The sequence below is a fragment of the Bidens hawaiensis genome, unplaced genomic scaffold (genome assembly GCF_021521415.1).
Source record: "Bidens hawaiensis isolate Kalapana, Puna unplaced genomic scaffold, B.hawaiensis_p1.1 tig00026584_1, whole genome shotgun sequence".
Lineage (NCBI taxonomy): Eukaryota > Viridiplantae > Streptophyta > Magnoliopsida > Asterales > Asteraceae > Bidens > Bidens hawaiensis.
Genome location: NW_027494263.1, coordinates 186,473 through 258,561, shown reverse-complemented (window position 1 = coordinate 258,561; position 72,089 = coordinate 186,473). Strand labels below are relative to the sequence as shown.

The window sequence follows — 72,089 nt, the reverse complement described above, 5'->3', positions numbered from 1 at the left end:
CAATGACGAAAGCCCTACCTTTACTACCGTTTCCGTTAATGTTATTGCCTCCATTGCTCTCATTCTGCTTTACTTTTGGACAATACTCCTGGAAGTGACCCTCCTGACCACACTCAAAGCACCCTTTCATTGTTACAGGCTGTTTAGGAGCACCCTTACCCGCTAGGTCTCCCATACAGTCCTTTGCCTGATGACCCAATTTGCCGCATTGCAAACACTTGATACGGTCGCATGGGCCCGCATGGTGATAGTTGCACTAGTTACACTTTGGGTACTTTCCAGCATAGCCACACGAACCCTGTCCGCCACCATTGTTGTTGTTGGAACCCTGGTTATTGAAGTTCCGAGTGAGTTCGGGTCTACGGTGGTGTTGTTGCTGTGGAGGGTTCGATGATGAGGACCTGGTGTTGTCAAACTTCCTCTTTCCATTCCCAGAGTTGTTATCGTTGTCATTGCTTGAGTTGTCACGGGTTTTAGAGGTGGAACCTCTAGGTGGTAACGCACCTTGTGCCACTGCTTGATCCGTCAGCTTGTGGGCTATTCGGATCGCTTGCTGAATAGTAGTTGGTTTAGAAGACATCACCATACCCTGAATCTGAGGTACCAACCCATCAATATACATCTCGATTCTCTTACTTGGCGGATCTACCATCCGCGGGCACATCACCGCTAGCTCGTGGGAACGGGTGGTGTAGGAATCAATCTCAGAACCCACCATTTTTAACGCCCAAAATTCCGAATCCAACTTCGAGATTTCCTCTCTAGGACAATACTCTTCTCGCATCATGTTCTTGAATTCCTCCCAGTTCATAGCATTTGCCAATTCCAACCCAAGAATATGCACATTAGAATTTGTTGGTACATGATGTCAGTAGTTCAGTGTCAAGTGTCTGTAATCGTGTTAGTTGGATTTGTGTTATGTATGTAAGCGAAGTTATCACAAGTTCGCTTGATATAGGCGAACTTGTGGAACAAGCGAAGTTAGGGACAACTTCGCCTGAACATGCCAGGCGAAGTTGTCGTGTTATATATAGATTAGGTTACGGCTGAGTTAGGAGTTGATCGAGTTAATCAGTCATTCATTGTATCGAGTTGTCCAGTGTTTGTGATTGATATCACGTGTTTTCGGTTGCAATATAACGAGTCTTTGTTTATTGTAACGTGTGTTTAATCGTGTTAGCTCGTATCGTCTTCTACGCTCGTAACGTCTTACGTAGGGATTCCGCACCTACGTAGAACGAGATATTCCGTGTAGATCCGGCTGGGAACCTACAATTGGTATCAGAGCTTTTGCTCGTGATTGTGTGGTTCGTGATTATCACGCGGGTGTAGAAATCGTTCCGTTTGACTATTCGAGGGACGAGTTTACCGAGTTTTTGTGTCCTACTCACCTCCCACCATCATAAACAACCCATAACACCTTCGCATACCTCGAAAAATCCAGAAATCAAACCTGCAAAATCATCGTGTTCATCAGGCGAAGTTGCCGTCACTGTTTGTAGGGTTTAGGCGAAGATATAAGGTCAAGCGAAGTTATCCACAACTTCGCCTACCTCTCAAGTTCGCTTATCTCAAGCGAAGTTATCTACAACTTCGCCTACTTCACAAGTTCGCTTAACTTAAGCGAAGTTATTCACAACTTCGCCAAATCAGGCGAATTTAAAAAGGAAGCGAAGTTAAGAATCATCGAAGTTAAGACTTAAGCGAAGTTATCCACAACTTCGCCTACAGTACTGTTAAGAATAAAATTTTTATTTTTCGAGTTTCTTTGTGTTTCGTGAAAGATGACTTCAATAAATATTACGGAACTGGTGAAGATGGAAGTGGAAGCGGGTTCAGCTATTAAGGCACCAAAGATGCTTAAGGGAACCGATTTTGTGGTGTGGAAAGATCGGTTTGAGCAATATGTCAAGTACCAAGATGCTAAAATGTGGGTGTGCATTCAAGATGGATACATTCCACCAACTGCTGAGTATGAGGGTCGTGATCAGATTAAGAAATACAACAAGATGGAAGAAGAAGAAAAGAAAATGTATGAGGCTGAAAGCAAAGCTCATGCAGCGATAACAATGGCTCTTCCACAAGAGATTCTTCACACCTTCAGGAAGTATAAAACTGCCAGAGAGCTTTGGGAAGCGCTTGAAAACCGATTTGAGGGTAATGTGGGGATTCGTGCATCAAAGATTAAACTACTTAAAACCCAATTCTCGGTGTTCAAGTACTTGAAGAATGAATCACTTGATGATATCATCACTAGATATTATCATCTGATGACAGAACTAAGCAATTATTCCATTGCTTACAAAGAAGATGAGATCGTGGAAAAGCTTCTTGATGCTCTCCCACCGAAATGGGAGATGTACACTGTCTTGATGAGAGAAGACAAAGACTTTGCCGACTATGACTTGGAAACAGCAGTCAACAAACTACGAACTTTTGAACTTAACATGGTTCAAAAAGAGACACCAACTGATCATGTTCAGGATCCAGGAATGTATGGTGCAAAAGTTAACTCAAGTTCAAGTTCGAAGTCTGAATCATCTGCTTACTACTCAAAGGGAGAGTCGGGCGCTAACTCAACACATGAAGGACATGTATCTCTCAACATGAATGGTGATGTGTGTTTTGTAGCTGGTGGATCAAATGCTTCTAAACCTCAAGCAACCAAGAGTAGTTTTTCCTCAAGTGTTCCTAACAACAACTACTCTAAGATGCCCATGAGTGTTAAATCTGCTGAACAGCAGTTTGCTCTCTATGCATCTTTCATTGCTTCGTATGAAAATTACATTCAAGGCAAGATTGTTGATCCTGCAACGTTAGACGAAGACTATGATCAGATCGACGCTGATGATCTGGCAGAGATGGATCTGCAGTGGCAGATGGCGATGATTGTGAGAAGGGTTAAACGGTTTATGAAGAAGACTGGTAGGAAGTTTGTGGGTGAAAGACCAGGGTTTGATAAGTCGAAGGTTAGGTGTTACAACTGTCAACAGAATGGCCACTTTGCGAAGGAGTGCACAAATGAACGTGTAGAACGCAGTCAGACCAGGTCTACACAACAGAGTGGTGGTGGTAATGAGAATAGAGCCCTGATATCCAGACAGAACGGGGAGTACAACTGGAATCTGCATGTTGAGGAAGTGTTCGAACAGGCAAATTTAGCGAACATCGAAACTGCAGGAAGTGAGAAAGTAACTGGAGAAAATGAAGCTTACATGGCAGAAGTGACAGACCAGCTCACCGAGGTAAGTACTAAACTCCCTTGTACTAAATGTGAAAATCTGTCTTAACAATTGACAACTATAACTGATCAGTTTGTTAGTTTGGATGCTCAATTTAAAACATTAAAAGAAGATCATCATTTCACTAAAGCTAGAGAAAACAGTTATAAGGTAAAAATAAAAGCTAGTGAGAAAGATATTAGAAGTCTTAAAGCCAGTCTAGCTGAGAAAATACAAGTAATTGATCTTAGCTATGAAGTGTTAGAAGAGAAAACCAAACTAATAGCTGAAAGGGATAAACAGATAGCTGATCACCAGGTGAAAGTGGTGGAACTTAACAGAAAACTTGAGCAATTTAGAAATTCCTCCGCTATACTTGATCACCTCGTTAGTGATCAAGGTTCCCCAGTTAAAAGGGGAGGAATTGGATATCATGAAGTTCCACCACCTTACAATCATAACTACACTTATGATCCTAGTAATCAGAAATCTGTTGATGTTGATTTTGGTCAGACAGTTCCGGTTAAGGTTACTATTAAAGAACCAGAAGTTAGTAAAGGCGAAACAAGTAAGCCTGTTTCGAGTGTTAAGATTTCTGCTCCTAGTCCTGTCTCATCAAATTCGGAAAAGTCATCCGAGTCTAGTGAGATAAATCAAGAGGCAGTATTACCAAAACGTGGAGAGGAACATAAAACAACTGAAAAGAATTCTCCACTAAACCCGTATGTCCCACCATATGTGAGACAAACGGGCAGTAATGCAGCCTCAACATCTAAAACAACTATCGAGAAGAAAGTTGAACATAGAAGTTGTTTCAGATGCAATCAATTAGGACACCTAATTGCTGATTGCCCTCTGAAGCAGAGATTCAGAGGTGTGAGGCCTTCGAAATCTGAGAAAAGAACTAACAGTAATCAATATAATGGTAAAAATAAAAACTCATCAAAGTTTAGTCATTGGACTAATCCAGGTTTTCAAAGAAAACGATTTCAGTTTTTCACTACTAACAACCAAATCATGAGTAATAATTCATTTAATTCACGAAGGTTTGGATGGCCTCATAGTCAATCTACAAGAAGGTATCCTTTTAGGACTTACAGAAATTATTCTGATACTAACTTTGGACAGCCAAGGTACGGGATGTATCGACCCAAGACCAATAGGTCTTGGGTCCCCAGATTTTAATCCTCTGCTTTAATGGTGCAGGAACAGTTGAACAGGATTGGATAGTTATGAAGGCTCCAAGAGAAAAGAATACGTATATTATGGACATGAGGTCGACTGAGATGGCCACAGAAGAATCGTGTCTTCTGTCAAAAGCAACTGAATCGGAGTCCGAGTTATGGCATAGAAGAATGGGGCATATTCATCTTCGGAAAATGAACTACATTGTCAAGAATGGACTGGTGTTGGGTGTTCCCTTGAAGAATTTCAACTTTGAAGACCAATGCTTATCATGCAAAAAGGGAAATCAACACAAGAAATCCCATCACACCAAGAAGGTTAATTCAATAGTCAGTACCCTAGACCTACTTCACATGGATCTTCGGTCCCGTGAATGTAAAAAGCCTAGGTGGAACATCATACTGCTTGGTGATAACTGATGATTTCTCTCGATATTCTTGGGTATATTTCCTGAAGTCAAAGGATGAAACGGTTCAGATGATAAAAAAATTGATTACCAAGGTTGAGAATATCATGGGGAAAAGGGTTAAATACATCAGGAGTGACAATGGGATAGAGTTCAAAAATTATGAGATGGAGATCTTCTGCTTACAGAAAGGGATAGAACACCAGTACAGCGCTCCGTATACTCCGCAACAAAATGGAGTGGCTGAGAGGAAGAACAGAACGTTAATTGAAGGAGCCAGAACCATGCTGGCTGATTCGAAACTTCCTGTGGTGTTCTGGGCTGAAGTTGTTGCTACAGCTTGTTATATCCTTAATAGAGTTTTAACTGTTAAAAGACTGAATAAAACATGTTATGAACTTATGCATGGGAGAAAGCCCAACTTGAGTGGTCTCGAACCATTCGGGTCCCCGTGTTCGATATTAAAGAGAAATTCTAAATTTGGTGAAATAGCCGACGAAGGTATTTTAGTCTGATATGTTGTTGGGACTCCCAACAGACGAGTCTTTAATACATCGACCAGCAAGGTTGAGGTGGTGTGTAACACTGATATCACAAGTTACAAATCACCAAAACAAAGCACGGGACCCCTTAGGGTTTTCGACTATGATAGGCTTTTTAAATCTTTTAACATACCTTACTTGGATTGTGCAGAAGTTGATGAAAGAATAGCTACGAAGATGATTTATGATGAGGAAGACAATTATGTGCAACGACCGCAGTATGAAGAATGTCAACCTTCCTCGTCAAATGCTGTCGATACCCCTGCTGCCTCTACAGAAGAGGAATTCTTCAATCCGTTTCACTCTCAACAACAATCACCCATTGATGAGCTATCTTCGAACCTGGAAGACAATCTGCAAGTCAGTGCGGTTCCGACTACGAGAGTTCACAAAAATCACCGTTTGGAGAACGTGATAGGTGATCTGTCCGACGGTGTACAAACAAGACAAAGCTTGAATGAGCACACCTGTGTTTACACAAGCATTAAAGATACGGGCATAATTAACGAATGCTTGTACACCTGCTTCATCAGCCATATTTAACCAAAGAACTATCAAATGGCTCTCAAGGACAGCTCGTGGGTCGAAGCCATGCAAGAAGAGTTAGCCTAGTGCAAAAAGATGGAGGTATGGAATTTGGTTGCAAAACCGAAGAATGTGCATGCGATTGGCACCAAATGGGTTTTCAAATGCAAGAGAGATGAGAAAGGGATTATTATCAGGAACAAGGCGAGGCTGGTGGTAAAAGGTTTTAATCAGCAAGAGGGGATCGATTACAATGAGGTGTTTGCTCCTGTGGCGAGATTGGAAGCCATTCGATTGTTTTTGGCATTTGCTGCACACAAGGAGATGAAGGTATTTCAGTTAGACGTGAAGAGTGCGTTCCTTAACGGTAAAGTCGATGAGGTTGTGTACGTTGAGCAACCTCCGGGTTTTCCTGACCCAGACTTTCCCGATCACGTGTACAAGCTAAGTAAAGCGCTGTATGGACTACATCAGGCTCCTCGTGCCTGGTACTCAACACTATCCGATTACTTGCTTGAGAATGAGTTTGAAAGGGGTAAGATTGATAGCACATTGCTCTTTAAGAGAAAAGGGAGCGACTTTCTTCTGGTGCAAGTCTACGTGGACGACATCATCTTTGCTGCATCAAAAGTCGTCATGTGTCAGGAGTTTGAGGCCGTCATGAAAAAGAGGTTTGAAATGAGTGCTATGGGTGAACTAACTTTCTTTTTAGGACTGCAGGTTGATCAGAAGAAAGATGGGATGTTCATTCATCAGACTAAGTATGTCCATGATGTTCTCAAACGCTTCAAGATGGAGGACAGCACTCCATTTGATACTCCAGTCTGCGTCAACCATAAATTGGGTGCTGATTCAGACAGTGATGCAGACGTGGACCCAACCCAATATCGGGCAATAATAGGATCTTTAATGTACTTAACTGCTTCTAGACCTGATATTATGTTTGCAATTTGTCTTTGTGCACGCTTTCAGGCAAACCCAAAGGAATCTCATTTGAAGGGTGCGAAGAGGATATTGCGCTATCTCAAAGGCAAACCTAAGCTGGGGTTGTGGTACACGAGAGGAGGAGACATGGAGTTGGTCGCCTACACAGATTCTGATTATGGAGGATGCAATCAAAGTCGGAAGTCAACAACAGGTGGATGTCAGTTTTTAGGAGGCAGATTAGTGTCATGGCAATGCAAGAAGCAGACCTCAGTCGCCATTTCAACCTGTGAAGCAGAATACATGGCAGCATCGAACTGCTGCTCCCAGGTTTTTTGGATTCAACAGCAATTGCGCGATTATGGTCTGAATTTCACTCATACTCCTATTTGCATTGATAACACTGCTACTATCTCAGTAACTAACAATCCCGTAAAGCATAGCAAAACTAAACATATTGACATCCGTCATCATTTTATACGGGATTGTGCTGAGAAGAAACTGATTGTGCTCGAAAAGGTTGATACGTTAGATAATTTCGCTGACTTGTTTACTAAAGCGTTTGACAAAAATTATTTTCAAAACCTTGTTGAGCTGAATGGGATGATCAATCCCGAGTAACCGTGTTTTGTGACTTTGTTTAAAAAAAAAAAAAAAAAAAACGTCACTATTGCATAGAATTATGTCGGTTGCCTCAGTTTGGAGGACATATCTTCGGATATGTTTGGTTCTCATTTCTACTTGTAGAATATGAGGATAGCCATTAACCAGATGACTGACAGTGACGGGGGCGGTTTATGATGTGTTTTTATTCTTTCGCTGAAAATTAGTCGGTCATACGTAGTTAGAAGGACATATACTTGTATGTGGTCGGTCCAGCTGATCCATTGGATCTTCAGGATAGCCGTTTACCTGAAAACTTCAATTTGATCGGGGCGATTGAAGTTAAAATTTTTTATGGGAGATGAAATTATTTTTCAAGTCTACTACTTCGTAAGAAGTTCCTTTACTATGTTTAACAGAAAATTGATCCAACCTTGGAAAGTGATAGATATACTGATTCTGTGTGCTTAACTAGTGAAGTTATTAGGCCTAAAAGACTTTAGAACAGTCATTGTATGTCATGGTAGCTTTTTATGGTGCGTAAAAGTAGAAGTGATACTAACTAAATCTACTCGATTTTACGTGGAAACTCCTTAAGAGTTGTGTATGTCTCCATATATATCTTTCCGAATGATAGGCAGAAAAGCGATTACCCAGTCATACACGAGCCCGTAAGTGTTCTGATTCCCGTGAATATAGCGTGTCAAGAAACTGCAGTGATCCAGATTCGGGACTTGCAGTTGTTTACTACTATGAAGTTTATGTAAATACTTAAAAAAAAAAAAAATTTGTTATTGAGACATTCTAGAGTTCATAATGATAAAACTTCTCAATCAAGATGCAAGATAGAGAACGGGAAGAAGAGTCTGAAAATCGATGAGTAATTACTATTTAATCAGACACTACGGGTCGAGGTCAACTCGGGGTGACTTGGGGAAAGCTAAATACGCTTTGAGAATAGATAGGAGGCATCATAATCTCGGAGTTGTTGCCCATTTAAGTTTTGAGCTTAATTGAACCTAACCCGTATCACAGAAACGATGAAAACCATTCTAAGTTATTTACCTGCTTACAACCTGTTTCTTTATGTCATAATACAGCTGAACACGGATCTGAGTGACAGTCACGTAATAAGTATGATTCCTGTTCGGATCTTTTCTAAAACATGGTAGTCCCTGTCGAGACTGAAATTTGATCCCGTGTACTTTATTGTTAAAATTTTTCTACTTATGTAGTTGTATGATTTTATACCTGGTTACTTGGTCTTGATCGTATCATTTAACTCTTTAAAAGATGTTTTCAAACTTAATTGCAAATTGTTCAAATTATAGGGATTTGTTTTGTAAAGTTTAATATATCGGCGAACTTATCCTTAACTTCGCCTGCAATAGGCGAAGTTATCCATAACTTCGCCTGTATAAATTTGACCCTATATATAAGGATTTTAATGGTCAAACTGTTCATTATTTCAAAACCAGTGAACTTATCTTCGGAAACCCTAAGCGAAGATATCTTCCAGAAACCTAGGCGAACTTATCCTTCGATTCTCATCTGTGTTATTTTCATCTAAGTTTCTAATCCGACTTATAGGTGTGTAGTGTCCTTATAAACTTATAATCGATTTCATTGATGGTTAATCAACGGTCGTTTCGACCCGTTTCGTGACCTCGGACCTTCGAAACCTTAACATCCGATTTTAAACTTGTTATTACGTGGTCGTAATCAACTTGGACGTCTAGATCGTCTTAAAACATGTTTTTTTGAGATCCGCAATCTCCAAATTCACCAACTACACGTCGTATTGAAAGACTAACTGTTGTCGATTCGTATTCGGCGAAGTTACAGTTTAGGCGAAGTTATCCGTAACTTCGCCTGAGGTTTAACTTCGCCTTATAATTAATTATGTAACAATATTTGAGGCGATGTTGTGGTTAGGCGAAGTTAACATTAACTTCGCCTGGACCTTTTTACTTAACTGTTATCCGGCGAAGTTCAAGTTGAGGCGAAGTTGTTCCCAACTTCGCCCCACCTCTAACTTCGCCTATACAGAATAAATCACAACTTCGCTCATGGTAAGAGGCGAACTTGTGATTTGCCTTGACGTTTATCTAACTTAGTCTGTTTGTTGCAGAAATGGCTGTTGTAGCTGGAGCAGGCGGTGCTGGTGGTGATGATGGAGGAGAAACCAAAGACAGTTTTTCCCGGGTCATAACATGTACATAACATTAGACCCGGACGCGAGTGGTGTTGATGATTTCCGCGAGATCATCACGTTCTTACTACTCTCGCGTATATTCCACGCGATTACCACAACACTGCCGATATCTTTGCCAAACATCGAAGATTTCTGGCAGACCGTGGAGTATGACTGTCGCGTCGAGCCCCCGGTGATGCGAGCAACGGTCAACAATCAAATTGTTCAGTTCTCATCTGAACAGATCCGGGCGGCTTTGCGGTTTGGAGATGAGACGAGAGACGATCCGACAGATTTTGTAGCTCCATTCCGAGATGGTGCGTTTCTGAGAATGGGATATTCTGGTCCCTTGGGAGATACTCAGAGACGGAAGGGGTTCTTACTAGATCAGTGGCGCTTTCTCATGCATGTGATGATAGTGTGCATGTCAGGGAGAAAGGCTGGCACTGATGGGATGGGCGCGACCATGCAGTCGGCGATGACTGCTCTGACTTATAATAAGCGTTACAGCTTTAGTCAGATGGTCTTCTACAAGATAGATCGACAGAGAAGAGCGGTGGCGCGTGAGAGATTTATTATGTATCTAAGATTCATTCAGATGATCTTGAATCACGTTGCTCCAACATTACCTCAGCGCCGCCCAATCAGATATGTAGAAAGTGTCAGTAAAAGGATCTTTGCCCAGTGCAGATCATCCAGTGCGAGGAGCAAACCTGAGCTCCATCCTCGACGTACTCCTTTAGTCGGGTACTTGATCAACCCGGAGTATGTGCCAGCTCATGGGGACGAGTTTCGGGACCCGGCACCACAACAGGCTGGAGCACCTCAAGCTATACCTGCTGCTCCTGTTGTGTCACCGGAGGAGAATGTAGACCTTGATGCTGAATTTGGTGGTCTAGGCTTCTTTGACATGGAGAGGGTGGATCCAGAGGAAAATGTACAAGTCTCAATTGCACAGGTTTCGAGTGTGAATGTGACTAGGACAGCTACAACGGTAGCTGATTCTGATTCTGATAATGATGTGAATGTAGGGAGACGATTTTTGGTAAATCAAGAACGTATTCATGGGAAAAGAAAGAGAACTGATGATGACAGCGAGTCAGATTATGAAGAAGAAGTACATCAGTTGATTCGCAGATCAAGAAGGGAACGGGCAGGTGCAGGATCGGGAGCTGGTGAGAGCTCAAGGATGGTCCGTTTCACCCCACCAGCACTGTTCGGTATGACAATGGTCCCTTCATCATTACAAGTTACAAGACCAAGCGCCACGGATGTTCCCGTGGTGGCTACCTCATCTGCATTCGGCCTCCCACCCACTACATTCCAACTTTCGGCTCCTGAGATTGTATCGTTGCCGCCTCCAACTCTTACTCCAACGGAGGTCGAGGCAAGATTTATTAAGTCGACGGTTGTAGCGGCTGCAGTGTTGTCAATACCACCTGCGGTTACGTTTACGCCTACTTCTGAGGTCCCGGTTACATTGGAAATCCCTCCTCAGTACACTCAAGATATATCACATCTGAGGTTTGATTTCGATGCAACCTTATCAGACTCAGAACGAATAACAGCACTTGAACGGGTCGTGGCAGAACAATCAAGGGTGAATCTTATCCAGACCCATGCTATTCAACGCCTCGTTGCAGAGAATCAGATACAGTCGTCCCTGCTGATAGAACATGGCAAAATCATTGATGCTTTGAAGGAGTTCTTGGCACCTCAGAGGGAGACGAGCTGTAAGGGCGATGAGCTGAGGACTAAGAAGCGAAATGATCGAGACGATGATCCCAATGCATCGAAAGGTGCAGGTGGAGAGTTGCCAAGAACTAAACAAGCTCTTGGGACTTCCACAACTCAGGGGGAGTCAACAAGTGCAGCTGGTGGTGATGATGTGGTGGTAGTGGACGTTGAGGAGATGGATGATGACATTGTAGGTGATGATGATGTATTACCCGTTGAAGAGATAGAGAAAATTGGTGCAGAGATAGTTATTGATTATGAGATAGAAGAGGGAGAGATAGTAGAAGAGAATATTGAGCATGAGATTCCGGATGTTGATAAAGCAGATATGAGTAAAGAGATGGGAAGTGATGAGACGGAATGGGAAGAGCAGCCTAGATGGAAAGAAGGCTACGCTCAGTGGTTCGTAAAAACGAAGAAACCGGCGGTCCCTACTATGTTTAAGAAGAGTTACAACATTAGAGCTATGCTGAAGCGAGAAAGGGGATTATATGCTGGATATATGATGAGCAGTTGAGGCTCTTTGTTATTAAAAGATATGTTGGTGTTCAATACTTCAAAAGGCTGTTGAGATCGTTGAATACACTGCCAGAGTGTGAAGTGAAAGACTTAGCCAGATTGGGGTTAATCAACAGGAGTGATGATAACATGGCTAGAGTCATTGGGAAGATTGTTTGGAAGGAAAGTATAAAAGAAAAGAAGTTCGAGCTGTTAAAACCACAAAAGGGAAAACTTATTGAAGACAAAGATAGAGGGATGAGAGCAGATGGCAAGCCTTGGATGATTATGAAGTATAAGCCGATCCGGTGTTTAAAAGAAGTGCCGATGAAACAAATGCCCAAGGATGTGCTGAAAGATCTGAAGTGGTGGTATGTAGATTGTGAAACAGCTGAAGCAGTAATGGAGGACGAAGATGAACAAGAGCTGCTGAGAGTATATGATCCGATGCATCTAGTGAACTTGTCTCAAGTTGATCTGCAAGTGCTGAATGAGAAGAAGATATTCTATATTCCAGCTTGGAAAGACGAAGCGAGGAAATATCAAAGAGTTGTTTCTGTTTGTGTAAGAGAAGGAGTGCATGCTTGAAGATGAAGATACAAGATTGTTGAAGATTACAAGACACGTGTTTGAAGATAAAGATATGAAGCTACTGCCAAGGGGGAGTCTGTTGGTACATGATGTCAGTAGTTCAGTGTCAAGTGTCTGTAATCGTGTTAGTTGGATTTGTGTTATGTATGTAAGCGAAGTTATCACAAGTTCGCTTGATATATGTGAACTTGTGGAACAAGCGAAGTTAGGGACAACTTCGCCTGAACATGCCAGGCGAAGTTGTCGTGTTATATATAGATTAGGTTACGGCTGAGTTAGGAGTTGATCGAGTTAATCAGTTATTCATTGTATCGAGTTGTCCAGTGTTTGTGATTGATATCACGTGTTTTCGGTTGCAATATAACGAGTCTTTGTTTATTGTAACGTGTGTTTAATCGTGTTAGCTCATATCGTCTTCTACGCTCGTAACGTCTTACGTAGGGATTCCGCACCTACGTAGAACGAGATATTCCGTGTAGATCCGGCTGGGAACCTACAGAATTCCACCAGGTGAGGGCGGAATCTTGCAGTGTTCCAGCAGCAAAGTTGACTCTGCTGGTTGGTGGACAGTTACACATCTCAAAAGCTGAATCTGCCTTCTCGGCCCAACGCAGGAAACCTATGGCTCCCTCGGTTCCGTCAAACGAATTGGGCTTGCAGTCCAGGTAGTTCTTAAAAGTACAGACTCCGGCTTGACCTCCGGCTTGATTCTGAACATGCGCAGCTAGAGCTGACGCCGCATGGTCATTGAGCAAGGCTTGGAGTTCTGCCGCGGTCATGTTGATGTTACCGTGACCACGACCAGGATTTCCTCCAGACATCTCCTAGAATCACAGCATAAATGTTAGACATGAACTCTCGGTTTCATATGCAACACACCATACATGTAGTAAAAGGTAGAAAAGAAAAGAAAGAAAAAGAAATAGAAACATCGCATCACATCCTTATAGTAATTCCAAATAATAATTCATGATTAAAACCATTGTATCCGCTACAAAGTATTTAAAATCAATCCTTAAAATTATAGAAAAATATAAGTTTGGATGGAGACAACCCCTCCATCTAGGTGTTATCCTCCTTAGATGTCATCGTTTGAGGACACGTCCGAGTGTGCCTCCTCCTCAGCCGGCTCTTCCTCCGGTTCCGCTTCGGGTTCCTCCTCGGGATCTCCTTCGGGTTCTTCCTCGGGATCTTCTTTAGGTTCCTCTTCCTGTTCTGCTGCGTTTGGGGCAATTCGCGCCTCTAGTGTCTCGCAACGAGCTAGAGCTACTGCTGCAAGGCTTCTTGCTTTCCAAACTTCATCCCGCAAGTCTATCAGCTCTGATTGCATTTTCGTCACTACTTTCATTTGCTGTACATGAACATCCTGAACTTCTTTCATGGCTTCAGTCAGGTAGGTAAGTCTCCTCCAAGCATCAGCTCCATCCTCCTTCACCTCAGTAACCTTCGCTCTCCTGGAACGCATAAAGCCCACTTCATGCTCTAAACAGGAAGCGAGATCTGCGAAAGCACGCTCCATTGGTTCGATTATGGGTGGTAGGGTGTTGAAGGATATAGGACAGCCCGGGAGAGGTAGTGGTGGAACTTGCTCAAGGTAAACATTGTTGGAGTATGTTATCTCCCCCTAATAAAAGCATTTAAAAAGAGTAAAAGGGGCCGTGAAACTCACTGTTTGCGAAGATATCAAAAAAGGATGCGAGAGAGGTGTGCGTCATAGAAAATCCTCACTAGTGCTCAAAATACAAAAATGAGATTTTCTAAGTATTTATACTACGAGTGAGTCCCTAGACTCGACACATAAAACTTATGCATGAGATACGTTTCGTGTTTCGTTCGTGAAATAAGTGCGACTCGACAAACACGTTGGTGATAAGCTACATGCGTGAACAAATATTGTGTCAAGTGTTACTATTGTACATTACTAGTAAACTAACTCCCACAAGGGAAATTAAGTCATACACATAGCAAACATTGATCAACAATACACTTTTCATGTTAATTCAAATAGTTCAGCAGCTAATTAATCCAGGCAGATTTTTACTCGACAAGATTATTCTATTTAATAAATCATAACATATCAAATAATTCACCAAAAATCATCACAGAAGCAGACGTGAGTTAGGTTTCAAATAATATTTTTATTATATTTTTATTACATACGGTTTTCTCACAATGATCAAAACAACTCAGTAAACACACAGCAGTCATTATCATGCGCAACAGAATGCTATTTGTTATTCCTATAACATGGAAATCCAATTAATGCAAAACCAATTGGGTTAGATTCCTAATTCGAAATATTAACTTCCAGAAATGGAATCAACCCTATTGGTCTTGTCGTTTATGAGATACCTTAATCGCAAAACAGCCTACCAGCAGGCTTCCCAAATCAGATTTGCACAATAGATTTGTAAATTAATATAAACTAACTTGCACACGTCCAAAAATTACAAAATTAGACTCTTTAGAAACTAGACTCTACCTACTACATCGTCTATAATCACTTCCAAACACAACATTAACATCAAGTTACATTCTTTTCAATTTGCAATTAAGAATCTGTCCAGTATCAGTTTTCATTAAAAACTCAACAAACAAATAACCTATGAACTAGAAATCATGCATGCAACCCTAGCATATCAATAATCATCAATTTTAAGATCTAGGGTTTTGATTAACATGTTCAAGGATGAAATTAAATCAATAGAATAGGCTAGAGAGGGTGTTAATTACCTAGTTAGCACCTTAGATTCTTCAATAAGCTTGCAAAGATGATTGTATATGTGTGTGTGTTGTATGTTTTGGTCGAACAAGGGGAGGGGAGGGGTGTGTGGGTGGCTGCCGTCGCAAGCGAGAGAGAGAGGGAGGGAAAGGGTTAGGGTTTATTGTTAAGGTTGTTTATATAGTGATTAAATAAATTGCGAGTTACAACTAACACCCTCAACTTCTATTTTGTATAATTCTAGCATAACTAGCTAATTTTCTCCATGAATTATTGTTATACATATAAGCATCAAGTAACACATAAGTATCAAATACTCGTTATGATATTCGCTGTTTGTTCACAAATGGTTTGAGTCGACTCGTGTGTGTTTCGGTGAAAATTCCGAAAGACTACTTGTGTAGTGATTGTCATGCGTCATTTAAACCCTAATTTAAATGTAATGAGGTATGCGTTACAGTTCATGTGATCTTAAGTTTGAATTAACGGAGTTCGGATTAACGGAGTTAACCTGAAATTGACGAGTGTCACAGTTTGTTTTTAGGCATAAGCCTCGGACTTGTGTGTGCTTGTGTAATTGAAGTAATTGAATCATCAGTAAAATAGTAACAAGTAAGTGCTTTGAACAATCAAATAGGGCACAAATAATTTCTAATCATGCAACTCTAAATAAATATAAATAAGCTATAACCAACTAGAACACTACGTCTAATGTCCTATCTTATAGTCACGACTTTGATATCAATCTGTAACACCCCGGCTAAAGCGAAAACGCCTGAGTGTGACGTAAGATTGCTCAAAACACATGTGACACTATTAAGTGACAATATTACCATTAATTGATTCAAACAACAAGTACACAAGTTTAGAAGTAAAAGAAATACAAAGAAATACACATTTAGGAAATGTCCATTTATGCTGATATTCTAAGTACTAATGTAATCGTCAGGGCAACACCCTCTAAATAAGGTACATGTAGCATATATATAAAATAAAGTCAACTAAATGAATAGTTGGTGAGTTCACACAAGTTTTGATATCCGTACATAAAAAGCATACAATTCCATGAACAAGTGTAAATGAGCAACTAGGTCCTTTCCAGTTGGGATTGTGCACCAACGAACTCAGATAAGCGCAAGGAATTTCTTTTCCAATTGGTAACAACCAATTTACTCGGATCGGGGGTCCATATTCTACTCATAACATCGAGGTCCTGAATGCATAGGAGGCGTATGATCATACTTATTGAGGAAACCATGAGCATGTAATCTTTGAGCAAGTAAGCAAATAAACACACAAGTCTATGTAACGAATTGTAGTTTGTAAATAATAAATAAAAGAAATTGTAATGTTGATAGGATATATATGTTACCCCCAAAATGTATAAAATCTTTAAAAGGGGGTGTGCGAAACTCACATTTGAGATTGAAAACAACTTGAAATAATAACCGAAAGCGCGTTTAAGGAAATTGAAACGATTGAATCTCGCAAACTATAATTAAAAAGGAAATACAAAATTTAAAGACTAACTATCGGGATTATAAAATTTAAATAATATTAGTTTTAGGAATTATGCATTATTTTAATATCTATATCATTATCTTGTGGCAAATGGGGACTTAGGAATTTTTAAAGAGTTTAACAAAAATGAATAAAGTTTATATAAGTCATTTGATGTTTATTAGTTGAAGAATTATTTGTAGATAAATAATTATAACTTATTAATATAAGATTAAATAATAATTTATGATTAAACGATTTTTTTCCAAGTAACATAACTAATTAGTTTACTAATTAATTAACAAAAATGTTTTGCATGTATTCTTTTAAAGAAAATATAAATATTAGTTTATGTTGAAATAAAATAAACAATAATTAATTTACTCAATTATTAATTTAAAGATATGAACTATGTTATATCTATTGTAAAATATTTTAAATAAAAGAAATTTTTATAAATAATCTTATTTACAAGAAAGTTTATAAGTTTATGATAATCAACAAATCATAAGATTTAGATAAATATATATATATTTATGCTTGTTCTTGCAAAATAACAAGGTTTGATCCAAGATTTAGAAAAATCATAGTGTTTATCTTGGATATCCATGATCATAATGATTCTTAAAACCAAAATATAAGATTTTTATGATAAAAGTAGCATGATTATGAAGAACAACTTATGAACAAGTATGAACATTCAAGATAAATATCAAAACAATAGCTATTAAATGCATGAGATGGTAAAAACTTACTTGTTAATGCTCTTATGCTTAAGAAAAAAATGTATTGAGGTGTGAAAATAATGGAGGATTTGTCCTCCTTTTATAGTGAAAATATTGAGTTGTTATGTCTTATGGAATTAAAGAAATTAAATCATGTTTAATATAATTAAAACACAAATTAAAAATAGTTTAATGGGCATTCAAAAGGTTTAACTATTTTAATAAACTTTATTTACTTAGAACATTCATTAGTTTTTTTTATCAGTTAAGTAACATAATATAAAAAGATGATGATTATAATAATAATAATAATAATAATAATAATAATAATAAAAGTAGAAGTAGTAGTTAAATAATAATTCTAGTAAATTGCATGGGACATGTACATAAATATTTGATCTTGATTATGAATGTTTTAAATGAGTATGTAATACTACAAGGGTGGTAAAAAGTATAATTGCATAGAAATAATCACATAAAATACATTAACGAAAATTGAGATTAATTAATAATATTATAAAAATATATAAATTTAAATAGAAACAAAACCGAAAATTTAAAACGGGTCGGGTTTTCGGTTTTGAAAATTAAGGAATGTTACAAATTTTAACACTAACCAATACTTTAAACCGTTTTTGTTTTTTCTATCTTCATAGTAGAGTGGTTTATTCGCAAAATCTGTATTGATAATATATTATATCCAATTACCCAATAACCCAATCCCTACAACCTGTATCCAATTCTCAACCCGTATCCAATTAGCTTTCTTGGACCTTAATTCTTGTCCTAAACAAGGAATATATATGGGGTTATTATACCACATGCCTAATACGGTCTGCCGACACTTTCTATTTGGAAAACGAAATCATATATGATACGTATTGAATATTATACAAAATCTTTCTAACTCTTTCTTCAATATGCACCATAATGATCTTTATAATTCAATTAAACCTGCAGTCACCAACCTTTTAGTAGCGCCAACATAACCCCCAATGTTAATTAGATTAACGTAGATTTTTTGTGGCCGTTTTTAATCAAGTTCTGGCCGGCTGTTCGTCGTTCTATTTATCACTTGTTCGTTCATCGTTTAAGGTAATTCTGGTGTGTATTTAGTTCGCCTACAATCAAGAAACATTAACCCAAAGGTTAATTTAATCAATAATAAATGTATTGATCGATTGTAATTATTAGGGTTCATAATCAAAAACTAATTTAATCAGTGTTTATATATATATTAATTTGTTCCTGGTTCTAACCAACTGACACATCCAACTCAGTTGGCTGTGTGTGTGTGTGTGTTTATGTTCCTCCTGAGCCGGCCATTGGCGCAGGTTCAAGTCCCGGGCATGGCAGTTTTGGTTTTAATTATGTTTTTTTAATTGTTTTAATGGATTTAAAAGTTTTATGAGTTAAATATAGTTAATATTAAATAATAAATAAATGTTATTCTATTAAACCGACATTATTTACTGGACGTTTTCGGTCTCTCTTATAAAACCATATATATGTACATGTATGTGTGTGTGTATATATGAGTGTGTGTATTTCATTTATAAATTAAAGGTTTTTACACACACACACACATATATATATATATATATATATATATTGAAATAAATATTTAAAACACATTTTTCATAATCTAATCCTGAAACGATTATAAATATTTATTTAATTATTTTATTTATAACTATAATTTTATATAATTAATATCCTAGTATATATTATAACCTTTGATAAATAAGAGTAACGATACAAAATAAAAAAAATTATAATAAAATTAGTAATAAATTAAAGTAATAAATAGCTTTCATAAGAATATGTCCGATCATCAAATCTCGAACCTCTATCTATTTTTAGGTCCGTTGTTGAATTCATATTTATTCCGCAATTATTGTTACTTAGGATTTCTCGTTGGTAACTCCCAAAGAGCGTGGTTACTGTTTTCTTATCTAATCATTCCCTTTGCTTATCTTCTAAGGTGAGTATCTCACTCCCCTATTTTACTCATTTTAATCTTTTGAGGACATATGTGTATTTACAGTACTTTCTTATTATTATTATCCACATTAGCAACTGTTATCCTTATGTGTATATCAGTTTATGTCTAACTTGCTATTTGTTTACTTGCTTTATTTTTACCGCATTCGGAGAGGTCAATCATTATAGTATGATCATACGACCGTCGTAGTGGTCAACGTCCAATCGCATGACAATGGTTTCACCGACATCCCATCTTTGGTAAACAATGCCTGATTCGCATGGCAAAGGTTTAGCGCTCTTCTTTATTATCTGTGTGACTTGTTTATATACTATGGCTGAATTGTCTATATCACACGAACAGTTTGCGTTTTCTCTTATATATTATTATTATTATTATTATTATTGTAGTGTCAAAAGATGGCGTTTTACTCACTCAACATTGTTATTGACAAAATTTTTATTTTATACGCATATGCAGGTTATCGTAGGAATTTAATGCAAGTTGGTGAATACTTAGCGAAGAATTAAGTTAGAAGAATTTTTAATCAAGACTTAGTTAAATTTGGATTTATTAATTATCTTGTTGCCTTATTTGTAAATTCTATACTTTGTATTATTTAAATTTATTTGAATATTTAATTAAATTTAAAAGATATTGTCACCTTTAAAATTGCATGATAGTACCTTGAGAGCTATGAGCAATCATCTCACGCCCCGACATTTCTGCCTTAGGTTGGGGTGTGATAGCTTGGTATCATAGCCAAAGGTTTAAGATAGGTTATTAATTGTGCCTTAGTAACATGCTTAAGAGCCCCACACGTGCTTATCTGTTTGCCTTATGTGTTCAAATTAATTTTTTACATCTTTCTTAGATAATTATTTAATGAATGTTTATTATTATATTGTCATGCACACACACACACAAAAACCCGAGGCTATGCCTCAACCTTCAAAGATATTTTTTCTTAAATAATTTAAATCAAGTAGATTGTCTTTTATTTTTGGGAAATTCATTAAGAATTCCCTAGTTTTGTTTTTACTCCTTTTACCTTAAGACTAGGTAGTATGGCGAGTTCCTCTAAGCCAAAGCGGAACACAATTGTCATAAGACCAACACCTTATGTTGATTTTAAACCGAATTCACGGTGGTTCGTGGCTAAATTAGGTAAATTCCGATTATTGTGTTTTGTTATTTAAATGGTTAGTTGGCTGAAAAATCCATGGTATCCATGGGCACTCCTACTATCCATTCCTCAACTTGTTTAGAACGCTATTTTTGTTGGAGTTCATCATACATTGTGGTTCACGGGATGCTGAACTACTCATATTTTTCTCTCATTTATTCATTATTTAGTTTGATCGGTTAAAACGCCATGTGATGCTCATGCGCCGACAAACTCTATTGTATTGTTAATTCGATTATTTGTTGGGCCATTTAAAATGCCATGTAACGCTCATGGGCAGTCCAACTCAGTTACTTTTATTTGTTAGTTTCGTTGGGCCATTCAAACTGCCATGGAAAGCTCATGGGAGTTCCATACACAAATTATTTTTTGTTAGTTTATTGTAAAGTTAACTAAATCAAATAAAAATTTAACTTTCAAACTGACCTCATCTCCTCATCTAGTTATCACACGTTAATCGTATTGACTACATCCTCTAATAAATATTTATGCAATGTACCCCTTATCTTACAATCTTTTACCTTTATTCCTCATGATTGGAAACAAATCACTCATTCATCAAGACTCAGCTATTATCGAGTCAATTTAAACAATTTTCACCTCATTATTGAATTGGTTTTTCTCATAATAATCTTATCACTATCAAGTTATTAATTAACATTTTATTTTGGGTTACTCATACACATCTTATCACGTCATCATATTTGCAAACTATCGAATAATTTAAAGAATTTGTAGTACAATCTATTAATCAAATGGTTTTCTTATACTCATATTAGCACATTCACAAACAATCAAACATATTTCAGATAATCCATCATATTCACAAACTATTAAACATGCTTTCAATGTTCAACTTCAAATTTGAAATTGTTATGAATCTCAACCTTTCATGCTAAGATAAAACTCACACTGATCAATTCATTTTAATTCTAACTTACCCTTAAGTTATGAATAAACATCAACATAACATATATAAGTTTCGTTTAACACAATAACTCTTATGAAATCTACACAACTATTCAATCTCCTCATTAAATCTCATTTTTATTAACCAATGAACGTTTTCCCTACACCAAACAACATCAATAATTTATTTATTATAACCGCCTTATGGCCACATATATAATCATGGAGATAGCTCCTGCAACCTCTAAAATATAAACTCAATTTCCAAAACATTAATTCAATCAGTTCAATCTTGTTCATTAACTTTTTTTATGGTAATTTCATTTCTCTTACCCCTACTTATTCTCATAACAACAACAATAACAAAGCGCAAGTCAAATCGTTAAATTATGCTATTAGTCAAATCAACAATCAATCTCAACAAAATCATTGTGTCTCAAACAAGAAAACTATATATCTATATTCACTCGTCATGCTTCACTTGCAACTATCATTATTCAATTCAATGCTCATATGGTTTTGGATCCAATATAATCGCTCCGATACCCCTTGTTAACACTTTCCATACACCACTTAGGGCCCAAGCCGTCTCGCAATGGTCTTTGTCGTCTACTCGTACAACCCATGCTTTATCGTTTACCCAACCCCACACACTCGCTATCCATACTTGCTGCAATGGTGGAAACCCTAATCACCTTTGCAAGGTGTGCCTCCAACTACTTAGGATATCGTACTTATATTTTATTTGTTTACTCTCGTCTATCACAATCCATCTCATTATCAACAATAAGGAATCTTTCTCTTTTCAACTTCCAATAATATATATCTTTTTATCAAAGGATATTTTAGAAACTTTAAATATTTTAATTAAATAAACTCAAGAGTTCAGTTCATTTTTAGTAATGTTTTATATAAATATGATCTTCTGGTTTACAAGCATAATGTATTAAAACTTTATCACCATTTTATGTCTTTCAAATGTTTTGTAAACCACACGATGGGACGAGTTATGTGGACCATAAATAATTATAGTCCGGAACATAATTATCGAAGTCATCGCATGGAAATCATAATACCTACAATTGTGTGTCATAATAACGGTACAGATTTAGAGATAATAAGGACATGGTGGATACGCCGTTGTTACATCCTATATATAAGTGCCCTTATCGGATTTTCATTTGGAGCGTTGCTTCGACTATTCCAAGTACTGAATTATGATTAATTTTAAATTTTTATATAAAATTTTCCTTTTCTCAAATTTTAATGGTTTTGTTATAGTATTCTATAGTTTTGGGACGAAATTCCCAAAAGTAGGGGATACTGTAACAACTCGGATTCTCTCAATTAATATTGTATTCGTTACCCGACCTGTTTTTAAGTTCGGGAAAATTTTACCGATAAAATATCGTGTTATTATTATTTTATTATTATTTATTATTATATTTAATATATATACCAACTTAGTTATATATACAATATTAACCCTAACCAATACTTTAAACCATTTTTGTTTCCATCTTTATAGAAGAGGGGTTTATTTGCAAAATCCATATTGATAATATACTATATCCATTACCCAATAACCCAAACCCTAAGCCCGTATCCAATTCGCAACCCGTATCCAATTAGCTGACCTTAATTCTTATCCTAAACAAGGAATATATATGGGATTATTATACCACATCCCTAATCCGGTATGCCGACACTTTCTATACAGAAAATGAAATCATATATGATGCGTACTGAATATTATACTAAACCGTTCTAACTCGTTCTTCAATATACACCATAACGATCTTCTCAATTCAATTAAGCCTGCAATCACCATCTTTTTACTAGCTCCAACATAACCCCTAATGTTAATTAGATTAACGTAGCTTGTTTGTGGCCGTTTTTAATAAAGTTCTGGCCGGCTGTTCGTCATTCTATTTATCACTTGTTCGTTCATCGTTTAAGATAATTTTGGTGTTTATTCAGTTCGCCTACAATCAAGAAACATTAACCCAAAGGTTAATTAAATCAATAATAAACGGATTGATTGATTATAATTATCAGGGTTCATAATCAAAAACTAATTTAATCAGTGACATATATATTATTTTGTTTCTAGTTCTAACCAACTAACATACCCAACTCAGTTGGTTGTGTGTGTGTTCCTCCTGAGCCGGCCATGGTAGGTTTGGTTTCATTTGATTTTTAATTGTTTTAATTGATTTAAAAGATTTTATAAATTAAATATAGTTAATATTAAATATTAAATAAACGTTATTCTAGTAAACCGAAATTGTTTAGTGGACGTTTTCCGGTTCTTCTCATAAAACCGTATATATGTATATATATCGTTTATAAATTAAAGTTTTTTTTAACAAATATATATATTAAATATTTTTTATTTTGAAATAAATATTTAAAATACATTTTTGATAATCTAATCCTGAAACTATTATAAATATTTATTTAAGTATTTTATTTATAACTATAATTTTATATATTTAAAATCCTAGTATATATTATAACCTTTGATAAATAAAAGTAATTATACAAAATAAATAAAATATAATAATAAAATTAATAATAAATTAAAGTAATAATTAGCTTTCGTAAGAATATACTCGATCATCAAATCCCGAACCTCTATCTAGTTTTAGGTTCGTTGTTGAATTCATATTATTAGGCAATTCTTCTTATTTAGGATTTCTCGTCGGTATTTCCCAAAGAGCGTGGTTACCGTTTTCTTATCTAATTAGTCCCGCTTTGTTTATTTGCTAAGGTAAGTATCTCACTCCCCTATTTACTCATTATAATCTTTTGGGGACATATGCGTATTTCAGTACTTATTATTATTATCCACATTAGCAACTGTTATCCTTGTGTGTATATCACTTTATGCCTAACTTGCTATTTTTTTACTTGCTTTATTTATACCGCATTCGGAGAGGTCAATCATTATAATATGATTATACGACCGTCATAGTGGCCGGCGTCCAATCGCATGACAGTGGTTTCATCGACAACCCATCTTTGGTAACCAATGCCCGATTCGCTTGGCAACGTTTTAGCCCTTTCTTTATTATCTGTGCGACTTGTTTATCTCACAGTTACATTTTGCGTTTTCTCTTATATATTATTTTTGTATTGTCAAAATCTGGTGTTTTACTCACTCAACATGTGCTGTTGAAAAAATTTCTATTTTATACGCATATGTAGGTTATCGTAGGAATTTAATGCAAGTTGGTGAAGACTTAGTGAAAAATTAAGTTAGAAGAATTTTAATCAAGACTTAGTTAAATTTGGAGTAATTAATTATCTTTTTGCCTTATTTGTAAATTCTGTACTTTGTATTATTTAAATTTATTTGAATATTTAATTAAATTTAATAGATATTGTCACCTTAAATATTGCATGATAGTACTTGAAAGCTATGAGCAATCAGCTCATGCTCCGGCATTTCCGCCTTAGGTTGAGGTGTGACAGTTGCTGCTGAAGTCTCTAAGCCACTGCCTCTATCCTCTCGAACCATGGCTTCCACTTCGCGAAAGAGGAAAACTAGCGAAGCTTCCGAGCCAATCCTCGAGGCACTTACCTTTGAGAATGCCGAGTCACACCTCCTCTAGGTAGAAATCCTACAATATATATTCTTTTTATAGGGTAGTAGTTTGTTATTGATAATACCTCGTTTGATGCAGGATCTCCACCATTTAATCAAGATTCACCAGGCTGTTCTTCAAGAGAATGAAGGCTAGATGGAGACAATAGCTGGCATGTCTCGCCTTACCGAAGCAACAGTTGCTGACATGAAGAAGCATTTCCAGGAACTTGAGTAGATGAAGGAGGATCATGAGAGGCTCAAGGCTTCAATTGCTACAGACATATAGAGCTTCAAGAGGAATCTTCAAATGAATGTTGCCTTGTCCATTTGACGGGCAAGGATCAAGCTGATGAAGCAAGCCCTTGATCCTGCCTATGACAAGGCATCCTGGGATCTCACCGGTCTGGATACTAGGGAAGTGAAGCTGAGTGAGGAGACGGATCAGGCTTCAACTAAGGATCATGCCAAGGCAAAGGAGACGGAGGCGAGGTGTAGGTGGAAGTTGTTAAGGATCTTAGGTGGGGGCGATGAAGGATAATAAAAATAAGGCCTTAGCCCTCTTGTTTTATGATTGGGTTTTTCAATATGGTTGTAAAACAATTTACGTTTATATCTTTTGTGGTGATGTTTAAAACAATTTGCTATTTAGAACAATAGATAATCAAGGTGGAGGGATCTTGAGTTAAAGGACGAAGCCTTTGATTATAAGTTTAAGAAAACTTTTAAATATTCCTGATGGAGGGATCCTGAGTTTCACCACAAAGTTAAGGGGTATCCTTTTGTTTAATATAATGATAATATTTTGCCTTATCTATGTTCGCTTCATTTTATGCCAAAAAGATAATAAAAACTTTACTAGAATATTAATCGGATGAAACCATAAGTTTAAAATTGATTTATCACCACATACTTAGGAAAAGCAAACGAATGATCAAACCTGGTAAGGTTAGGGTAAGGTTTATATTTGCAACTATTAGGGATCACTAAATGTGAACCGATCATCATAATTCTCTGCTTAGGTTGATCTTCGAAATCCTGCAATATAAGTTTAGACAATAACCGAGATGGTTAGGTGATCCTTTGGATCCTAGGGAAAATCCTAAAATAAATTTTATCAAAAAGTTCCTGGGGAAAATCCTAAAAATAGATTTGATTATAAAGATCCTGGGAAAATCCCAAAAACATCTTAGTGAGCCAATCATGAATGACACGAATATGCAAAAACTTTGTGTTAATATTTGGAACAAGCCAATCGTAAGTGACATGAATATGTCAAAACCTTGTGTTAATACTTGGGACAACCCAAGGTTGTATAACATGTTCATGTTATTCCATGGATAATATATTTAAGGATCCACCATGTAACCAACAATAACGAAATTCCTATCCACCATTAAGATGAGCTGGTCCCGCTACATTGAATTACAGGTGAACAACGTGCGCTACTGGTGAGGGGTTTAAACCCAATTCCTAGAAAGGTGAAAAGCCTTTAAACCTTTGAAGGGATTGGTACCTTAAACTTAGAGAGGTTGCCAAACCTCTAGAAATGTATTCGCTTTATAGTCAGGATCTCGATTATGCCAAACACTTGAACCTTTGTGAGGGTGTGTGTTAGCTTGGATAACATCCCTCTGATGCTTAAGTCGGTAATTGGTTTCAAGAAAAATAATAAAAATTTAAATAATTGAAAAAGTAAAGTTAGGGTACATACCATACCAGGCTAGAAATAAAGTACTAACTTACACGAAGTAGAGTTTAAGGTGAACAACGTTCCAGGGTCTTGGTAGGAACCTGCCATCCATGGCACATAGTTGATATGCACCTTTCACTGCTTCAGCTTCGATCTTGTATGGCCCTTCCCATTTGGGTGCTAACTTCCCATCCTTAGGATCAGTCGAATTCTGAAATGTTTTCCTTAGTACTAGGTCTCCCACTTGGAATCTTCTTACCTTGACATTCTTGCTGTAAGATTTGGTGATCTTTTGTTGATATGCTGCCATACGGATTTTTGCAGAATACCGGAGTTCATATATCACGTCAAGGTCATTGGAAAGATCCTAACTTGCCTTTCTTTGCCCCAACTTCTTCTTCAATTTGTTGATGATGATTTTGTTCGAAGACTTTTCTTGTCCATTGGCTTGAGGGTTTACTGGAGTAGAAGTGATCATCTTAACGCCCCATGGAGCACAAAATTTAGTGGTTCATTTACCAATGAACTGAGATTTGTTGTCACAGATGATCTCAACTGGGATTCCGAAGCGAGTCAGGACATTCCATTTGATGAAGGGTATTACTTCTTGTTCTCTAACTTGGGCGAATGCTTCTGCTTCAATCCATTTAGAGAAGTAGTCCGTCATTGCTAGCTTGAAAACCTTTTCATAGAGCTTTTGGTAATTTGCCTACGATGTCCATTCCCCATTTCATGAAAGGCCACGGAGACACAATCGGATGGTTGGGTTCAGGAGGTTGATGAAGAATGTTGTTGTGCCTTTGACAAGCATCACACTTTTGGGCATAGTTCATTGCGTCCTTCCTCATTGTTGGCCAATAATAACCAGATTTAAGGGTTTTGGAAAACAAAGATCTACACTAGTGTGATTCCCACAGTCGCCTTCATGGATGTCTTTCATAACATATTGTGCTTCTAGCTCTTTCAGGCATCGTAAATATGGACCTGCAAGAGATCTGTTACCGAGAATGTTATTTAAGATGATGAATCTAGATACCTTCATACGAAAGGATTTGGGACCCTCATCCTTGGGAATCTCGTTGTGTAGCAAATATTCTTTGATGGGACGTATTCAGGATTCCTGGTTAGCTTGGGGATTCTAATAAGCAATATCTTCAGAATCCGTCACTTCGCTTACTTGAAGATCTAGTTTAGCTTCCTCTGTTATTTCTTCTTTGTTAACTGTAGGCATATATGTGGCTGGATTCAGGATATGTATGATCAGAATTTTGATTTCCGTCGGGATCTTGAAGGCAAATACAAGGTTTGCTAAAGCATCAGCTTCAGCATTTTCTTCCCTGGGTACCTGTTCAATGATAAAAGAACCGAATTTCTCTGCCATATTTTTTTTTACTATATGAAGATATTCGGTTAGTTTCTCACTTCTAACAACATAGGAGCCATTGAAGTGGTTAGCAAGTAATAAGGAAACTACAAATAAATGAACATATTTAACTTCTAAATCTCTAGCCAATTGAAGAGCAGCAATTAGAGCTTCATACTCAGCTTCATTGTTGGTGGCTTGGAAATCACATCTGATTGCCTGGGGTATCATGTCCCCTTGTGGAGATTTCAGGATGATTCCTAAACCTATCCCCTGACATTTGAGGCCCCTCAGTAAATATATCCACTTACCCATATCCTAGTCTAGTTGTTGAACTTCCCAGTCAGCTTCTTGTTGGATATCACTACTGAAATCAGCCACGAAGTCTGCTAGAGCTTGGGATTTAATTGCTGTTCTAGGCTCATAAACAAGATCATAAGCAATTAGTTTAACATACCACTTAGCCATCCTATGAGACATTTCAGGTTTTCTCAAAACATTTTTGATAGGATAGTTAGTTTTCACAAATATACTATGTGTTTCAAAATAGTGTCTTTACTTAGTGGATGACATAACTAAAGCTAGAATTAATTTTTCTAAATGAGAAACCTCGTTTTAGCTTAATGTAGACTTTTACTTATATAGTAAATAGGGTGTTGCTATCCCTCATAATTCTTGACTAGTACAGCACTCACCGTGTCTCGGGATACCACCAAATAAAGGAGTAGAGGTTCACCAGCTTCAAGCTTCATGAGCAAAGGTGCCAAGGAGAGATATATTTTCAAGTCTTCAAGCGCCTTCTCATGCTTTATTCCCCATTCAAACGTCTTGTTCTTCTTTAGGATATCGTAGAAATCCTTACACCTTTCAGAGTATATTGAGATGAACCTGTTCAAAGCTGCGATCCTGTTAGTTAGCTTTTGGACCTCCTTCACGTTGGTTAGGGCCTTCAAGTTCATGATGGCTTTGATTTGTTATGGACTTGCTGCTATTCCTCTTTTGGTAACCATGCATCCTAGGAACTTGCCTGCCCCTACTACAAAGTGGCACTTGGAAGGGTTTAGATTCATGTTATATTTGTCAAGAATGTCAAAGGCTTCCTGAAGATCACTGAGGTGATCCTCAGACTTCTTTGACTTTACCAGCATGTCATCAATATAGACCTCCATGGTGTCCCCCATCTTCTCTTTGAACATCATGTTGATCAGTCTTTGATATGTCGCACCTGCATTTTTCAAACCAAAAGGCATGGAAGTGTAACAATATCGTATCTTCTTGGTCTGAGGGTTTCATTATATAGCTTCATGCTCGGCGTCTAGAATCTTTTTGGGATCTCTGCATCGCATATGGGAGGTGTGAATTTCGAGATTCTGTGACTGCTTGGGTCCACTTCTGGGATCGACTGGACTATTTCTGGGACGATGGATATCAGCTCCTTCAGTTTTTTCAATTCCTTCTAAACCATCGGGCTAATACCGGAATCCTGCGTAGCATCATGGTTAGTCACAGGTAGGGTAACATTATTAAAATTACTCGTGTCGGGAATCCCAGTTAAGAATCCCGGAATAACACCAAATTACCGCGTAGGAGTAACTCTCGTGGACTGGACAGGATCACTTGTCCTGGTTATGGGTTGCATTGGAAGGAAGTCGTTGTAGGGATTTCCTTGGGATCCTGATGTGTCAAAGTTCAGATTTCCTTGGGATCCGCTGGCTTCCTCCTTTGCGCGCGATATCTCGGATCTCCCTGATAACGTAGTTATTTGTTTACTTCGGAGCTTCTATGTGTTCCTTCATTTAAAATAACACATCAATAATATCATCATTAGAAATGACCGGCCTCGTGTTGGAAGACCCTGATCTTTGAACCGCAGTGCTAGAAGAAGGTCTTACTGTGGGATGGATCACGTTGTTGGATCCTCCAGCTCCTAAGGTATTGATGCCGACGTGGTGGTCTTTCTCTGGACAACAGGTGGAGGAGGAAGTGGTTGAGCGGCTCCGGAAACTTCGATAGGCATGGAGGATTATGTAGCTTTTGATTGAGAGGCCATTTCTTAATATAGCTTTGTAAGGCAATGGTTTAGAACAAAGGTGAATATGGATTTGAGAATGAAAAACACCACTGGCCCCATGGTGGGCGCCAAACTATTTTGGTCAAAAATTACCGAAGCAATAATTGAGCAAATTAGTCAATTGAGGTAAAGGTGTTTCTTTAACAATGAGCAAGGTGATATAGTAGACAAATGCGGTAAAAGTAAAGTGAACGGGGCGATATAGCTAGGAAAAGCCTAGGATCCTGGTAAGGATCTTCAAAAAAGAACCTCGGGAAGGGAAAACTATCACCTGCCTCAATATATTAATAACAAAAATGGTGCTCGAGAGCTCACTGTGAATGAAGAATAGAGTACAAATGTAGTGCAGAGATTGAGTGAGAAGTGTCTTACAACATTCACAAAGGCCTCATTATATAGAAAAGGTAAATAACAATATTCCCTATAAACCCGGGAACCCTAGCCGTCGAGATCAATCAATGACTCAGCCTTCTCACACTTGCTTTTTAACATGTATCTCCAAGCTTTCAGGTTGAACTAGTCAATTAGCCGTTGTAGATATTTGTCCTTTGCGTAACCTACAAGCACAACTCAAACAATATTTAAGTAAAGTCAGTTAGCTCAGGATCTTGAAGTTAGCTAGGAACTCGAGCTATTAGGATACTCGTCAGGATCACTCTTGGACTAAAACGGCCCCTAGCATGTTGCACCTGCATTTTTCAAACCAAATGGCATAGAAATATAACAATATATACCTATGGGGGCCATGAATGCGGTATCCTCTTGATCTGATGGTTCCATCTGAATTTGTTGGAATCCCGAGAAGGCATACATGAACGTCAGTATCCCGTTCCTGTCATGTCTTCACGTTTCCAGGCAAATGTGGAGATCTTGCTTTTGAGAAAGTTGATTAGTTGACTTTCAGCATCCTTAGGGATGCCGGTTCCTATGAGCACTTTGATGTCAGGATCCTGGGGGTCGAGTTGTACTTCTTTTACATTATGCTCATTTGCTTCCAAGACATCTTGTGCTCTTTTCTATAATTATTATGCTTGTGTTGGTTTTTTCGTCGGTTTCATTGATGTTGCATAGCAATCCTTCAAATCTTGTTGATCACTTTGGGAGTTTTCATGGATATGATGAACCGGCATTTTTTTTCGTCGGTTCCATTGATTATGCTCATTTGCTTCCAAGACATCTTGTGCTCTTTTCAATAATTGCTATGCTCCGGCAGTTTTCATGGATATGATGAACCGTATCTGCAAACCATACCTCGATAAGTTTGTTATCGTATTCATTGATGGCATTCTTATTTATTCCAAGTCCAAGAAAGATCATCAAGTTCATCTCAAGATCATACTTGAAACCTTAAGAAAAGAAAAGTTGTATGCCAAATTCTCTAAGTGTGAATTTTGGTTACCGAAAGTTCAATTTCTTGATCATATTGTAAACGAAAAAAGGTATTCAAGTAGACCTAGCAAAGATTGAAACTATTACCAAATGGGAGAAACCCAAAACGCTGACTCAAGTCAGAAGTTTTCTAGGGTTAGCTGGATACTACCGAAGATTCGTTCAAGACTTTTCTAGAATAGTTGTTCCATTAACCTCACTCATTAGGAAATCAGTTAAGTTTGGATGGGGACCGAAACAAGAAGAAGCATTCGAAAATCTTAAACAAAAGTTAATCAATGCACCTATCTTGGCCTTGCTAGAAGGACTAGATAACTTCACCATATATTGTGATGCTTTGCACATAGGTACAGGATGTGTCTTAATTCAAGGAAAGAAAGTTATTGCTTACGCTTCTAGAAAATTAAAAGTTCATGAAAAGAATTACACCACACACGACCTTGTTTCAGTTCATGAAAAATTAAAAGTTCATGAAAAGAAAGTTATTGTCGCCATAGTTTCAGTGCAAATTAATATTTTAATCAACCTAAAGTCTTCAGCTAAAATCAATCCATAAACATTATATATTTACAAAACAGGTACCAACTCGTGGTCACACTTCTATGCCCTAAATCGGGGTGTCCAATCAAGCCACGTGGTAAGCTGGCGATGAATTTGAAGGCGGTCGTGTTACGTGACATAGTGAAAATTTGCTATAAAAGGGGAAGGAGCGGCCTCTTCCCTCTTCACAACAAACACACATTCACACACATATCCTAGATTTGCGGCCAAGCCTCATAGTGTGTGCCAAGCCCCGAGGTTCCGACGATTAGAGATATAGAGTAGAAGTGTTGCTCGTTCAAGGTTAGGCGTGTAACTCCAAATACCCGTGTAAGGTAGGGGTTCCGCTTAAGTTATTATTTTATTATATGGCTTAGACCCTAGTCGGGGCTATAGCCCAAAACCTTGATCAAATTTAAGTTTCAATATGCAAAGATATAGTCAAACTATTATTTCTTCATAATTAATAAACATAAAGTTTTTACATGCAAGGGGTATAGTCAAAATCATGTTTCTTCATGATTAAGAAATATAAGACTTTACATACAAAGATTATAGTCAATTGACGTTTCTTCTTGAAAAAAAACCTATTATAGATGTTTCTACATGAATAAGAAACTCAACACATGGTTGGTAAATAAATAGAAAGACTACATGTTTAAATATTTTATTTGAACAAATGATATATCAAGATTTAAAGCTATCAAAACTAGACTAAAGGTATGTAGCCGGATCAAGAGTCAAGATGGGTATTTATATAAACCTATATTTATTATAGGTTAAGCATCATTCACTCACAAAGGTTTTTAAACGAGATTGCCACATCATTCAGAAAAAACAATCGCCGGTGAATACATTAAATATTTTACAATAGTCAATTAGATAAACGGGTTGTTTATCTTAAAAGGTCAGTCAAATGTTTATAAGAGATTACGTGATCTCTCATATACAAGATAGAAAATAAAAAGCAACTCAGACCGATTACGTATGTGTCTGGATCCAAACATAACTCATAACCAGTTCTCCAATGGGCATCAGTTCCCAAAGAACCTTTGAATTGTATGTGTATGGCAAGTGGTACAAATCCCATGAATAAGCGATGTTCCTACTGAGTTTGTTCAAGAAAAATATCTTGTCAAATAAAGTTTTGTTAAATGTTTTAGAGTCAATGATTCACCAGCATATCGTTGACGTATTTCCCCCATATTACTAAGAATAAAGTTTAGCACATAAAAAGGATTTAGAGTCACTAATGAAGTTAGATGTTCGCTTATGGAGATGACTCAGTTTTTAATTATTAAAATATTGTTAATAGATTAAACAAGTATTGTAAATAAAATACTCGGATATTTAATTAATAGATAAGTTATAGAAATATATAAATATTTTATTATTAAATGAAGTTTTCCGCTAAAATAACCCACAACCTTGATATATTTACAAATAAATATCAACAACTGGTCACACTTCCAGGGCTTAAGTTGGGGTATGACACGTTAGTTTTTAAATACACATAAAGAATTACTCCTGATTTAGTTTTTAAGTTTTAACATGTAATTATCTAACCTTCAAAACCACTATATGAGATAATAAATGCAATTTAAAGTCGCTATCATTCAAAGCGAATTAATATGTGTTACTAATTAAATAAAAACCAAGATCAATAATACAATGGTTGAAGAAAGTTGGATAATATTATTTGGAAGTATTAGAACATAATATCCTTAGAAAAAGATTACTGTAACGAATAGTGTTGGTTATTAAAATTGATTAACCGAAACCGAACCTAAAATCTATTCAAATAATTAATTGTCAGTCAGTGCTTCGGTATAGTTTTTTTTTTTTTTAATTATTTGATTTTGTGTTCACCCTTAGGCTCACACAACTATAACCACACAAGCCACCTAAAAGTATCAACTTTCATGATTTGATTTTATGTACGTAAAGGCGTAAAGTAAAGAGTTTTATATAATAAAGAGTTAATGGTCATTTTCGTCCTGTAATTTGCTACTTTAACCACTTCAGTCCGAAATTTGAAATTTTGTCAATTTTGTCCTCATAGTTGTAAGCATTGGCCAATTACGTCACATCGCCTAACGGCATCCAACTATGTCGTTAGTTTAAAGGTATTTTGTCTTTTCATATGAGGATATACGGTCATTTTACTTATTTAATAAAACAAATATTTAACAATTAAAACTTAATAAAACAAAAGAATATAAACTCTCCTTCCCCCCCCCCCCCCCCCTCTCTCTCTCTCATCCAACTGGTTGTCCGGCACCATCAATCCACCACTAACCCACGACCACTTATGACCACCACACCACCGCAACCTATTTTCCCCACCGCGTGTTACCACCACAACAAACAACTCATATTTCATCACACAATTTTACGGCCACCACAAACGAATTCGCTCGTTTTTCCGACGAAACCCCCAAATCCCGGCCACCACAAACTAATCTTCTCGTTTTTCCGACGAAACTCTCAAATCCCGGCCACCACATACAAATCCGCTCGTTATTCCGGCGAATCTCCCAAATCCCGGCCACCACAAACAAATCTGCTCGTTTTTCCGGCGAAACCCCCAGATCCCGGCCACCGTAATCTTGGCATCAAAGAATGAACTGTAGGGTTCTAGTAATATACGACTTCTATGGTTTCTGGTAGCCGATTAAAGGCGGATTTGTCATGAGGAAGAACATGTGGGTGAAGTCGTCGTTTTTGCTAACGGAACAGTGGAATCGAGGGTGGGTGTAAATTGAGGGTTAACCTAGTATTGATTTAGGGGATATGGAAGATGGGTTGGCTGGGGGTTTATTGTTAAGTTGAGGTTTGAGATGTGGGGTGTTCAGGTGGGTGTTATTGTGGGTTAGGGATGGTGGTGGTGGAGGATGAGTTGGAGAAGAAAAAGAAGAGAAAAAAAATATGTTTTTTACTAATTTTTTAAAATATTTAGTAAAATGAGATGGACGAAAATACCCCTTAAATTAACGGCATAGTTGGATGCCGTTAGACGGTGGGACGTAATTGGTCAATGTTTAAAACTATGAGGACAAAATTGACGAAATTTCAAAATTTAGATTGGAGTGGCGAAAATAGCAAACCACATGAACGAAAATGGCCATCAACTCTATAATAAAATATATAGCAGAAAGTGCAAACCTATTTACAAATTCCTGTAGCTTACACGTCGTCTTTATTATATTTCATATAGCATCGATAAGCTAAATAGTCAAAAAAACATGAGAAAAATATTATAAAACATACACGCATATTTTTGTTTGTCAAAAAAAAAAGGTTTGGATGATGCTTTTATTATAAATCTAACATCTCATATTTGCAAAAGTTTTTATTATTTATTATTTATTATTTATTATTTATTGAACAGTGTCTCTAATATCATTGATGCGGAAAGGAAAGTAATATTGTAATATACAAATAATGATTTTAGTGTTAAGAGATGTTGTTTAGTCTTGTTGTAATGTAGTCATTAGATAACATTAGTAGATGAATTGATGACACAACTCAGTTTAACAACGGTCCAACAATCTGTTAGTTAGACCATCCACTATGGTGGGGGGCTTCGAAGCCTCTACACCGTGCCACGTCAACGCCACGTAAGCACCGAGAGCATCAAAGTCTCACCTCAAATATGTGCCGCTATGGTTTAATGCCCCAAAGGCGCCCATTATATATATATATATATATATATATATATATATATATATATATATACGCACACATATGTATGTGTGTGTGAGAGAGAGAGAGAGTTCCCACATGATTTCCCCATTCGCGCCGGCCGTTGCAACAATCTCGCCCACCGCGCCCAGCCCTCAACAGCGCCCTTGTACGGTGTTTGTCGCCCACCACGCCCCCAACCCCCCCCCCCCCCTCCCCCCCAAAAAAAGTCACCCCATAGCGGATGGTCTTATGACAAAATGTTGGTTCAACTAATTAAGGTAGCACGTGGGTTAGTTAGAACAGGTAATATGTATGGCCCTTATAATAATAAAAAGGAATAAGTAGGGGTTTAGGCTCTAGAAACTCAAGACCATGTTTGTTACATGTAGGCTAGGTTCCTTTGAGATTCAAGTTCAGTTAGGTTGTTTAGTTAGTTTAGTATCTAAACAGTATTACGTTATCGTCACGTAGGCAATGAGAGCTTTAAAGCCTCAAGCTATAATTTCTATCTAGAGTTTAACGGCCAGAGGAGCTTTAAACCTTTTATTTATTTAATTTTTTAACAAACACATGTAATGAAAACTAAATAATAATATAACAATACTAAAATTGAAATTAAAGTAAAAGTAAAAAACATACAAATAAAAAAATATAAAAAGAAAAAAACATAAAAAAAACAATGAAAATATAACAACTTAAATTAACCAACATATAACTAATATTTGCCGTGTTCTCTTCGTCGTCATCATTCCCTCGTATGCATATTTGGCTATTATCTTTGTTTAATCTCCAAAAATGTCCGCGTGGCCGGACCTAGATGCGATAGATCGTTTGCGAGAAACTTGAAATCCTTGTCTCATTACCGCTCCGATTGAACTATTTTTCTTCCATCATGCATAACTTTGTATTCCGCATGCATCAATTTTCTTTCTTCATGCATTATTGTGATTTCATTTTGAGTGTTTTTAACCTTGGCAATCCTAGATAGTTTTAGCTCCAAGTTGTCAAAACGCGAGCTCACTTCGGAACTCATCGATGATGTTGTTCTAGACGAAGTTCCTCCGCCTCTAGCCGCCGCCTTGACTTTATCTCTTTTGGTCAAACATGGTAGCTCACCCGGTTCAACAAAAATAAAATCGGGATCAAACTCGTTTAAGTTAAATTGACAACGACGACGATTGATCGGCCGAAGTAGAGGTTGTCTTTGACCGTTTTGACAGTCCTGATGTAGATGATGGGACCATGCATTGTATCCAAGCTTCCAACATATTGAAATCTCCTTTATATTCGGCCCTATATTGTTTTAAGGCAAACTTCATCACGTTGGCATCGCTCATGCCACTTTTTCTCCCATTATAAGCAATGCGGGTGTAAATGTTGGAGAAGTTGGCTATTTTTTTGCGCATTTTGTAGACGGAATCCTCCCAACGGTAGAAACCTTGACCCATTGTAGCAAAGAACTTTCCATGTATTTCATCCCAAAACTCAGGGGTATGTTTACCATCACCTTCGATACAAAAAAAACTTAGTATTAATCAACAAAAAGATAAAACATGAAATATATATAAATATTTTTATAATTTACCTTGAACTGAGTCTTCGGATGAGTCAATTCCCGCACGTGCCAACGCCATTCCTCATCCGTTACCACTTTTATCTTTTGCTCTTTTCCCTAGTTGTTTGACCGCTAGGTTCCTTTTTATGACTTCGTTTACGACATACTTGCGGTTCAGATACTTGGGTTTGGGGTATTTGGGTTTCGGGTGTTTGGGTTTCGTGTACTTGGAAAGACATGTACGACATTGGCGGTCGAAAACATATCCCGAATGGTTGCATGGGTAGAGGCATTACAGGTCGATGACCTTGTTGGTTGGCAAAAAAGGGTTATTAGAGTCATTTTTATTTGAGAGCAAACTAGTCCACCATAATTGAGCCGAATCCCATGGGTTTGGGTTAGAGTTTGAGCTCGAGCTTGGGTTCAGGTTTGGGTTTAAGCTCGGATTCATGGTTGTAGAAAGTTGAGACATTTATTTGAGTAAAATAATGGTCTTTGTTTGAAAATATGTTTGAGAATTTACAGAAAGTTGTTTGTAAAATAGGATAATTTATTTTCCAAACGGTCATAATACCGTTAATAGGAGGAGGGCCCCACATAAATCACATATACCGCGGGTCTTCGTGAGGCTGCCCCCTTGAACGCCCATTCAAAGCCGCCCCTTGGCGGTGCTACTTTCTAAATCCGCCTTATGACCGCCTCCAACCCCGCCCATAGCGGACCGTCGTATGTGAACTTTAGCAACCACATAAAAAACATTTTTTTAAGTCTAGTAGAGCTAGTATACACGTTTAGAAGTATTTTCGTTAAAAGAATAAGAAAAATGACAAGAGAACTTTAAAAATAAACCTGACAAAAATCCATGTTAACATATGTAACAACCTATGTAAAATACGCTAACATAAGGCTTTTTTTTACCGGTCAACAAACATAGAATGTCGTACTCCATACAGGGTGACCCCAATGGCAAAACACCACCGCCACTTGGCCCAACCCAGCCGTATGAAGCCCGTTAAACGCCTCTAAGTTATCTCTAGCTCCGGATAAAACCCGCCCGCCCGAAGGCCTACTGGTGGTAAAACCCGGACACCCTCAGGATCGAACAAGAGATCATAAAGATCTCAGTCTTCCTTCATTGAGTCACTCATGTCTCCCAAAGTGTTGTAAGTGGGGATTGAACTTATGTTTTTATTAAGAAACCCTTGTTTCCTACCAATACACAACATTTAAAGGACGTTAACACAAGGATTTAAATAACTAAATATGAATTAGTAAGGATTTAAATGTTAACAACCTATGTAGTAGTAGTGGTGGTGGTGGTGGTGGTGGTGATAGTGGTAGTGGTAGTGGTGGTCGTAGTGGTAGTTGTAGTCGTAGTGATAGTCCTGGTCGTCGTGGTAATGGTAGTTGTAGTGGTAGTGGTAGTTGCAGTTGCAGTCGTAGTAGTAATGTAACTCATGTCCATCATACAATAGTAGCGAAGTTTCAAAAGTAATCCAATTAGTAACTTAGATGAACTCTTTTTAAATTTAAGTGAATTAATTGAAACACTTCAAAATAAATATAAATTAGTAAGGATTAAAATGATCTGTGAATAGATAACCTAATCTTTTGTCCGTATTTATACTACCTATGTCATATAAAGTAAAGTACCAACACAAAGATATAAATGACAAATTATTAGCCGGTAAGGATTAGCATGTTATTTCTATAAATGTGTGTATATATAACAGGAGACGAGTGGTGGTGCTTCTAACTATAGCCAACCATGTATGAAGCTGAAGAAACACTAATCGATCCCGGGCAGATTACGGATAATCTGTGGGTTAAATAGATGTTTCCCACGAGGGGTTAGACCCGGCAAAGATGGTTCTTCTGATAACCTGCAAAACAGACACCGTGAGCTCGTCACTGAGAAGGGGGGGTACCTCCTTGTGACCACCCTCCGGCGTGAGAATCAGACTAGATTGCTCTTGAATATAAGTGTGTATTCAGAGATTGCTAGAGCAGATATCAGGTATAAGATGTAAGATACAAGATGAGATTAGATGATCATACCATTTGGGGTATTTATAGCCGAAGGTAGGTTTCCAAGAAGGTATAGCCGGCTGAATAGTATTCCTGTTCTACCAACTGTGGCCTACGCACGTGCCATGCTGGTAGTTGGTGGGTAGGCAGCGGCTGACAGTGACCAGGCCTGCTGTGTACTATTCCTTTTCCACCAACTGCAGGCTATGCACGTGGTATGACAGGAGTTGGTGAGTAGGTAGCGGCTAATAGTGACATACAGTACAAGAGCATGCTGCTCGCCATACTGTTGTCAATGGCTGTCGTATCTCTGGTCAGATCTTTTGCCCATACCTCGTCAGGTACAGTACAAAAAATCTTCCAGTATCGTACGGACTGGCTCATTTGGGCGGGAGTATTCCCCCTCCCGCCTTTGTGCGGGATTGTTCCCGGCTTTGCTCATTCCTTCAGGTGACTACTGAATTATTGAGAGCTAAGTGCCTTGTGCGTATAGCCTTGCTGCGCGGGTGGCCTTCCCTGATGGCTTGTATCCGCAGCTGCGGGAACAGGCGGAGTACTTCACCATTGGGAGGCATTTCCTGCGGGAACAGCTTGCGTACTGCGCGTAAGGACGTCACGTCTCTGAGCATGGTGGGTCCTGCGGATCCAGTTGGTTTCTGCGCAGACGTCTCTCTTCAAGGTGAGTCCTGTGGGTCCAACAGGGCTCTGCTGGGACCTACCTCTTCAAGTCCCCCCAGTCGAATGTTCTTCTCATGAGTGTTTAATAAGTGAGGTGAACTTTTGGACTTAAGCAAAGGGTTTTTGAAAAGGGTTTAGTTTTAAGGTTTTCCATGGGGATTCTTCCCGCGGAAGTCCTTATGTCACATGCAGAAATTCCCGACTTTCCTGCTTGATCTTTGGGTATGATGCGGGTAGGTCTGTAACCTCCTCGTAAGTCAGGAGCGTTGAGTCCCACTTGTGTGGATTCTCCATGAGGTTTTGGTAGTTTTGAACATAGTGATCAATTATGTTAAAACCACCAATTCCATCTTGGAGCTTCAAACAATGTAGTTCTCGACGTTCCCGCTATGCGGGGATGTTATTCCCGTTTCCGCAAGCATTGCCTAGAAGATCCTTCTTGGTTTCAATTCCCTGCGGAGCGCTAGGTATGTGAAGGGTTTTGCCTTGACACTGTACCCGCACTCGTCTTACGGTTACTTTACTTCCAAGGTATTCCTGGCGTCAATTCCCTGCGAGTGCTAAGTATGTGAAGGGTTTTGCCTTAACACTGTACCCGCACCCGTCTTATAGTTGGTTGCCAAGGTAAGGGGTAATTTCCCTCTTACTTTTGAATCTTTTTGAATTTTTGAAATTCGAAGAGTTGGTGAAAGGATAAGAACAGTCCAAACTGTTGAAACGTCGTCCGACGGTTTCTTCTGACTGTGTCAGGACGTGCAGGAAGTTATGGTGACGTGACAGTACATGGTCATTCCAGACGCTTTTTCAGGCGCGTGGGAGCGATTTTTCGGGCGCGTGGCCGCGAAATTAATGGCACGCGTCCTTTCAACAGCTGTTGCCAGCTTGCTTTTTGCCACGTGTCATAGTTTCATTGCACCTGCGATTTCTCTCTCTTCCGCATTAAATTCATCGCATTGATTGCGATTAGTATATAAAGGGGGAGAGGGTCCTTTGTAATCCACACTTTCACTTTTCTCTTCATCTTCAAAACGATTTCCGGCGAATACTCACCTTTTCAGTCGAGCATTCTCTTGAAATCGTTCTCTTCTTTCATACCTGCAAGATGTCTTCTGCTCACGATCTTGAGGCTACAGCCCAGGAGGCTGGGCTATACGCCGAGAACCCGTCATCCACGTCCGACAAGGATGACAAGAGTACTGCTGGCGAGTGCCAGTGTGCTCTGCCTGTCGATCTATATCAATACATCGTCAGGAAGTTCATGCTCGAGTCTTTCGAGCCTGAGTTTCCTGAACCTCATCAGACGGTGTATGATGCCCCCAGAGGCAAGATCGGGGTATATGCCGCATTCTTTGTCTATGGGAATCTTAGGTTCCCCTTGACGAAGTTTGTGTACCGTGTTCTGGAGAGGCACGGTGTACACCTGACCGAGGTACACCCGATGGCGATCGCAAAGATTCGCCACTTCGAGTGGGTGTGCCGGATTCTGGGCGTTGAGCCCTTCGTCGACCGCCTGATGACCTTCTACTCTTGGAGGTGCATCCAGGGGTGGTATACTCTGATAACCCGGATCAAGGGTTTGAAGATTTGCGCAACCGAGCGCAGTCTTCGTTCATGGAAGCGGGAGTTCTTTTATATCTCCGCCCGCGCCATCCCCCTTGCCATGAAGTTTAAGAATGGGCAAGCACTCCCCAGCCTTCACGCCTCCAACTACCAGGAGGCGGAATGGTTCTCAAAGATTTCCCGAGTCCAATCTCCGGTTTACCGCTTTGCGGAGTCCGGGATGGTGATGCTCGGGATGAGCCGGGTGTGGAAGGATGCGGAGGCGCAAAAGATCCCGATCGTCCTTGAATACGGTTTGAACTCTGTCCCTTACGGTATGCTCTGTCTTCTTTGTTTATATAGGTTTGTCTTCTAACTGTTTTTCTTTTATTTCAGAGGGGAACGACTTGCAGTCGCTCCTGCATCCGCGGGAGGCTGATAGTCCCGCTCGGATGGGTACTCGTGCTCTAGATGAGAACGAGTTGCCCATCCTTGAACAGACGGCAGATCGGTTCGTGGAGGTCTACCCGCCAGGCCACGAGATCCTGAGCGCCAGGCGGCCAGGTAAGGCGTTATTCAACCCTCGACTTCTCAATGCTGAAACCTCTGCTGGAATTCCTCTAATCTTGTGTTCTGATGAGGAATCCGCAGATGGTCCTCCGTTGGTGCGGAAAAAGAAGGCTGCCGGCGGGAAGGGGAAGGCGAAGGTGGCCTCCACTGCCGATCCGGTGCCTCGGTCTGATTCAGAGACCGAGAGCGAGGAGGTGGCGGGGAACCCTGGTGGTGATAAGACCACTGCTCCGGAGGCTGCGACGACTGTCACCTCCGGAAAGCCCAGGATGACGACGGTGAGCGGCGTAAAGAGGCCGGCTCCATCGGGTTCGTCCCCGCCTGTTCGCACTTTTAGGCTCAAGAAAACCCGTAAGTACAAACTTCCTTTACTTTTAACTTCATAGCTTTCCATCATTATACTTATATCTTCTTTGTGCAGGCGTGGATGCTATCGCATTCCAGGGTGGAGCGGGGAGGAGCACCTCCGGACCCATGACGGTAGGTTTGGTCAACCTACCTGAGGCGATGACCCAGGCGGCTGCGCCTGCTTCAGTTGGTTCAGTTGCTCACCCAGTTGAGCCAACTGTTCCAACTGCGATGACATCGCCGGCTGTCAGTGCCATATTTACTGAATCTTTCACTGAGCCGGCGGTGACTATTTCTGCGGGTACTTCCGCAGCGGCGACCACGGTTGTGAGTTCACGTCGGGTGAGTTCACCTCCGTTGGTTTCTACCGCGGCGGCCTCCATGCCTCCGACGTCGGCAGCTACAGCCGATCCTTCAGGTATGCTTGGGGCTTCTCGCCAACCTCTGCCTCCTTCCCATCTGCCTGACCTCTTGGATGGATTTCCCTTGGGTTCAGGTGACGGGTTTGGCGGCTATCGGCCTGTTGTCGACCCTACAGGTGCGTAGGGTTTTTTTTGGCCTTTTTTTTTTTTTTATATATATCATCTTTTCCTAACTGCTTTTTGTTTTTTGCAGTGTCGGATACCAATGAAGTGTATGTTCCACGCTGGAACATCCGCCGAGGAACAACCCTTCGCACGCCTGTGGAGTGCGTGGAGTGGGCTCGTCACGCAGCTCCCAGTGGTGCGTTGGGGGAAGCAATGGCTAGCTACCAGGAGGGTAGGCTAACCAATGAGCTGCGGATTCTCCTGGCCCGGATGCAGCCGCGCGTCGAGCTGCTTTGTCGTGAAAACGACAAGTTAAAAGCAGCTCGCATCCAAGAAGTAGCTCAGGCGCGGGCTGTCCGGGAGGAGAACAAGAGGCTTACCGCAGTGGCTGCAGAAAAGGAGAAGGCCTTCAAGGCCCTCGAGGTTGAAGTTCAGGCCCGTCTCGAGGCCCGTTCCAAGGCTACCCAAGCTGTTAACGAACAGCTTCGGCTGGTTAAGGAAACTGCACGGAACGCAACTGAGAGGGCCACCAAGGCTGAAGCTGTTGCTGAGCCTTTACGCCTCGAGAATGAGGAACTTAAAGCCAAACTAGAGGCGCTCCAACAGGCTCATGATGCCTTGGCGATGGAAGACGCCAAGAAGCTCCAAGAGATCTTGGACCAGAGGGGGGTGCTTGACCACACTGAGCGGAAGCTAAAGGGCGTTGAAGAGGCTGCGGCTAAAGAAGTGTTGCTTGCCAACCTCAACAAAAGTGAAGCCGAACGCGCCCGTAACCAAGCTCAAGCTGCCCTCCAGGAGGCTCTGGTTGCCAAGGAATGGCTTCTTCGAGAAGCGTTGTCTCAGGTATGTTTAATTTCATTATATCTTTACGCTTTTCTTTGTAAATAGAAAAGGTTTTGATACTTGTATTTTTTCTTTTTTTTTTGTAGGTTGTGCATCGAGTCTTCACGGACACATCATACGACGATGCGATGAGCGCAGCCCTCAACGCTTCTCATGAGGATGGGGAAAAGGCCGGCTTCCTGCTTGGTCTAGGGTTCGTTGAGAAAGGCATCCCGCCTTCCAACTTCCCTTTGTATGATGTGGATACTGAAGCTGTTTATGACCAAGCAGTGAATCAGTATGCCGCCTTCCCGCATCCGGTGGTGGAGAAGGTGAACGAAGTTGCTGCTGCTGATGATGGGCTAGCTATCCTTAAAGCTTTCCTTGAACCGCCACGCTCTACTGATGGTGCTGGTCCAAGTGGAAGTGGTCCTGAAGCTTGATCCTGAAGATCCCTTCCCACTGTTAGGATAGGTTTAGCTTGTATATATTTATATTCTTGTAGGCGGGTAGTTACCCGGCCATTCTTGTAATGAATATTATGAAATATAAATCTTTGTGCGGGTAAGACCGCTACTTTCACTGGATGACTTGCTTTATAAACGTTATATGACTTGCTCTTGCATACTTTAGTTTAAATTAGCAATTTTCCAAGTGTTTAGAATAAGTTAACCTTTGAACGTGGTAGATAATAGGTTGAAGTTTTGCTTCCTCCTTCGTGATTGTGCGGGTAGGACCGTCACTTGCACTTAGTAGGATGGCTAAACTTTACCTATATCTGACCTGCGTGGAGGTTTTCCTCATCTTTTTAGAAATTTTCTAAGTGTTTAGAATAAGTTAACCTTTGAACGTGGTAGATAATAGGTTGAAGTTTTGCTTCCTCTTTCGTGATTGCGCGGGTAGGACCGTCACTTGCACTTAGTAGGATGGCTAAACTTTACCTACATCTAACCTGCGTGGAGGTTTTCCTCATCCTTCTGTTAGAAATTTTCTAAAGTATTTTGAATAAGTTAACCGTTCGACGCGCGGTTGTCAATAGGTTCGGTTTCCTCTCATGATTTGTGCGGTTAGGACCGGCACTTTCATTTAGTTGGATGACCAAAGTTTACCTATGACTGACCTGCGTGAAGGTTTGCCGTTTTTTGGGTTTATGCGGGTTTTGCCGCCTTCCCCACGCAACGACTTTCCACGTAATTATGCGGTGAAAACCGGCATATCAGCGTTGAGTAAATTAACCGTTCGACGCGCGGTTGTTAATAGGTTAGTGTTCAGTTTCCTCTATCATGATTCGTGCGGTTAGGACCGGCACTTTCATTTAGTGGGATGACTGAACTTTACCTATGACTGACCTGCGTGAAGGTTTGCCGTTTTTTGGGTTTATGCGGGTTTTGCCGCCTTCCCCACGCAACGACTTTCCACGTAATTATGCGGTGAAAACCGGCATATCAGTTGAGTAAATTAACCGTTCGACGCGCGGTTGTTAATAGGTTAGTGTTTCCTCTATCATGATTCGTGCGGATAGACCGGCACTTTCATTTAGTGGGATGACTGAACTTTTGTAACATCCCGAAATTTCAAGATAATATTAATTATATTACTTAATAATAGAGGGAAAGTTTACTCGGTTTATCAGGAAATAAATAAAAGAATGGGAGTTGGTATGGGTCGGGCTAGTGTCGGGTAATGGACGTGGGTTATGGACTCGGATTAATAGAGATGGGTTAAATGAGAATGGGCCTTAGGTCCATGGGATTTCAGGGGTATAAATATCCCCTAAACCCAAAATATCTTTCATTTACATCTATTTCTTCACACACTCAAAACACACATATTCTAACCGATCAAGATTCGAAGCCGAGACCCGAGATTTTGTTGATAGATCTGAGTTGGTAAGGTAAGAACAAATCCAACAAAGCTAATATTACTGAAAATGGTTAGGATTGGATGGGTTAACCGGACCCGAAACCCAAACTGCCCAAATCGGACCCCTAAAACGTCGATTTTAGGCCGATTTGATGGTTGGGATTTGTAGGCGCCGATCATACGATTCCGTGGGTACCAAAATCGAGTTATTTGGCTAAGAAACGAAGGATTTATGGGCAAACAGATCTGCAGCGCGATAACTTCGCCTGCAAGATTAAGTTCGCCTGATGAACTTCGCCTTCAAGCGTAACTTCGCCTTCAAGCGTAACTTCGCCTAAGGATAACTTCGCCTACGGCCAAGTTCGCCTAAGGATAACTTCGCCTGAAGCCAAGTTCGCCTAAGGATAACTTCGCCTCAAGCCAAGTTCGCCTAAGGATAACTTCGCCTGAAGCCAAGTTCGCCTAAGGTTTAACTTCGCCTGAAGCCAAGTTCGCCTAAGGTTTAACTTCGCCTGAAGCCAAGTTCGCCCGAGGTTTAACTTCGCCTAAAGTGAAGTTCGTTTAGAAAATAAATTAAAAACCTAAATGGAAAATGTGTTAAGACAGTTAATGGAAATAAAATTTTTCCAAGCTGACCTGGCAGCTCGACCCCAGCCAGGGGCTCTGCCCCTTGGACCCTGCTAGGGGCTGCCGGCCCTAGACCCCGCTGCCAGGGGCGCTGCCCCCGGACCCCCGTTCGTTGTGGGTAGTAATTAAGACTAGAAAGATGTTATAAGTAGTGATAGTTAAATTGATATGTATACTTGTTATACAGTCAGCCGTGCACAACTGAAGAAAGGGATTACGATCAACGGAGAACGTAACCGTGTTCAGGTGAGTTTCTAGCCCCATTTATGTGTTATGTTTTCGGGGCTGTGTGCATACTCGATATGTTTGTTAATACGCTTATCCTAAGAGATAAGTGTATGCCTTATGTGAATGATATGATATGTATGAATGATTGCTTGATGGTACGTGAACGATCTTCGGATATTGCACGTACTGTCAGGTTGTAGCGCCTTGTATAAGGTAAGTATGATATGTATGCTTATGTGTATGAATGTGATAAAGTTAATAAAAGAAGGAAATGACGGTTGTATGGTTGTATGGTTACGAAAAGGGTACCGAGCCCTAATAATACTCGAGGTATGATGTATGGTTGTATGGTAACGAAGAGGGAATCGAACCCTACTAATATTCGAGAACTAGGGAACCGAACCCTACTAATATTCGAGGAAAGAGGGTACCGAGCCCTAATAATACTCGAGGAAAGAGGGTACCGAGCCCTAATAATACTCGAGGAAGGAGGGTACCGAGCCCTAATAATACTCGAGGAAGGAGGGTACCGAGCCCTAATAATACTCGAGGAATGAGGGTACCGAGCCCTAATAATACTCGAGGAAGGAGGGTACCGAGCCCTAATAATACTCGAGGAATGTAGGGCGTAATGCTCTTTATAACGTAAGATATGAAAGTAAGAAAGTATGAAAGTAAGAAAGTATGAAAGTATAAAAGTATGAATGAAAGGATATAATTTTATGTGTATGGTATGATTATGTGATTAACTAGAACTCACTCAGCGTAGCTGACTTTTAGTATGCACGCAGGTGAGTAGGATGAGGCAGCTCGCTTGAGGAGACACGTGGCATTGAACAAGAGTCTGGCATCTGAAGACTTATGATGCTTTAATTTTAATGCTTTAATGTTGAAAGACAAAGAATGTTCGAAACTAGCTATGAATTATGTAATGTTTTATGAAAGTTTTATATTCCGCGTAAATGTTTTAATTAACTCTGATATTTAGAACTGTGTTTATGAGTAAATCTAACACGAAAGTAGGGCCACCGGGTTCGGGGCCTTACAACTTTACCTTTAACTGACCTGCGTGAAGGTTTGCCGTTTTTTGGGTTTATGCGGGTTTTGCCGCCTTCCCCACGCAACGACTTTCACACTTATGTATGCGGTGAAGACCGGCATATCCGTGTGGAAAGTTCATAAGTATAAATGTAAAATCATCAGCGTCGATGTTCTAAGGAGAATCATTTCCATTAGAAGTGGCTCTGGGCCTTTTCTTTACAAATTTGGAATTGATCTACATGCAAACTGTGTAATTGAGCTCCCTTCCTTGTTGTTGGGATGGGAGTGCCATCGAGCCGATATGCACCTGGTTCGGGATCTCGTTGTTTACGCAGTATGTAGTCTCCAACATTGAAGCTGCAATTTTATTCGTGTTTTCCCCAACTGGGGTTCTACACGCATCAGCCTGCTCAGCGTTCATTGCGCCACGAGGTGCGCGAGCGTCCCATCTCTGACAAATGCTTCGACCATGTCCTTTACGTCTGTGCATTCTTCAGTGTTGTGGCCTTTTGTCCTGTGAAAGTCACAGTATTTGCTTCGATCAGCATTGTGACGATGTCGGATTATTGGAGCCTTTGGCCATGGGAGCTCCTCAGTGGCGAATATCTCGGTGACGCTTTTGGTGAGTGGCGTCCATCTGGAGTTCTGGTTCGACTGTACGTTATCCCTTCCGCCTAACCGATGTTGCAAGCCGGATGAGGTGTCAAAGTTTACCCTTGACTGCCAAATGCCTAGCTTCCGCTTTTTGTTTAGTCGGGCGGTAAGGACGTTGTCTTCTCTTGTTTTCTGGGTGTAGAGGTTTGTGCTCTGGGGGAGATCTCTACCCAGTTGCTTCTCCGTTTCCGCAAAGCGTTTAGCTGCTGTCATGATGGCATCCCATGTGGATGGCATGCCATCTTTACCCGTTAAGGTGCGGATGAGCTCTGGGTCGTTCGCGCCCTGGATAAAAGCAGCGCGAACAAGATCTTCGCTAATATTACCCAGTCTTAGCTTCTTTGAGTTGAAGCGAGTGATGAAGTCTGGCAAAGATTCATCTTCCTCTCGAATGCATTTGAGGATTGTCCATTGCTCTTCGGTATACTTTCTTTGTTGGCTGAAGTGTTGGCTAAACTTCTGTTGGAAGTCTGCCCAGTCGTAGATGTGGTTGACCGGTAGACGATCGAACCACGCTCTAGCTGGCCCAACAAGCGTCATTTGGAACATGTAACACCACGTAGGTTCCGTCCAACTACTGACGGTTGCCCCCGCTATGAACCTGTTCAAATGATCGTCTGGATCAGATATACCATCGTAAGTGCCGATGTTGGACATCTGTTTGGCACTTTTCGGGACGATTGCTTCCGCAATGTCCCTTGCAAATTTGGACGTTCCCGCCTTTGCAGCAGTTGGTGTAAATGTTTTGGAGAAGTCACGTGGGTTTCCACCCGCGTTTTTTGGTTTGAAGGTTTCTCCAAAATTCCTTCTCGGTTGGGAGTCCGTTTCCTTACGCTTCCCTTTCGCCCTATGACGAGGGTTTGCGTCACTATCGGATTCCTCCGAATCATCGTCAAAGTACTCTACGAATTCATCAGCCTGTTGGAGTAAACGTAAGCGTTCATCCAACTCAGCTTGGAATTCTTTTTGACGTGCTTCCGCCCACGCTTTAACTTCATCGAGTGTTTGGCGGGGGAGCCTCGTTCGTTGTCTCTCTAACTGGGTATCGGTGAATCCCAGTGAGCGATTATTTACTGCACTTGCCCCAGCTTGGGTAACTGGGGTAGTGTTCGTAAAATTTACTGCACTTGCCCCGGCTTGGGTAACCGGGGTAGTGTTCGTAAAAACTGTGTAGTCGCCGGTATTCCCCCCAGTAGCTGGGGTTGTGGTTACCGGAGTTTCTTTAACCATCTTTCCAGATGTTTGAAAAAACTGAAAAGAAATGAAGTTCTAGCTTTTATGCACGGATGGCGCCAATGAAGAAACACTAATCGATCCCGGGTAGATTACGGATAATCTGGGGGTTAAATAGATGTTTCCCACGAGGGGTTAGACCCGGCAAAGATGGTTCTTCTGATAACCTGCAAAACAGACACCGTGAGCTCGTCACTGAGAAGGGGGGGTACCTCCTTGTGACCACCCTCCGGCGTGAGAATCAGACTAGATTGCTCTTGAATATAAGTGTGTATTCAGAGAATGCTAGAGCAGATATCAGGTATAAGATGTAAGATACAAGATCAGATTAGATGATCATACCATTTGGGGTATTTATAGCCGAATGTAGGTTTCCAAGAAGGTATAGCCGGCTGAATAGTATTCCTGTTCTACCAACTGTGGCCTACGCACGTGCCATGCTGGTAGTTGGTGGGTAGGCAGCGGCTGACAGTGACCAGGCCTGCTGTGTACTATTCCTTTTCCACCAACTGCAGGCTATGCACGTGGTATGACAGGAGTTGGTGAGTAGGTAGCGGCTAATAGTACATACAGTACAAGAGCATGCTGCTCGCCATACTGTTGTCAATGGGCTGTCGTATCTCTGGTCAGATCTTTTGCCCATACCTCGTCAGGTACAGTACAAAAGATCTTCCAGTATCGTACGGACTGGCTCATTTGGGCGGGAGTATTCCCCCTCCCGCCTTTGTGCGGGATTGTTCCCGGCTTTGCTCATTCCTTCAGGTGACTACTGAATTATTGAGAGCTAAGTGCCTTGTGCGTGTAGCCTTGCTGCGCGGATGGCCTTCCCTGATGGCTTGTATCCGCAGCTGCGGGAACAGGCGGAGTACTTCACCATTGGGAGGCATTTCCTGCGGGAACAGCTTGCGTACTGCGCGTAAGGACGTCACGTCTCTGAGCATGGTGGGTCCTGCGGATCCAGTTGGTTTCTGCGCAGACGTCTCTCTTCAAGGTGAGTCCTGTGGGTCCAACTGGGCTCTGCTAGGACCTACCTCTTCAGAAGCCTACTTCAGTAACAGCTTCACAAATGAACTTGTGTATTACGTCGTCTTGTTACTTTTGCTTCTTATTTCACCTTTATTATTCGTTTTGGAACTCATAATCTCCATTCGTTCAAGCTTCCAACACGATGAAAACATGTCCGGAAAAGTGGTCTTGATCACCGGTGCTTCATCGGGACTTGGAGAGGTACGTAAATGTTCATAAACCTATGATCAGGGCCGCCTCCGAGAAGGCGAAAAAAATTTTGGGCCAAAGGCGAAATTTTTTTCGGGCCTTAAGTAAAAGAACAATTTTATTGAGTTTAAACAATTTAATTTTAAATGAACTTACTTGATTATGATTTGAGTTGTGTAAAAAAATTTGTATAAAAATATATAAGCTTAAAATTGTCTCAAACAAGATTAGAAACCACAACCTTTTGGTTAGTGGTTATATAATTGTGTTGAGACATATTATTTTATATAAATACATATAATTAATTTTGAAAAAAAAATATTTCGGGCCTGTGGCCGTCGATTACCACACCATGCCTCAAAGACGGCCCTGTCTATGATGGGCTTCTAATTGCTTGAAGGTCCCATTTTGTTTTTTTTAACAAAATTTGTCCATTCAAAAATTAAAATTTAATCAAATACATAAACATAACAGCTCATGGCGTATGAATATGCAAAAAGAGGGGCGAATTTAGTGATTACTGCGATAAAAGAACCAGAGAGCCGACTCGAGCAGGTGGCCAATACAGCTCGTGAACCCGGCTCTCCTGATGTTCTTTTTTTGTTTGCTGATGTGTCTAAGGTCGACGAGTGTAGGATGTTTGTGGAAGAGACTATTAAACATTTTGGTCGATGTGAGTTATCGTTAATTAATTACCTCTTAATAAAATATTTTTTTCACCCTTATTAAGCCATTAACATAACATGCTACTTGATTAATTGGTTTGCAGTGGATCATCTTCTTTGCAATGCAGGAATCGCACCCCTTTATTCAATTAACATTGATGTCACCAAATTCGAACCTGTTATGGTATGTTGATCCTTTAAAAATTAAAGCTGTACTTACTAGATAATGAATGTGCATGACTCTAATGGATTTCAATGTGAATATGTTTAGGACATAAACTTTTGGGGTTCGGTGTATCCAACTCATTTTGCAATTCCGCACCTAATGAAAACTAATGGAAGGATCATCGTCAATGCCTCAAGTGCTGGAGTGTTAAACGTGCCGAAAGGAGGCGTCTACAATGTACAAATGCCTATTTCCATATGTAATCTTTCTTAAATAATCATAATATACCAATGGGGGCATTTATACACACACACCATCTAACATGTAATCTCTCACACTATTACAAACGACTGTTCGAATAGAGATTGGACGACCGTACCAAAAATTTTCAAAGTGTGACCGTCTATGGTCACAATGGTTGTCCGGATGTTAGCCAAATGGTTGTTTTGACTAATAAATTTCAAAGTTTGATCCCCCTATGGTTAGAACAGTCGTCCATATGTTGTTCAAACGATTGCCCTGACAGATAATTTTTAATATATGACTTTCTGTTTTTACTCTCAGGCAAGTAAAGCAGCATTGATCAGCTTCTACGAGTCCCTTAGACATGAAGTGTCCCCGGCAATAAAAATCACAATCGTGAAGCTTGGGCACATAAATACAAATCTCATAACAGCCAAATATTCATCCGACAATGTTGTTATGCGGCTAAAAAGAGTAAGTAGTAGTTACTGGTTGACAAATTTCCCTACAAATTGCAAAAGATGAACAATCTGCGGTTACTAGCTAAAGGAATACTAAAACTAACTACATATATGCTTTTGCCAGGATATAGGAGATGTGAACCCAACGATGTCGCCTGACGCATGTGCGAAAGCCATAGTGGCTGGATCATGCAAAGGAGAAGCGTCCATTATACAACCAAGATATATTAAGGCTCTCTGCTTGGCCAAGTCTTTATTCCCAGAAGTACACCATATTTGGTTCAATAATTATTTTACCTCAGTATTCGAAAAACTGCAAAAGGATGGATAAGCAGTGACTCGATCCGTTGCAACAATAATGGCAACTAGTTTTATGCCCGTCTGGTGTATGGATTGTTTAACGTTATAATATCATATCTCAATTTTTTTGAATTCGTTGGAGAGCCTCAGCAGGTCATCTCTCTAAGTACGTGATTTTCATTGCTTAGTACATCAACTCTTGCTTGCAGTTCTTCACACTCAGCCTGCACATACATTATTAAACTAAAACTAAATTTCAGAAGTCAAATCTTCATGGTTAAATGCATTAGTAACATAATAATAATAATAATAATAATAATAATAAGCCTTTGATTCTATCACATAGGTCACAGGTTCAAATCCAACTTCCATAGGTTTCTGGAAACCGTTCGGTTTTGAGCTCAAACCGAAACCACAAACAAAAAAAATTCGTTTTTTGTATTTGAGCCTGAAATTTTGGGAAAAAAAGGTGGGTGCACAAAATAATGAATTTCGACTTGAAATTTTGGGTTTTAACTTTTTCTAATTAATGATTAATTGATTATTACACATTTTGGACCTAAAGTTTTAGGGCTACACCATTTATTAACCTTTTTTTATATAAATTATTTAACATTTCAATATAAAAAATTATAATCTATAAACTCAGTATTTCGGATATATAGGTTTTTTAAAAAAGTCTGGTTTGGTTAGTACGGTTCCATTATTTTCGGTACACGCAAAACCAAAAACGAACTGAAAGTGCAGTTTTTGAAAAAACATAAAAACCATTCCGTTGGTTTTGGGTTGAAATATGCTATTTCGGTTTGATTGTGTTGGTTTACCTGGTCCAATAACATGGCATTATGAGTTATTGAGTTTTCTCACTTATGGGTTTCGACAGTCATTAAAAAAATTAAATCAGGAAAAATTTCATGAATTTGTTTAATAACAATTAGATTGCTTTCTCTTAAGCCTCTTTAGTTCCTGTTCATCCTGTTATATGATAATTGCATAATTAATTAATTTACACATTAAATTAGTAAGATATAAATCATATAATAAAATCTAAAAAAACATATGCAAATAAAAAAATGCTTTTTAATTCATACCCGTGCCTACTGTCCCACTGCTTGAGGAGCACTAGATGGATAAAATTGCATTCCCACTGCCACATTTCTATCCGTAACAGTCATATTAAAGGATTGTCATTCTGCAAACTGGCTGCATAAAATGAAAATTATAATTTTGAATTACCAAAAAGGTAAAGTAAAAGGTCTAAAGAACAAAGTTTGAATTACCATATGAAGAACCATCATTGTCAGCACTGCCAATATTAAACTTTATAATTAGGCTGAGGGGTGTTGGGGCTCTAATGGGGGCTTTAGTGGGGGCTCCAGCCAATAATATTATGACGTGTGGCAGAGAGAGAAACTGGATAAGGGGGGTGTTGGAGCCCCCGTTGGAGCCCCTGGCCCTGGTGTGGAGGGGCTCCAGCGAATTTTTTTTTTTATTTTTTTATAAATATATTCAAACAACATATTATTAAAAAAACTCATAAATTATTAAAAAAACACACATTAATAAAAAAAACACATTAATATCTAAAAATAAAATAAAAATTAAAGTACTAAAAAAAAACATTATTCTTATTCTTCGGCTTGGTCTTCTTCGATCAACCTCTTTCGGATACGTTCCTTTTGCTTTTCCATTAGCATTTGATCGACCGGATTTAGGTTACTGAAGTCTCTAGTAAGGAAGTCCAAATCTCTCATTCGACTTTTTTCCTTTTTGTCATTAGAGACCACCTCCATGGTTTTATTGAATTTATTGAGAGATTCAACAAGATTGGCGATGTTTACGGCTTCCCCCTCAGCCGGTTTTTTCCCCTTGGCGTCCCTTCCCAATGGCCGCCTCCTCGGCGGTGAAGACGTTTCCTCCTCCGCAATGTTTAGGTCGAATCCAACGCGGCAATCCTACCCGATTGAAGTGCTATACGCTCCAGACGAACTAGTTTTAGTCCGTTTCGGCCGTACTTCCGAATCAACGTCCGGCGCCACCAGCTCAACCCACTTGGAACACCTTTTCAACCTCTCCCACAACTTTAAATCGTCTCACGTCTTCACCGTCCCATACCTCCGCAAACACTCCTGCTTCCACTCTTCGACCGTGAAATTGTAAACCGCCAAATCATCACTGCCACTTGGTCTCATACGACCGCTGTTGCTGTTGAAAAGATTAGTAAACAAGCCGACAAATTTTCTGATTTCGGACCACCGACCCGAAATCATATCGGCGTTCCGCTCTGTACTCCCAACGAGCGTATAGAACGTCTCCCAAACCTTTGTCCAAAAAATCTTGCTCTTTTGGTAGTCGGCTGCAAAATGAATAAATAAATTAGATTTCCATTTAACTTTTTTATTTAACTTTTTTATTAAAAATCATTTTTAAAAACGTTAAAACAATTACCGCAACGCCGATCCTCAGAAACGACTATCCAAGCCCGACACAAGGCTTCCTTCTCATCCGATGACCACGGAGTGGTTTTCCATTTCGTCCTCGGAGTCGAAGCCGGTCCCGACCCGTCCGTTGCAACTTGTTTTTTCCGGTGGACGCGTCTTCTTGGTCCCGTAGCTTCACCGTGTGATTCTTGTGTCTCCGGAACAACAAAGTTAGGAGACGGTTGTGTGTTGGATGGTTGAAAGCCGGATGATTATTGCGGCTCCGAATAAAACATCGGTTGGTGCGGTGACGACCATAAATCGTCGTCAATATAATCTGAATCAAGGTTGGGGTACCAATTTCCAGCCATTTTTTTAAAAAAATGTTGGGAAGATGAGTTTATTTTGGGTTAATGTTTGAAGTTGTGGTGATTGATACGGGTGAAATGGGTTTTATATAGGAAAAAAAAACGTTTTTTTTTTAATTAAATAAGAGCCCAACGGCTCTTTTATATCCTCCAACGTCTCTTTGCACACTATCCAAGGCCACTTTACGCTCATATCTGCCGCTAACCCCATCACGCCTGCCTCATTTTTCGTGCTAACGCCCCAGGTCGCGCCCCGGTGGTGTGGTGTTAGCGCCTGGAGGCGCGAGCGGAGGGGCTCTAGCGCCCCCATTGAAGCCCCACACCCCTCAGCCTTATAACATGCTGCCTCTAGGCCACATTCCTTCTTACAATTAAACAATCATTTTTCAACACAGTGACCACTAAAGAGGTCATTATTATTTAGCAGTAGGTTGACAAAATTAGTCGTCTGGGTCAATATAGGAGTACAAATGACCAACCGGACATCTAAACGAACCGAACGTTCAATTAACTGTTTGTGAACCTTTTGGCGGAAGTTCGCTTATGTTCATTTAATAAACAAACGAACATGAACAAAAATTTGTGTTCGTTTAATTAAACGAGCGAACACGGACACATGTTTCGTTCATTCATTTACGTTCATGAACGTTCGTTTATTTATGTTCGTTTACATAATAATAAAAAATAAATTAAATATTATCTGGATGAATCATCTACGTAATGGTAATATATTCGTTCATTTTTGTTCATTTAAGTGTCTTCATTTATGTTTGTTTGTGTTCATTTACATTTGTTCATATATGTTCATTTTCATTTATGTTTGTTTATCTTTGTTCAGATATGTTCGTTTAGATACTACACAAACGAACATAAACATACACAACCATGTTCATTTTTAAATAAACGAACATGAACACAAATATGTGTTCGATTAAGTGTTCGTATTCGTGTTTGTTCAAAATTAAATGAACTAACACGAACATGCCTTTGTTCATGTTCGTTCAGTTCGTTTACAGGCCTATGACCAACATAAAATGTTAAATGTGAAATCTTATACTACCATGGATGTTGTAATATCTAAAATAGAATGTAGACAAAAATACCATAAGAAATTTCAAAACGATTGAGAAACACCTTTGGCGCATCTCATTCTCATCTGACATGGACATTCATCCAAAATATGGTTTCCTTTCGAAAATGTTGTTATACCGGCCAGAAACATAAATGTCAACATATATCACAACTTATCTTTGTTACCCGAAACGACCTAGCTCGTGTTGACCTGCAATACAAATAAATATGTTTCAGCTCAAACCTGTTTTGAGTTCCAAAAAATGAATAATTGACAAAATAGTGTTTATATACTCAACGCAAACTGACCCAATTTGTTTTGACCAGTAACATAAAAGGGTTTTTCTTTTTCAACTCAACCCGTTTTAACTTTTGTAATTATAAATAACGAGTGACGTTTGCACCGTGTTAGAATGATAAAAATGAAGTTGTTACGGCCCGGAACACGTTTTTCATTAAAACGGGCATAACAGGATTCATTTGGAGATGTGATTAGGAAGAAAAGACACGAAAAACCATGTTTGAATCGAGTTATGGAGAAACTCGGTTCGTTTGGAGATAAAACTAATCGAATCGAATGAAACGAATCAAATGGAAACTAATCGAATCAAATTGAGACTCAATTCGATTGGTTTTTCAGAATCGATTCGATTGATTGTTAAAGTCAATTCGATTGGTTTTTCAGACTCGATTAGATTGGTTTTCAGACTCGATTCGATTAGTTTTCATACTTGATTAGATTAGTTTTCAAACTCGATTCAATTGGTTTTTAGACTCGATTCGATTAGTTTAGACTTGGCCCAAAATCATGGAAAATCAGTTTTTAGATGAATATTTAGTAATTTTCTATTGATGAAAAGCAGTTTTCAGGCTCTACCCATTGACCCTGCTAGGGGCTGCTGCCCTAGAACCCTGCTCCCAGGTGCGCTGCCTAAGGACCCATGTTAGCTAGGGGTTTCATTAACCTAGAAATATGATATAACTAGGAGTAGTTAAGTGATGCTTGTTAATTGTTACACAGTTAGTCGTGTCCAGCTGAGAAGAGGTGTGACCATAAACTCAGAAAGAATAGGACATGTGAGTTTTTAGCCCCATATCCTTGCTATGTTTTCGGGGTTGTGTGCATACTCAATTTGCTTAGTTAATACACTTACCTTAAGTGGTAATTGTATTTTATGTGAATGGTTTGAATGATATGGAATATGTTAAGAGTATGTATGATAGTAGATATATATATATATATATATATATATATATATATATATATATATATATATATAGGGTAAGGATCCTAAGAGAACCCTTTGCAAATTGAGAACTTTGAGAACCATTTTGGACCACTAAAAACATCTTTAAAAAAATATTTTAAAAAAATCATAAAACAAAAAATAATAAAATTTTAAAAAAGTAAAAAAACCAAAATTCTTATATTTCATTCCGGTTTCATTAAAAAAAACAAAAAAAAACGTCGTATTATACACATATGTATAATTTTATATAATCTTTAGTTACGTAATATACACATATGTACAGTATTATTTATCTTAAATTATACACATGTGTACAAAAAACATGTAAATATACGTATATGTATATATGATACATATGTGTATATAATTTAGCTAAACCGAGTTTTTTTTATGAAACCAGGATGATAAAATAAAAATTTTGGTTTTTTTACTTTTTTGATTATTGTGTTTTTTTATTTTATGATTTTTTTTATTTTTGAGTTTTATGTGGTTCAAAATGGTTCTCATAGTTCTCAATTTCAAAAAAGTTTTCTCATGATCCTGATTATATATATATATATATATATATATATATATATATGGAGAGGATCATGAGAGAACTAATAATGAAATATTTTTAATTTAATTAAAAAAAATATTTTTAAAATTTTTTTTCTTTCATCCTTCTTATATGTTGTTATTCTTCATCACAAAAAAAAAATAAAAATAAAAATAATAAAAAAAAATTAACAAGTAATGCATATATGCAATACACCAACTTTTTTTATAATGCATATTTGCAATAATGTGCATTTTGATATTTTAAAGAGTGTTGAATAGCATATATATAGTTGTTTGTATTGTATATTTGCAATAGTGTTATATTATATACAAAAATTAAAAAAAATCGATATAATGCATATGTGCATTAGTGTTGTATTACATATATGCGATAATGTGTTTTGCATACAATTATTAGTGTCGTATTTGTATATATTCAATAGTGTGTATTGGATAATGCAATTGTGTTGTATTATATGCAATAAAACACTATTGTATATATGCAATAGGCATTAGTGCACATATGCACTACAATACTACACCGACAAGTTTTTTTTAGAAGCAATATCATCTTATTAGAAGGAGGAAAGAAAAAAAGATCACAAAATAATTTTTTAAAAATAGTTAAAAATAATTATTTACTACTTCTCTAGTTCTCTTTTTAAAAGGAGTTCACTCCTTTTAAAGAGAGAACTAGAGAAGTAGTAAATCATTATTTTTAACTATTTTTAAAAAATTATTTTGTGATCTTTTTTTCTTTCCTCCTTCTAATAAGATGATATTATTCCTAAAAAAACGTCGATGTAATGCGTATGTGCATTAATGTGTATTGTATATATAAAATAGTGTTTTATTGCATATAATACAACACAAATACTTTATCTAAATACACACTATTGAATATGTGCAAATACGACACTAATAATTGTATGCAAAATACATTATCACATATAGGTAATACAACACTAATGCACATATGCACTATATCAATTTTTGTATATAATATAACACTACTGCATATATACAATACAAACAACTACATATATGCTATTCAACACTATTTCAAATATCAAAATGCACACTATTGCACATATGCATTATAAAAACAAGTCGGTGTATTGCATATATGCATTAGTCCTTAATTTTTTTTATTTTTTTTATTTTTTTTATTTTTATATTTTTTTGTGGTGAAGAATAACAACATATAAGGATGAAAGAAAAAAAGTTTTAAAAATATTTTTTAATTAAATTAAAAATACTTCATTATTAGTTCTTTAGTTCTCTCTATAAAAAAGAGTTCTCTCATGATCCTCTCCCTATATATATATATATATATATGCTAGTGGGAAACCCGCGTGATGCGGCGGTGACGACAATTTACAACACGGTACTCATTTATAATTAATTTATCAATCCCTTCATTATATATTATATAATACATGTTTGTTTTCTTATTCATAGAATGAATGTTGTCTATCTATATTATATGTGGTTAAGCATCTCCCGAGAAAACTTGCATCTTTCCGGTTATTAACATTGTTAATATATCCAACTAGTATTTATCTGGCGCAATGGCATGTTGTTAAAACCCAGGCAATGATAAACCCAAGTGTTTCAGTCGCATGTGTTGAGGCGGTAAGTTGACGCGAATTGACCGGTGTCGATTACGTGTGTTAATATACGAGAAATAAACCCGAAATAAAAACAAAAAATAATAAAAATCGAGGTGAATTAATGAGGTGGCGTCGGTCGGTAAACTCGGGCGTTGGTAAAACCTGACCCCGTTGTCGATCCCGGGTGTTGAGGCAGTGAGTCTACAAGAATTCGGTTGGTTTATGCCATGCTCGTTACTGTACCAGAACTAAAACAAAAACAAAATAAGCATTCAATCGGTTTTCGTTACGTTTATTATGATACCAGAACTAAAACAAAACGCGTTAAGTCTTCTCGAATTCGATAAGTTTCGTCATGTTCGCTACGTTACCGGAAGTAAAACAAAAACAAAACAAAAATCAAAAATCCGGTCGGTTTTCATTACGTTTGTTACGGACCGAAACTAAAACAAACCAAAAAACACCAACATGGTACCGCAAAGTGGCCCTACCGGGAATTTGCAGTACCAAACTCTTTAATTGTAATATATAATAATTGACAAAAAAGTATTTATTAAGTCAAAATATAGACTAAACCACTTGTGTTTACAAGTAACATAAAAGGGTCTATATCTACTCAACCAGTTTTCTCTTATAAAATGAATAATTGACAAAATAATGATTAAGGTTATCCTAAACCAACCCTCTCGTGTTGACAAGTAATACGTACAAAAGAACATGTTTCAAGTCAAACCCATTCTCTAAGTTTCGAAAAACTCAAACCCATTCTAAGTTTCGAAAAACGAATAACTGACATTTTGATTCATATTTTTTATAATAATACCGTACATTTTATCAGTTATATAATTACATAATTGAATCCATGAGAGCCATAAGCCAAACTACACAATAAATTACTCATGGCCCACTTTCACCAGTGTCATCTCACATACAGGAAAAGAGAGCATTAATAAACAATGCAAACAATCAAATTAATTCTAAATATACAAACATTGCATCTACTAACTGTATAGGCACTAAATATGTAAAAGTTCCGATTCCTGCATCAAAAAAGATAATGATGATAAAAGCATAAATGACATTTTGACCCGTTTACTTATGCATAGGTAATTCATAGTATATCTATAATAGGTCGAAAAGATTTTGGGTCATGCTGACCAAGGCCAACTTCAACTTGCACATTGACCCTTCTAATTTGACCATTTGACGCATCTAATAAAAAGTATTACCCTGACAGTTGCACTTAATGATCCTTCATTGATAATAAGCGAAGCAAGTGACGCATTTAAAACAGAAGATAAACTTCCCAAATTATCAGGCTCAATATTAACTTGATTCTCCAATATACATCTACCGTTTATTTAATTTGGTCATTTCATACCATTTCGTATTTAAGTTGGTTAAGTTTGGTTCTTCTTTTGCGGTCACGTTGTTCCTGTTACAAAAATACTTATGCACTATTTTCTTATAACTCGTAACGTATTAAACATCAATCAGAGAAATATTAATGCAAGTAACGCATAAATGAAATCCAGGCGTACCTTAGCTTGCATATTTTTGTTTATTGGTATAGCATTTTCCCCTAATATCCAATCATCTGTTGTGGTCCAATTCAGAATACCCCCTACATTTTCATACACAAATGGGTGCAATACTCAAATGTGTCATTATATTCTTTGGTTATGAAAGCACAAGAGAAGTAACTTTTAGATGATAATTACCCCATCCAGTTAATTATTAGCATCATATTTAAGTCAGTTTCAGTATTATTGATCTTAACTCAAAGTTTATTAGAAACTTTGGCTTTAAAATCTCCATTCAACTCGATATTTCAAAAGAAGTAACCTAACATTGATATGCTAAATTCAGTCTATAAAACTTAACCTTATATTGACCTAACCTAGATACTTTAGCAATACTCTAGACTCTACTAATACTAGACCACAACGACACGCAAGTGTACCACCAAATGCAGTCTAGCCTAATGAAGTTCCAGATATCAAACTCATGAGTCACTAGCAACACTAACTAAAATGATTTAATTGATAAAAGGGTTTTTGAATAATAATTAAATAAAGACTTAAAATAATAAAGAAACTAAAATAAAACTAGAAACAAGAAATGAAACAGGTTTGTATTTAAATATGATAAAGGCGAGCTACCTAGGTATGAATACCTACTAGACACATGCTATGAAATCCTAATTTTGGTTACTGAGTGAAGACCGGGCTCTAACCCAATAAACCTCCCTCTAATAACCTGTGCTCGAATTGGGACAAGTGATAAAGTGCTAAGATGAGCTGGCTCGACCTATCTATACCAAATCCCACAACTATCAAATATAAAGCCATTTATAAGCAAAAAACCCTCTAATTGTACTAAAGGCAAAAATATCTTTACTGAAAACAATTAAGTATACGACAAGAGATGTGCATACTTGTTTCACATATATACTAGCGTCGTTAACCCCTTGATGGACAATTGTGATGGCAGCTTAACTGTGAAATGGCAGCCACATCAGCATGAAGTAATGCCTCAATACCTCCACTACGTGCAATCTAACATCAAAGGAAAAAATTATGGACCAACATAAACACAATGGGAGTAGCTGATGATGGTACCATACATATTTTGGTTGGATATTTATGAGCCTAGTGCATGCATTCTTCGTCTCATCTTTTTTATCTTTTATTTTTAACAGCTACACACACATATTCTTTTGCTTTTTTATTTCATTTTTTATTAAATCGCCCTTCTTAGGTTTGAACAAAGGTCTTCACCAAAGAAGTTTTTGCCTCTTACCACTCGGTTACAACCTAAGTGACTATCGATTATAAGCTTACAGGACACCAAGAATACCCTACAAACCAACATAATAACGTAAATCACTGCTTATTGGGCTAGTGGCTTTCGAGGGGTTATGATAACCTAAGACCTCTGCTAGAGGGGAATAATTTGCTTAGTGCTACACCACTCATTAAAGGTTATTCGGCTCTTCCGTTTATGTTCCAAACATGGGATAAAAGCTACTCTATTAGTTTTTACAAATAATAATACAACCAAGAAGTAGATAATAATTTACTTGAATATGGCATAGATGCTTAATTACTTGGTTCGTCTTGACCCAACATACTCGCAACGCAATGAGTTGTCTCCCATGTCTACGAGACCCTCAATGACTGGAAATGAAAAGGCATGAGGGCCCTCGGACCCAGCATACTCAAATACATTGTAATTTGTAAGAATATAATGTCAGAAAAGATGAGTGGTGGTGTGGGAATTGGCAGCCATGTATGAAGCCTTCTTCAATAACAAGTTCACCAATGTTCTTGCGATTTACATTTGTTTGTTGCTTTTGCTTTGCTTCACCCAAACCTGTTACTTGCAAACCTTAATACCCAAACTTGTTATACTTTTTAAAAACCATAGGCACTAACGGTGCAATCAAATCTATATTTTATAACATCAAAACAAAAGTTAATTAACTTACCAACATAAATACAATGGGGGTAGCATGGTACTGGTTAGATTTTTATGAGCCTACTTAATTTACTCTCGACTCTTTTTCATTTATGTTTCATATCCGGCCTAGAATAACGATATTGTTGTATTAGTGAAAACAAATTATACACAACCTAAGAAATAGAAAATTAATTTCTTGATGAGCATAATTTTATTTAGTTTCGTGGTCTTGGTGTTTCAACAATTACGCATTCAGTTTGAACTAAGGTATCCGTCATTTTGTATAAACAATTGATAGAATGTGTCTTTCGCATTGCATTTACAATCCCATATAAAGATACAATACAAGGTATAAATTAAAAAAACAATCACAGTACAATCATCTAAATAAACTAAATATATTATACAATATTATACGCTAAGACACCCCCTCGGTCGTAGCAGAAGGATGACGAACGCAAAGACTGGACATAAATTCAAGGAATAGCGGTCACAACAACCCCTTGGTGAAAATATCTGCATATTGATAATCTGCATGTACATGAAGAACACGAACTGAGCCAACACGGACCTTTTCTCGGACAAAGTGAATATCTGTTTCCACGTGTTTGGTGTGTTGGTGCTGGACTGGGTTACCAGAAAGATAAACTGCAGATATATTGTCACAATAGACAACGGTTTCTTGACGAACAGGAACCAAAAGTTCAAACAATAAGTTTCGTATCCAACTCGTTTCAGCAATGGTGTTAGCAACGTCACAGTATTTAACTTCAGCACTAGATCTGGAGATAATAGCTTGGCGTTAGGAAGACCAAGAGATGAGATTTGTACCAAGGAAAAGACAGTAGCCAGAAGTGGAGTGTCATGTGTCGGGCACCCCCCGCGTGAACGTTTGAATAAGAAGTTACAGAAATTGATTTGGAGGGAAGAAAATGAATGCCATGATCTATTGTGCCACAAAGGTACCGAAGAACCCGTGGTGCATGCATAAACAAACAAATTTGTTGATTGCATAAGTAATGTCAGGTCGAGTAAAAGGAAGATATTGCAACACATCCACTAGACTGTGATATAGAGTCTCGTCTTGTAGAAGAGGACCCGCGGTGGCACTTAACTTAGATGATGTTACAAAAACTAGTGTAAACGCATGCTTACAATTTGACATGGATGCATGTGCCAAAATATCTTCTGCATAGGCCCTTGAGAAAGAAAGAAGCCTCATGTTTATGGGTAACCGAAATGGCAAAAAATGATGAAGCGGCCCAAGATCAGACATAGTGAAATCAGTAATAACAAGCTAATAATATTCTGGAGTAGCTGGTCGGAAGAAGCCGTTCAAATTATGTCATCAACATACAGTAAGAGATAGGAAATCTAGGGTCCAAGTTGATAAAGAAACAAAGATGTATCTGATGTCGCAATTTTAAAACCACATTTAAGAAGATACGTGGCAAACAGATCATAACACGTGATGTGCTAAAAGTAGTCAAATAAAAACACGCTAAACTAGACACTAAGTAATACCCTAGATTCTTAAACTTAACTTAAACTACTAACCGGCAAGTGTACCATAACACTTAACTTAACTTAACTTAACTTAACTTAAACTTAACTTAGATATACAGTAAGAGATAGGAAATCTAGGGTCCAAGTTGATAAACAAACAAAGATGTATCTGATGTAGCACTTTTAAAACCACATTTAAGAAGATACATGGCAAACAGATCATAACACGTGATGTGCTAAAGGTAGTGAAATAAAAACACGCTAAACTAGACACTAAGTAATACTCTAGACTCTTAAACTTAACTTAAACTACTAACCAGCAAGTGTATCGGTCGACCATAGTACAGCTAAGTAAGGGGCTGTTTGGCAAGTGCTGAACCATTAAGTGCTGAATCAGTAACAGGTCTAAATGATTAAGAGACCCTGAACCAATAAGAGTTGAACCAGTAATTGCTGTTTGGTTGGACCTCTGAATGACACTGCAGAAAGACTATTTTACCCCCCATGAACTATTTTAAGCTGAATAAAATGCATATGTTTCATCAGAGCTGACTAAATGTGCATCACACACCGACTTTGGGATCAAAACGCCTTGGAGCACATCACATATTCTAAAACCAAGAATGTATCTATATTAATATCAATTTACCAAGAAGGTTCGAAACATTAAGCAAGCTTTTTCGTCACCGTTACACACTACAAATTATTCAAAAAAAATTATTCCATTAAATAAGTTTTGTTGTCACCATTAAGCAAGCTTTGTCTTCCAAATACAAAGAACTGACTAGGTATATAATCCTTCATATGTGACCAAATAAATTATTTTTTTAAAGTCCAAACATATAAAAGAAAAGAGAGGCTAGCTGCAAGCCGCAAGGAGCCAAAAAAGAGTAAAAACTACTTCACGAAATTGAACAAGCCCCAAGCTTCTCAATCTAAATTTGCCTTGTGCCGTCTATGCTTCACCCATAAAAACGAGGTTGCCTTGATGTCATCCACCACCATATCCACTGAGATCGGGGTGCGTTTAAAAATCTAATCGTTATGAGTCTTCCACTGATGAATATAATAATTGGGCTGAAATGTGATACCAAATTGTGTTTTGCACCTGTTGTTGGAAACAGTTAGGTACTTAATTCCATATTGCCTTAACTGTAGCTAATCGAGTGGCATTAGGCTGGAGGCAGAGAACTTTGATGATGCATTTTGTTTAGCATTCTCATGACCAATATCTTCACCAACATAAGCTTCTAGATCCATGTATGGCTTGGCTGATTTGACATCCATTTTTGCCTTTTAAGCCTCTTTAACATAAAGCAACAAGTAAGCATGCAAATTTGAGTGCATCATTCTTTCACCAAGTGTAAAGTTTTCATTTTGATAGAAAACTAGTTTTTTACCCAGTTTCTGCAGTAGATATAAGCATAACTGTATCATCAAAATAGAAGAGACATATATATATATATATATATAGTAATCTAATATGAAGTCAAAGCATTTAAGCAAAAAAGGCAAGCATTATTGAAGATTCATTAATAAATACTAATATTAAACTGATACTAACTTCATAACTCCACCAAACATAGTAGAGAATATTAACATCCAGATTCAAAAGCGATGCCAATTTATTAATCCTAAAATTGCAGACTCAAATTATTTATATTTTCCAAACCTTAAATCCTTTGCTACAATTGCCTCTCTAGGATCTATCGACATCCACACACAACACACATACATAAAAACCCTTAACAACCAGAACAACTGTCATAAGAAACACCACATGTAAAACGCTGCAACTAATGCCAAGTTAACACACATCTATAATACCTTAAGCAAAATCAAAAACAAAAATACATCATGTGAAACAAAAAATAAACCAGAGAATCAATTAAATAGCCATAGAAGCCCAAATATAAAACAAACTAAACCCGAGAATCATCATTATACAACACTGTCGATATTGTTTTAATAATAACAACTGCCCTAATTTGTTAATATTGAAGAGTTCCAAAACTAACAAAACCTAAATTGTAAATAGTAATCACAATAACCCTAAAACATGAACCTGATTTCTAGCACAAAAGTGTATAAACTTTTAACCCTAGCTGAACCAATTACTCTGAAAATTTGAATAAAAATAAATTAGCATAAACTGAACATCAATTAGCGTATATTTTTCAAGACATAAGCAAATGAATCTTGATGAGATTTAACATAAAATGATTTAAACCATAGCTTCTAAGCTTAGCTGTTCAAACCATATCAGAACCCAAGAGGTCGGGAATCAGAAATCCACGAGGGTAGGGAGACAGAAATTGTACCTGGTTGTGCTTGGGATTGGATAGAAGTCGAGTGACGTTGGTGGTGGTGTGCGTTGGTCGTCGCCCAGAAGAGAAGAAGGAATGAACATGTGTGGGAAATTAGGTCATCTTTCTCATTCAGTTATCATTCAGCGATGTTCTAAATCTGAATGGGTAAGAGCCCTATTCAACATTCAGATGTGATTTTTGAATGAAACAAACAATCTCAAATCTGAGCGAATCATACTTAACCCCATTTAGAACCATTCAGATGTCAAACAAACACACCCTAAGTCCGGATATCGAACCTACGAGACTCTTTAAATTACGTAACTAGCTCACTAGACTCAACTAAATGACACGACTATGTAAATATTATTATTAAATGGGGCTTTAAAATAAATAATAGTAAACTAAAACTAAACCCTAATTAATTAAATAATAATAAAGTATAATGATTATCTTAACCCTAATTAATTATTATATTAATAAACTCTTAAAACCCTAATTTAATTAAAAGATTAACAAGCTAATAAATTACTTAGATTAATTCAGATGATGAAAGTAATTATCTAGGCTAGAATCCCCTAAGTTATGGCTATCAATTCAACTAGGAAAATTAAGTTATGGAAATGGGATCATAAGATAAACCCCTGAAAGACAACCCGAATAGGACCCTTGACCCTTTAAGAAGACACCTATGAGTTTCTAACACATTTAAGACACACCAGTTATACGTATTAAACTCCCTTATGGTTATTTAATCGTTTATGTTTAAGTATCCTTATAGCGAAATCCTACCTTACAGCGCGAAAATCAAAGATAGCTAAGTAAACTCAACTCACTTAATAGACTAAGTTGACAATCAAACCTAGACGGACTCCTTACGAAGAACTAAATCTAGCAATCCTGACCAACAATGATTTATCAATAACCTATCACCTTATAGCTTTCTAGGCTAGCAGCTCACTTTTATTTGTTTGATTAGTTTTATGGTCTCTATGATTTTAATGCATATTAATCACAAACTAGTCAAGAACACACACTAAATGACCTAACAAAACCATATCCTATGAAACAATAAACAAGGGTGATGTGAAACAATAATAAAAGCAAGTAATCATACGCATCAATTAAATCAAACTCAGTAATTTACTTAAAACATAAAATCCATACCGAACATAATCCCAATCAAAATCCAACCAAACAAAGGTTCATCATGACCTAGGTAATTTATAAAGTTTAGCATAACATCATGTAATCAAAATCAAACAAAGTAAATAAATACTAAAACATGGTGAAATAATAAAGAACGGAAAATCAAAGGTGATAAAACCCGTAATCTTCGCTCTCAAATGTCTAACTCTTCACCGGCTGCTCTCTTTCCTTCAAAACCGTCAAATAACTCCAAAATATGCTCCAAGAATCTCCAAAAATTCGTCTGGTGGCTGAAGGGTATTGTTCAGGTTAAGGTTAGGGATATTTATATATTGAAACAAGGCAACACTGAACAAAAAAAACGAAAACTGTCTGGAAATATTCTATCTAGGCGCCTCGCGGCCATGATTTGTTCCCATTATCGCACGACGTGGCGCATGGGAATAGGGAAGCCGGTCTGACCGGCCTGGTCCGACCGGTTCTCCTTCCGGTTTCTTCCTGACGCGTTCCGGCTTCACGTTTTGGCTCGTTTTGATTCGTTTTTCGCAATTTTTTTTTGCCGATCAACTCCCGGAATCTACAAAACATAATAATGTTAGTAGTATACAATCTTGACTATAAACGAACAAAAACTAATTAAATATTAAATAAAATATACAAGGGAAACAAATATATTTAGCATTATATCACCACGCTTGCGGTGCTTATTTTAAACCAGAGAGGGATTTACGGAGATTACAAACATAGTCGGGACGTGTCGCGTCCTTAAACCCTGGAAATTGAAACGTATAAACCGTTTCACTTAGTTCATCATGTAAAAATGATTTTCTGACATCCAATTGATAGATAGGCCAAGAACAAGAGGTCGCAAGACTTAACACTGTGTAGTGGGCTTAACCAGTGGGTTAAATGTCTCGTCACAATCAGTATCGACTTGTTGACTTTTACCATTAACAAGTCGAGCCTTATACCGCTGCAAAAGTCCATTAGCATTGAATATGTGACGAAAAAGCCATATACACCTTATGATAGTCACATATGTACGTCATTTCCCAGGTGTTATTATTCAATAGTGCATTATGCTCGTCGGCCATAGCCACATTCCAGTTCGGATTGGATAGAGCAAATAAGTGAAATTTCAGTATGGGTGAAAAGGTTTCGGTGTTGAGATTGAATAGGTCACGAGGTTTAGTGATGCCCGAGTAGGATCGGGTATTCATGGGGTGTGATGAAGTTGGAGGTAGTATAGGTGGTGCGGAGTGGTGAGGTTGAGTTGTGAAGATCAGTAGGCTGAGTAGACATGGTTGGAGAATTAGAATGGCTTGGTATCGCGTGCCCATTTTTTTGGTTTGTAAGGGGAGGTTGGGCTGAGGGAGAGGAAGTGGTGGTGGGGCTCATAAGTGAAGGGATGAAGATGTGTTATGTTGGAAAGGTCTGTTTGTTGAGTTGGGTTAAATGCGGGGGAGGGGTAAAGATATGTGGTGGTGGATAAGTTTCGAGAAAGGAGGGTTCAGGAGGGTTGACAGTGGGTCGGTTTTGAAAATGGAAAACGAAAACATATTCATCAAAGGTAACATGTCGAGAGAAGATCTTTCTGGTGGAGAGCTCAAGGCAACGACGTCTTCGAAAATTTTTGGGGTACCCGAGGAAAACACAAAGTGACGAGTGAGCAACAAGCTTATGGGGTCGTGTGGCCGAAGTGTTTGGATAGCTGGCACATCCAAAAGCACGAAGGTGATTGTATATGGGGTGGCGTTTGTATAATGCGGCGGATGGTATAAAAATTTAATAATTTACTAGGTAAGATATTATGTAAATAAACCGCCATATGGATGGCTTCAACCAAAATATGAGAGGGTAGTGATGCATGAGTAAGGAAGGTAAGCATGATCTCGTTAAGGCGGTGTGCATCATGTGTTTGGATTTGCCATTTTGATGGGATGTTTGGGGGCTTGAAAACTGAAGTTGAAGACCATGAGTAGTAGCAAAATTTTTGAAAGCATGATTATCAAACCCCCCCCCCCCCCCCCCAAGTCACATTGGAAATATTTGATGTTGGTGGGAAATTGATATTGAATATATGATACAGTCTCATATCTTGGTCAAATAAATTATTAAAAGAGGGGAGAGGGGGTTAATGAGTAGCTGATATTTAGGACCGGTTATTATTCTGTTAATAAAGGGTAGCTAAAGTTTAGGGTAAGTTATTATTCTACCAGTGCTTATTTATATCTTTTGTTAGAGTGAGGAGGAGGTCAATGTTTATTATTATCAAAGTATTAGGTTTTCTTTAACCTTGTATCGGAGACTTCCCATCTCGAATTGGGTAATCGGAGACCTCCCATCTCGAATCGGGTTATTATGTTTCAGTAATTGAATCGTTTGTTTGAGTCCAGATTCTAGACTCTATCATTTGGTTCCATTGCCGGGAAACATTAAAGGCACGATGGCGCAAACTGGGGGTAGCGGTGGTAGCAGTCTTACGTCGGATCAAATCGCCACTCAATTGGCAGCCATCGCCGCCAAGCTCGACACCATTCTCTCACGATTGAGGGGTGACGTTGCAGAAATAAAGTCCCATATGATAAGAGATGGAAACTATTGTGAAACAGCATATAAGAATCGAAAGAACATGGGGGCGAAGGACAGTTTAATGGGCGACAAAAGAGGCGAGATGGTCAACTCTTATAACCAGAAAAATCATCATCAGATTTTGGAAATTAAATCCTATGAACCTAATACCATAAGTTTGACCCTTGAATCTGAGTCCAAAGTTGGCCATGCAAAGCCCAACAAAAAACCAATAGCAACACATGCCTTCAAACCTAACTTATTGGTTGTTACTCAGTCATCGCAATCCACTCCTAAAATACTACCATGTGTATCTGATTATGTGAAGAACAGGCGATTCCTAACATGCAAACTGTTGGAATCAAGGGAAGAGGAAAAGAATATCGCTGAACAACCAACTGGAATTACAGGAGACACGCATGATCATAGTCACCTAAATTGCGGTTCGCTCCAGTGGGGTGTAGATGCAAAAGTCAAGGAAATTGCAGGGCCTTCACAATCTGCTCTAGCTTATGGATGGATATATGAAGCGGGTCAACCTATAATTGAATGGTTGATCGTTTGGCACAACTATCAGATTTTCGACTTGAGGACAAGTCGTTTGTACGACCGGGATGTATTGATACGGTCCCATATCTTGGTCAAATCAATTATTAAAAGAGGGGAGAGGGGGTGTAGATGAAAAAGTCAAGGAAATCGCCGGGCCTTCACAATCTTCTCTAGCTTATGGATGGATATATGAAGCGGGTCAGCCTATAATTGAATGGTTGATCGGTTGGCACAACTATCAGATTTTCGACTTGAGGACAAGTCGTTTGTACGGCCGGGATATATTGACGGTCCCATATCTTGGTCAAATCAATTATTAAAAGAGGGGAGAGGGGGTAATGAGTTGCAAATATTTAGGACCGGTTATTATTCTATTAATAAAGGGTAGCTAAAGTTTTGGGTACCAAATGATAGAGTCTAGAATCTGGACTTAAACAAACGATTCAATTACTGAAACATAATAACCCAATTCGAGATGGGAGGTCTCCGATTACCCAATTCGAGATGGGAAGTCTTCGATTACTAGTCTCCATTGACGGGAAACATTAAAGGAACGATGGTGCAAACCGGGGTAGCGGTGGTAGCAGTCTTACGTCCGATCAAATCGCCGCTCAATTGGCAGCCATCGCCGCCAAGCTCGACACCATACTCTCACGGTTGAGGGGTGATGTTGCAGAAATCAAGTCCCAGATGATAAGAGATGGCAGCTATGGTGAAAAGGCAGATAAGGTTCG

At 38.4% G+C, this 72,089-nt stretch overlaps 1 protein-coding gene across 1 annotated transcript; it reads left to right on the top strand.

Annotated features, from left to right (window-relative positions):
* Positions 1-37,576: 37,576 nt before the first annotated feature.
* LOC143573533 (11-beta-hydroxysteroid dehydrogenase-like 2) lies at positions 37,577-52,924 on the top strand. The gene is made up of 7 exons (XM_077058387.1): positions 37,577-37,637; positions 50,537-50,724; positions 51,187-51,385; positions 51,482-51,561; positions 51,649-51,780; positions 52,108-52,260; positions 52,372-52,924. Exons 1-7 carry the CDS (start codon positions 37,577-37,579, stop codon positions 52,576-52,578), a joined length of 1,020 nt encoding a protein of 339 aa, XP_076914502.1. The 3' UTR covers positions 52,579-52,924.
* The last annotated feature ends 19,165 nt before the right edge of the window (positions 52,925-72,089 follow it).

What these genes read in the sequence shown, in the direction of transcription:
- LOC143573533 (XM_077058387.1), top strand. Translation starts at nt 37,577, where the DNA reads ATGTACGACATTGGCGGTCGAAAACATATCCCGAATGGTTGCATGGGT. An exon ending in CATGGGTAGAGGCATTACAG is followed by an intron (nt 37,638 to 50,536) that starts GTCGATGACCTT and finishes CTACCTCTTCAG; the next exon opens with AAGCCTACTTCAGTAACAGC. An exon ending in TATTAAACATTTTGGTCGAT is followed by an intron (nt 51,386 to 51,481) that starts GTGAGTTATCGT and finishes ATTGGTTTGCAG; the next exon opens with TGGATCATCTTCTTTGCAAT.